Source organism: Taudactylus pleione, unplaced genomic scaffold (assembly GCF_031769625.1).
Source record: "Taudactylus pleione unplaced genomic scaffold, aTauple2 ptg000662l, whole genome shotgun sequence".
Lineage (NCBI taxonomy): Eukaryota > Metazoa > Chordata > Amphibia > Anura > Myobatrachidae > Taudactylus > Taudactylus pleione.
The window spans coordinates 1348801-1420889 of NW_028285064.1; the positions used below are offsets into that span (position 1 = coordinate 1348801).

The 72089-nt window shown below is 47.5% G+C and overlaps 1 protein-coding gene across 1 annotated transcript; it reads right to left on the reverse strand.

The window, feature by feature from the left end:
• Positions 1-22697: 22697 nt before the first annotated feature.
• PRDX1 (peroxiredoxin 1) lies at positions 22698-42641 on the reverse strand. Its single transcript, XM_088455582.1, has 6 exons — positions 42545-42641; positions 38542-38658; positions 35031-35184; positions 31913-32035; positions 26665-26795; positions 22698-23021 (listed from the first exon to the last, which is right to left on the reverse strand). The coding sequence occupies exons 2-6, from the start codon at positions 38645-38647 to the stop codon at positions 22936-22938; spliced, it is 600 nt and encodes a 199-aa protein (XP_088311708.1). The 5' UTR covers positions 38648-38658; positions 42545-42641; the 3' UTR covers positions 22698-22935.
• Positions 42642-72089: the final 29448 nt, after the last annotated feature.

Below are 72089 nucleotides of genomic sequence, written 5' to 3' on the forward strand. Positions count from 1 at the left end.
GCGACTCCAGATGCATCGGAGAGGGGTTCAGTAGTTGTACTCGATTATGTGTACTGAGCAAACTGGAGAGTGGTACTGAGATGGTAATAGAAATCACTTGAGAGCAAGGAACCTGAAACAGAATGACGACAAGCATACACTGAAAGTGATGATGTTGCACAGGCAACTTCCCAGTGTCCAGAGCCCAGTTATGTACTCTAAGGATAGTAGTTCTTTGGAGATCAGCGTCAGCTGAACAAGACTACGCTACCATTGGTTGAAGGAAAAGTCAGGTAAGAGACTAACATGGCGGCGCCCATGACGGCAACCTCGGAAACCAAGACGCAGCCACACATGGAAGTCCAAGAGCACCTAAGGCACAATCCTCAGCGTGTCACCCGCCGCCGCACCTGACGTCTGACCACACGAGAAGTCAGGGGCAGCCGGTGCTGGGGTGGGTAACGGCCGATCCTAGGACGTACCCTGACATGTTCTTTTTTGGAGAGCAGTGGCTTTCTCCTTGCAATCCTGCCATGCACACCATTGTTGTTCAGTGTCCTCCTGATGGTGGACTCATGAACATTAGTTAATGTGAGAAAGGCCTTCAGTTGCTTAGAGCAGTGGTTCTCAAACTGGGGACCTCGGGACCCCACACAGGTCACGTTTCCAGGTCACCCAGCACGTGCACAGGTGTATTCATTACTGACACAGTTTAAAAAATCCACAGTTGGAGTAATTATTTCACTTGATTCTGTGAGGAGACCTGGAAAACATGCGCTGTTTGGTGTCCTGAGGACGGAGTTTGAGAACCTGTGGCTTAGACGTTACCTTGGGTTCCTTTGTGACCTTGCGAACTATTAGACACCTTGCTTTTGGCGTGATCTTTGTTGGTCAACCACTCCTGGGGAGGGTAATAATGGTCTGGAATTTCCTCCATTTGTACACAATTTGTCTGACCGTTTTTTTGGTTGGAGTCTGAACACTTCAGAGATGGTTTTGTAACCTGTTCCAGCCTGATGAGCATCAACAACTCCTCAGAAACCGCCTTTGTTTGTAGCATAAGACACTTCCACAAATATGTGCTGTAAACATCAGACTTTTATAGATCCCTGTTCTTTCAAAAAGACAAGGGGCGGGATGTACAAACATTGTGCGGTACATCAGGCCAGACTTCGCATCACTACTGATCACATATGTACTGACATATGTGATCAGTACCTCCAAAGGACAGCTCTTCCGATAAGAGCTGTCCTTAGCGATAAGCGCTGCACCCTTCTGGGTTTATGACCTGGGAGTCCATGTGCGCACGCGGGGCATGCTGGGAGGGATCTGATCGGATCCCTCATACCAGCGCAATGCGGTAGAAGCACATAGGCAAAAGCTGGCGTTACCATCTGCGTCTGAGCCCCGGGGGCCACCCAATAGTACATATGGAAAATGCAGTAAATCCCCAAAAACAGAGTTTTTATCGCATTTTCCATTTAGTACATCTTGCCCAGGTTGTCCACTCACATCTGATTGTCATCCCATAGATTGAAAACACCTGACTAATTTCAACCTCAAAATATCTGCTAAGCCTAAAGGTTCACATACTTTTGACACTCACAGATATGTGATATTGGATCATTTTTCTCTAAAAAAAAAATAAATTACCAAGTCTAATTATTTTGTCTCATTTGTTGGATTTGGTTCTTTTATCTACTTTTATGACTTATGTGAAAATCTGAGGTGGTTTTAGGCCAAATTTCAGCAGAAATATAGAATATTCTGAAGGGTTCACAAACTTTCAAGCACCACTGTATCTGCTTGTGCATGCAGCTAGTATCACATGTGCACCAGTCCTATCCATGCTGCAGGAGATCCATCTGAAATAGCCCTCAATTCCACCTCCACACTCATGACACGCCCCCGGGACACTTATCCGACCTGCAAACACCCATGAACCCCTATTCAGCTGCAAGTGGAGTTGCCGAATGGTGCGTACACACGGTATGATAAAACTGAGCGATTTGAACGATATCGTTCAAATCGTTAGGGTTTTGGCCCCTACCAACGACCTGCGATGCGCGGGCACGTATGGACGATAGCGATATCGTCCATCGGCCATGCATGCAGGTCAACTTGGTCGATATCAACCAGTTTACTATAGGGACCCGCGATCGTTGATCGCAAGCCGTTGGCTTGTTGGTGGTGTGCTGGATGATCGATATCAATCATCCAGCACACCAGAGAGGGCGCAGGACGATCAGACAACGATATCGTTATCTGATCGCTGCGTGTGTATGCTGCTTAAGACTCCTGAATCGCACCTAGTTACAACTTAGTATGCTTGGCTCAAGCTCTACTTGCAAAATGGACTAGTGTGCCGCTGGGTACCAAAACAGTCATGGATGAAGGTCAGTTTGTTAGAGACCAATCTGACGTACCAGATGGCACAGGAGGAAGGGGGAAGTGAGGAGGGGAGATGGCGATCAGGTTGGCAGGGGGGCTGGTGCACTGAGTTGGTTCAGAAGAACTGGGTCAGTGAGATTAGGAGAGAGGGGGGATGGGAGGGGTCAAGGTGGATGAGAAAGCGGCTTGGTAGGTATCTTCCATTTTATTTGCTAAGGTCAATGTATAATTCCTATTCAGAAATAATAAGTACAATTCCCACTGTCTGCTTTGAGTTTATTTAAATGTTAAAATTATAGTTGTCATGGTAAAACTTTTTTTTTTTTTTTTTTTTTTAAATCGATCTATTAAGGCGATGAAATAACTTGTGCTTTCCAAACCAATTAAAAGGTAAAATTCTTCATGATATAATTTGATTACAGGTCAGCATTTGATATCAGCTGCCAAGACGCAGCGAGGACAGCTGTCTTCAAACTGCAATCCTAAAGCTATGAGTTATGTTATTTCAACAGCTTTCTTATATACCATGGCTCATTACAATGTTCATGAGTAAATAGTGCCAACATTTAATCTGTATTATAGCCTTTTACAGGATTTAAAGTGACATATCTTCATTTTTATTGCCTATATGCAAATGTCCTTAATGTCCATAGGTCAAAAGTCTCTTGAATTCGAGGGATAGTTCCTACGTCTTGAAAGGCATAGTGTCTGTGCCCACTTGGTTTGGCCCCTCTCCACGATATCAGAGACCCAGATCCATGCTGGTGATCTTTTCTTCTGCTGTCAGTGATCAGAACATTCTCTAAACTTACAGCATCACCAAGTTTTAAATAACAACGATTATAGGGTATATTTACTATGGTTCAATTTTGCATTCGATTTTGGTTCGATTTTTTTACGAAGGGATTTACTAAAGGCCAAATCGAATGTCAAATCGAACAGAAAAAGGAATTTGAAATGAAATCGAATTTCTGAGAAACATCAATGTTTTCACATAGAGGACAATAGAGGATCCCTTCATTTACTAACATTCGATATGTAAAACAAATAAAAAACGAACTCGAACTGCAAATCCCCAAATGATAGAACTGCTTCATGCTTTCATTTTCATCATAATCAGTTCGATTTCACACAGATAACAAGAGATATGGTAAGAACTTACCTTTGTTATCTCTGTTTCTACGAAGTCCATAGGGTCCACAGGGTTGACCTTGGGGTATAGGTTGGGAACCAAATCCGGGCACCACGCAGTTAAAGCTTTTAGCTCCCAGGATGCACTGGGTCCACTCTCCCTATAACCCCACCCCCAAGCCAGAGGCACCTCAGTTTGTAAGTAGCCAAAGGCCGGAGGAGGAGAGAAAAAGAGAGAGAAAACTGGAACACTCAATAACCATACTCACCGAAATGGGAGACGGAAAACCGGTGACCAGCCACACAGCCCATATGAAGCCAGGTGCGTCAGGGCGGGCGCCCTGTGGACCCTATGGACTTCGTAGAAACAGAGATAACAAAGGTAAGTTCTTACCATATCTCTTGTTTTCTACTTCAGGGTCCATAGGGGGTCCACAGGGTTGACCTTGGGGATGTCCCAAAGCAGTTCAACCAAGGGTGGGGACGCTCCTGTGCTGAGAGGAGAATCCGTCGCCAAAAAGGAAGCATCCTGAGAGGCAAAGGAAACCAATGCCTAGAACCTTAAAAAGGTGTGGACAGAAGACCACGTGGCCACCTAGTAAGGCAAAACAGCCGAGGCGCCACAGCGAGCCGCACACGAGGGTCACATGGCCCGAGAAAAAACAAGCATCAACAACAGGAAGGCCTACCCATGGGTAGGCCCCTGAGGAAGACCTACGAGGCCATCCAAGCCAACATTTGGTTATAGGCCGGCCATCCTTTCCTGTGAAAACCAGAAATCTCAGACCACCAATAAGGAGTCCGATTTCCGTAAGGAACCTGAACGGATCACATAAATCCAAAGAGGCCAGACCACAGTCAATGAGGCCACACCAGCCGAGAGGACTGGGGACAGAATGGCCGTACCATAAGTTCCAGAATAATATGGAACCTGAAAACCACTAAGAAGAAACACAGGGCGAGAGCAACACCCACCCTGACATGATGCCCTCCAGAAGAGGGAGCCACATGAGAACGCTCCTAATTCAGACACTCTCCTGGTTGATATAAACACCCTGAGAGAAAGAGAGAGCCTAAGCAATAGACCATGTAATGGCTATCACAACCAGCGGTTCCATTGACTGTCCCCGGAGGTAACGAAGAACCACTACTTACTCCCAAGGAGTCCCTAGGGAGGACAAATAGAGGCATAATCAAGAAAACACTCCAAAGGATGAACTGGATACCAGAGTGAAGCAATTCCATATCTTAACCATACTGACAGTGTAGAGATCCGCACTGTCAGGAAGACCAGGCCAAGTGTGAGACCCAAGCCAGCCGGAAGGAATGCCAGAATATCTGGAAATCCTGGACACCGGAGGATTGTATCGACAGGTACAATACCATAAGATTTATGGCTGCCACAGTTTGTGGTACGTCCCAGCAAAAGCTGATCCATGTGCTCTAATCATTCCAACGATGACAAAGCCAGGGAAGCCGTAAGACCACTGTAAGGACACAGTCAAAGACAAACGACCCAGGTCCAAGGCAAAACCAAGGACCCTGAGACAACAGGTCCGGGCAGTGAAGCATCAGGGATGGAGTATCGATGTAGAGACTCCGAAGATCCAAGTACCCCTGACATCTGGGGCAATCAGGAGCCACCAGCAGGAAAGCATCTCCGTCTCGATTGAAAACACTTCCAAAGACCTCGAGGAAGAAGGGAGACCGGAGAACACAGGTACACAAAGTGGAAGGACCACTTCACCGACAAAGAGTCGCTGAAGTTTGCTTCAGAATCCCCAGAGCTGAACTGTAACACCATAGTGTGATAAAGTCAGAAGGCCATGAGGGTCACCTCAGGGGGGCCCCCCTGCTCACCAGGAGATGAAACCTCTCTTGGGGAAGAGACTAGTCCCCGGGATGCACGTCGTGACGGCTGAGGACTCCCGCTTCCCAATGGAGAGCTCCTGAAATGAACGCTGCCGAGATGGTCGGGAGGAGACCCTCGGACTATGTCCGAATATGTGACATACCTGTCATTGCCACCCAACGAACAGTGTTGCTAAAAAGGAAGCCACTGTCCTGACCCTGTCGGACTGAACCTTTTCAGGTTCACCGGGAAACAAGAGTTATGCCAGAGTAAGTTAATTGACAGGGTGGAATCGACAGACGTCCAACTGCACTGAAAAGGATTCGATCCAGACACTGTCCCTAGCAAAGAAAACCCTGGACGAGATGGCCATAGCCACCCGGACAGGGACCGACTTGCCTCCGGAGAGAGCATCATCGTTTGAACAGTTATCCGACAGAAAAAACTCATTCCATCTGGAGATGAGCCAATTATGGAAAGGCCTGGAATGGAACTGAGCCCATTCCACCATGCATCCCAGAGTGTAAAGACATCTGTCGACTGCGCAGACAACCATGTACTCCTAATGGAAGAGAGGAGATTCCGTCTTACGCCAGAAGAATTCTCAGATTCTGAGAATCCAGCAGGGATCCTAGATGAAGAATACCCAGAGAGGGATGCAGGGAGGACTTTTTCCCCGTTGATTAAACGTCTGCACCCTGAAGAAGCCACAGTCATCCTGACCTGGCCGTAAAGTACCCCGGTGATCCCGCTAAGAGCAGGAGGCCGTCCAGGTACAGGAGCATTGGGATATACTGAACAGAAGAACTGTCAGAAAATCCAAAACGCTGGTAAACCCCTGTGGGGCTGAGGACAGTCCCAACAGGCAGAGCCCGAAAAATTGTAAGTGTTGCTGTGATACAGCAAACCTCAGCCCATGCTGAGGAAAGGTCTCTGTAAGTACCCGTAGGCACGCGTCCTGTATATCCAGTGATACCCTAAAGTCCCCAGGTTCCAAACATCGTATGATGGAGCATAGGGATTTCCTCCTGAGCCCAGGTAGCTTTAGGAACTGGTTCAGGGAATTGAGACAGAGAACAGGCCAAAGAGGACCATTCAGCCACCGCACCAGAAAGAAAACAGAACAACCAGTCCCTCACTGAGATAGTGGGGATGGCCCAATTAGCTCCGCTTACCGCAACAACTGCATAGCTTTCTGGATCTGTAAGGCCCTTGTAAAGAGGGCGTACCCTCCTACCCACGTAGCCGCGGCAACTTGACACTAATACCGGGCGAACTGAGAAAATCGGTATCTCCCAGTTGTAGGCCTGTCCCGTCAGACTGAAGAGATATCCGTAGGTTCAGAAGCAGGATCGGCTGGCAGTCCAGGCCTGCTCGGTACTGGATATGTCGGCCCTTGTAGATGCCGACAGTCTACGAAGAAACAGACCTTTAGGCTGACCCAGAGGACAAAAAAGACTTAACAGACTTAGTCTGAGGCCTTGTAGTGGGCATAGCTGAAAGCGGTAAACTTGTCGTTAGTAATACTGCCAATGTTACTACAATCTTGTCAAGGTCAGGACCAAACAATATCAACCCTAAAGATGGTATCTGCACCTCTGCATTCCCAGAGCGCAGCCATAGGGTATTACGGAGGATACAGTCGCAGCCGGAACTCTGAAAGTTAGGAGACTGGTATCCAATATAGGCATTTCCACCTATGACAACAGCATATATTACGTGAGCGACCAAATACATTTGAACCCCCGACGTGTTGGAGGGGAAAAAACGTTACAAATGCATCAACCCAATATGCAATAGTATTAACCAACCATGCTATAGCCATGGTAGGATGGGTAACAACTCCTGAAAGCAAGTATACTGATTTCAGGCAGAGTTACCACCTACGGATCCGAAGAATCCGACCACGCAGGAATGGGAGGCGTAGTAACGTCTGTAATCAGACGAGTAACACGCCCATCCCCCCCAGGAGGGGCTCGTGATGACCCTCAGGGAATTTGGGACAGGAGGCCAAACACTGTTGTAACACCTCCTATCTGGCAACAGCCAGAGTCCCGCTATGCGATCCACCCGCTAGTCAGCAACAGGTAACCCGAAGGCACGCAATACTGAGGGTGTATGATACAGGTGCAGGTCAACATTCACTCTAACCAGAATGGACCTGCTACCAGCCCTAAAGCAGGGATAATAATACCTGAAATAGGCTTCCCCCCGTGTAAGAGGGAAAGAGCCCCGAACAGTACCCAGTTCACGGCAGAGCCAACTGGGAAGTAACCACAGGGCGTCAACCACGCCAATTAGCGTTTCGTAGAAAACGACATCCACCCAGGGTGGCTGTTGTGGTAATCCCTGCAAGGGGAATGACAGACTATTGTGGCACCAGGGGGAATTCATATACTGCGAAAAACCCCTGCAGGGAGCGGTAGTCTGTGTCACAGGGGAAGAGTGCAAGAAGCTGCGAGATACCCTGAGATGAAAAGGGCAGTATGGTGAAGTAACCCCAAGTGAGGTACAACAATGGGGCCCGCCCGGCGATCCGCAATTGAGAGGATCCCGAGAAAACAAACCGCCCAAGGGGGTCGTGAAAGAGGCCGGCACCAGATGACGCCACATACAGAACCCTTTATGAGTCAAATCCTCCGCACTAACACCTGCAGCACATGACTTGCAGGATAGTAAAAATGGGTGCAGTATAACGCTCTATCTCCTGGTCAGACATATCTGACCAATCTTGGCGGAAATATTAAGCAGCACTATACTGGTCCTGACTGATGCCAAAAATTAGCTGCAGGGACCCATTTTCAGCGTATGCAACACACAGTTCCATCTAAAATATGGCAACGTGCAGCACGCAACAGTATGTGACAAACCACACAAATATTAACAAGTATATAAATGTGAGGTCTCAGAACCACCCTAAGTACAGCTGTATTAGGGCAGATAAAGAAAAGGGATAGATATACACTGACAGGTGAGAGAATAAAGTACAGTCAGCACTAGCATAAGTCACATACAATGCAGATATATACATATATACATAAACATGTCATATAATATACTGCACTATTACACTGCATTCAACTGCCCAGATTCAGTGTCTGGGAAGGCTACAGCGCTGTGTACACTGACCTGATGGTGAGGTACGCAGGGGGACTGGACTCACTGCCATCCTGAGAGATTTCTGCTGCACCACAGAGATAAAATGGCCGCTGGAGACCTCAGAGGAAGCGTGGCCCGCGGAGGAAGCAGCTCAGCGACGCCAGACTATGGATACTGAAAGGCGCGCTGAGCTGAGGGGAGGAGCCGCTGTAACAGGGAAGGCTGCCTCCCCTGGCCGGCTATTAACCCCCGGGACGCCGGCTCCCTGCACCGATCGTTAAGTCCCTGGTGGTCTAGTGGACACACGGGGTATGGGGGGCCCGCCGCCACTGCCGGCGCCTCCGGTCTGTCCCCTGAGACCGGAGGCACAGGACTGCATTTGAAATGCGCGGATCACCGCAAGCGGTGATCCGCGACCTTACCTGCTCCCCGTGGATCCGGCAGCAGTCCTGGGCGCCCGCAGAGTCCGGCTAGTACAGACTCTGGGGTCCCGCTGAGATCCCCAGATCTGTACTGGCGTCTCAGCGCCAGCGGGGTGACGGAGCGGCAGCTTAGACGTCCTATGGACAGTCCGACGCTGCCGCTCTGAAGAGTCCAAAGTCCATGAAAAAACTTTGTCCCTAAAAAAATAAAATAAGCTTAGGGGCTGCTAATCAGCTCCCCCTGCGCTAACGGTGACCCGACTCCGGCCGGGCACCAACTTAAACTGAGGTGCCTCTGGCTTGGGGGTGGGGTTATAGGGAGAGTGGACCCAGTGCATCCTGGGAGCTAAAAGCTTTAACTGCGTGGTGCCCGGATTTGGTTCCCAACCTATACCCCAAGGTCAACCCTGTGGACCCCCTATGGACCCTGAAGTAGAAACATGCATACATCATTGAGATGCATGCATGTATCCTACTGTAAAGAGCTTGTAAAGAGTTAATGTTTAAAAAAAAAAAAAAAAAAAATGATGTGGGGTACCCACCTAAGTACACAACCAGCCCCAGACTTTTCATAGCTAGTCCTGGTTGTGTAAGTACAGGGAAAGAATTGCGTAGGGTTCCCCTATACTTAGCACAACCAGGACCAGGCTCAGATCCGGCCCTGGTTCTGGAATTACAGGGGAAAAAAATGCATAGGGTTCCCCTGTAATTTCCACAACCAGCACCGGACCCTTTCTAGTGGGGGGGAGTAATGTCAAAGCCAGGGAAACCCTATCACCGGGTTCCCCAGCTGAAAAATTACCCCTGACCGCTAGTCAGCCCAGGCCGGGGATTCCTGGGAAGTCGGGGACCCCCCAATAAAGGGGTCCCCCTCTCCACCCAGGCCTAGGCTGGCGGGTTGATAGTGTAAAAAAAAGATAAGTGTAAACATTGTCTCTATGAGTAGAACTGCAGGTCCCAGCAAGCCTCCCCTGCATGCTGGTACTTGGAGAACCACAATACCAGCATACGGGGCATTAAGGGTTCGATGATACCTGTAGTTCACCTGTAAAGAAATGTTTAAATAAACACAATACACACACACCGTGACAGTATAGTTTTAATACATACATACATACACACTCGCACATACTCACCTACATTACCTGGACTGGTCCTCTTCTCTCTGTAGGCATCATAGGTCTTCGTAAAATGAGAAAATCCGAGCCACACAACAGGTAACAACCACGATGGTTGTTACCTCCAGAATGAAGAGCTCAGACGTGGCTTTTCCCTTTGTAGAGCCGTGTCTGAGCATTCTCTGGCTGAGAGAGGTCAGCCCCCGTCTCTCTGTCAATGAATGGCTCCCACCATTGAAGTCAATGGTGAGAGATGCAGGGTTACTAAAGGTGATTCTGCGGTTTCCACAGAATCACTGGCTGAGAGAGATGCAGAATCTGTGTTCTGCGCACGCACAGTAGCCGCACGGCGCATATACAGATATGGTCCTGTGCCCCAAATGCGCAGCTAGATGGACATACTGCTGGCATTTGAGAGCGTTCAAGATAACAGGGGAAGTGTCGGACCCATTTTCTGGGCATCTAGGCTTAAATGGCCCTGGCAGTGATTCACAGGTAGGGAGCGATTGTGGCAGGTAAGAGGGGCACGGTTACTCAGATGTCCAATGAGAAGCCTTTGTGACTCCCCACTGGGAGGGATCCAATTGGATCTCTCCCTGCAAACCCCCCCACGGCACGCGCGAAAGGGGCTTCTGGGCCATAAACCCCGGAAGTCCCTCTATTGCAAAGGACAGCTCTTACCGAGAGTACGGTATGCATGCGAAGAGTGGCGGATGCATTGAATGCAAAATATGATGCTTGATGCATCCCGCCTACTAAATGTTCTGTTTGTGATGTAATACAGCAGCAATTATCAGAAGCTCCTGCAAGCTCAGTAGAAGAATCTGGCCTGGGTTAGGAATTTGCAGAATTTTGTTATCCACTCGGATAAATCTGGTTCAGGAGGGCTGATTATACTGTTTTGGTGGAGAATCAGAATGTACAGCTAGGTTCTGAAAGCAGTATCTAGCCAGTGTAAGGCCGGCTACACACTTGTATGACCGGCAATTGCGCCAATGGAGAGGATAATTTCCCTTCGCCCCGCTCCAAAGAAGATTGCCGGTACACACTTAAAAGATTTAACGAACAACGGAATGATCACTGTTCCGTCCTTCATTTTGTATGCGATACCATGTGATTGGCTCGGCCATGTGACCCGCGGGAGCACTCAGTCTAGCATACACTGCACGATATGCCCGATTTGTCGTTCCGATGTGCCCAAGTCGGGCTGATATCGTGCAGGTGGTATTGTCTCCCTGATTAATAAAACGGGATGTAGTCATAAAGCCCGGCTGTCGGGATGCTGACGCCCAGAATACCTGATGGTAAGTAGTGAGGTTATGGGGAGGGCTAGGCACAAGGGTATGCAGTTGGGAAGCCAGCGGACGTAATCCCGACAGCCGGCTTCCCGACTGTCATATCCCGGCGAGGGTTAAATGACCGGCATCTAAATATAGACACCTGTCATTCTACCGACGCTGGGAGACCGGCGCCCGGCATCCCGTTCGAAGGGATGCCGGGCCCCGCTGCGGACAGCCGCGCGGGGGGTGGGAGGGTTAGGTTTAGGCACCCTCCCGGGAGGTTAGGGTTAGGCTAGGGGGCGGGAAGGTTAGGGTTAGGCTAGGGGGAGGGAGGGTTAGGCACCCCCCCCCGGGGGACTTAGGTTTAGGCGGCGGGGAAGGGGGGGTTAAGTTTAGGCACTTAGAGGGGGGATTAGGGTTAGGCACTGGGGGGAAGGCTAGGGTTAGGCACCCTAAAGGAGGGTTAGGGTTAGGGGGTTAGAATTAGGTTAGTCTATACTTACCTTCGACGATCGGGATTTTCTCCTCTGCCGGCCTCCTGCTGTCGGGATTCCAACCGCCGGGCACAGGTCCGGCAGTAAATCATACCGATTCCGGCACAAGGGGGTTAGGTTTAGGTTCAGGCTGTGGAGGAGGGGAGGTTAGGATTACGCACTAGGAGGGGGTTAAGTTTAGGCAGCAAGGAGGGAGGGGAAGGGGGAGGATTAGGATACTTACTGACAGGTGTCGATATCCTCCTAACCCTGTCAGGATGCCGGCATCCGGACTATGGGCCTAATTCAGAGGCGGTCGCAAGAAGCGAGTGCTCGCTGTGAATGAGGGCGGCCGCTTGACTTTTCAAGTGCGGCCTCCTGGTCGCTAGCTAAGCTATGGGTTACCACCCGCAGCTTTAGCGACCGACCAGGTTGATGGTCGTGATGGGCATGACCATCGCGACCATCAGGGCTTGCGACGAGACCCTAAGGTTGGGTCTCTGCAACCGCAAGCCCCAGGGAGCTTCCTGCTCTGATAGAGCAGGAAGCTCCCCACTGACATCACTGCTGATGTCAGTGCGGCCGCCCACAAAATGGCAGGCGTTCCGTAAGGAACGCCTCCGTTTGTGTAGCCACCCCCCCGCCTACAAAACGGAGCGAACTGTCGATCAACATCGACAGCCACCCCTTTTGTAGTGAGCTCCGGAGCGAGAGAATTTCTCTCTCGCTCCAGGGCTTGCGCACGCACAGTGCGGCCGCTGCGTGTGCGCAGGGCATAAACGTCAACCCGGTTGTGAGCGCTCAGCACTTGCGACCGGGTCTGAATGAGGTCCTATGACCACCGGGATTCCGAGCGCCAGTATCCTGTACCCAACCCAATAAGACACAGCTGCCAGTCCTTACAGAGTTTGTCAGACAGTAGAGTGAACAGGGTGTGGCTGGGTCAAGCTGATCAGGTCAGCCCAGGTATTTCTACACAGGGTTCACTCCAGCACCTGTAAAGAGGGTCTAAGAGGAATGCAGTAAAGTTTATCTCTTAAACTGGGTACACGCCTAACAGATATATCTGCTGATGATGGTTTTTCATACACACTGACCAACCATCATCTGGCCGTGGGTCCCGCTGGCCGGGGGGGCATGTCGCGCCCTCCTCCACGCAGCCTCCGTCTGCAAATATATTGGGCAGCACAGCCGACGCAATAGGTCTGTGAACGACGTCGGTCACAGACATATCGCTGGTGCACACTGGCCGACGTGCACCCGATATATTGGCCGCTCAATTGATCGGCCAATATAACTGCCAGTGTGTACCCAGCATTTCTTTTCCTTTCAAATTATGCAAAAAGAGCCCAGGCGCTTATTAGAGTTCTAAAACTTTACAATCTCCAATCGACTGAATGAGGTAGTCAGCCTCATAGGAAAACTACAAAATGAACAAAAGCAGTCGTGGAGATGAAAGGGTTACAATTAAGGATTCAAGTCAACACACCAGATTAAGGACCTAAATTATTTTTTTATTTATAAAAGACAAATCACACATGTGGTGGTCTAACATATACCACAATGAAAACGGGATAGTCACCCGATGTATAACAATACATATAATCACAGTTAAAATAACACTGATGATCTCAAAAAGAGATTATGATTGCATTGTTCCTCCAACAACACTAAATTGTGCATGTGTTGCTGTAATGATACAATCCCCTGATATTTAAATGGCTCCCTTACATGCTGGTCACTCCGAAGGACAGCCGCTGTACAGATATCAGGTGGTTACATTCACGCTCCTGCCTGCACAGTCATTTGAGCCTGCGGGAGCTGAGAGGACGGGGATTGACTCCACACCTGACAGCGCTGGTTCTGGAGAGCAGGAGCAAGAGGTACGCTCTGGGGAGCCCCTGGGAACTGTCTGTTCATTCTGCCGGAGCAGACAGGACAGCACGGAGGTACACCCCATTCATACAGTACTTTTCCACGATCCTCCGTACACCAACTAGCATACACACTAGACGATATGCTCCCTGAGCGATATCGTCTAGTGTGTCCCCGGCAGGCTGTGCTCAATGTCGTTCATGACATTGAGCACAGCCGCTGAACGATATCATTAGCGATATCGTTCAGCGCCGGGCTCTCTCACCCATTCCCTGACATGCAGCAACCTGACGAGGTCGTCAGGTTGGCCTGCATGTCAGCGCGGGAACGCGCGTCGTCGTCATCGTTCATCTTTTTTGTGTTAAAAATGGACGATAAAGTGGACGACTGAACGATAACGATATCGTTCAGTCGTCCACTTTAATCGCCCAGTGTGTACGCACCATTAGTCGCTCCCCACTGGTCGAGCGCAGTATCGGGGAGGTACTGGGGTGCACATATCCCCCTTTAAATTTTTTGCGACGTGCTGGAGCCGCATACCACTGTTTTAGGATATCCTGCCATATCATTTCTTTTCCTTTCAAAGGCTAGAAGCTTGAGAAGTTTCTGACAAAAAGATACATTTTCTTTTCAGATGTTTACATGTTTTACCCATACTTACCGACTGCTGCAGGTCGGTTCGGGGGTCGGACTGTTGACTTAATTAGGCCCCAGCCTTTTCCCAGGAAAGTCCGCGAGGAGGGGGAGGGTCTAAGAGACTTGATTTGCGTAATTTAGCCCCACCCCTAGAGTCGGGAAGGGTGATATTGCATGATGATGTAAGGAAGGGTTTTTCTTACTCCTTCTAGGCTTTTCATAGGCAGCAACTTTTAGGCATACAGAATTGGGATGTGGGTACGGGTGTGTAGATAGTCTACACATACAACCACCATATAGGCAGAGCCATGAGATTTTATTTTTTGTTTTGATAGCTCTTCAGGCTCCTCCTTGTCAGATGGTAGAGGAGCTACATCTTACATGGCTACCGGGGGAATTGTTTTATCTCCTGGCCATTACAGCAGCCAGAAGGGTGTCAGAATTAGGAGCTTTATCCTGTACTCTCCATATATAGTCACCCAATTGTGCTTTGCTCCGTGATGAAGGTGCCGGTGGGCTGTCTACGGGCCTGATTCAGAGCCGGTCGCCATTTGCGGTCGTTCGTTCAAAAAAAAGGGGTGGCTATTCAAATGAACCGTTCGCTCTTTGCGGTCTGTTCACGCCTCTAGGTCTGAACGAGCGAACAAAACTTGCGGTTGTTTTTTGGGAAACTACGCCCCCTGGCTGCTCGCATCCTACGTCATGTCCGCTATTTATTAGATTAATCGAGTACATCGACCAGCGTATGAACTGCTCGCTATTCTTGTGGTTGGTTTTTGCTACCACAATTTTGCGAGCAGTTCTGGTTATAAAATAACCCAGTGACGTGCACAATGACGCTGCTGTTTTAATTATGCACACCCATAAAACGCCCGTTTTGACCTTTAAGCACGCCTGCGATCGGATCTCCACTCCCTGTTTTCAAGCACCTTCCCCCGTTACCACCCATATACGCCTCTTTCTGTCACTCAAATTATCAGGCATTCGCTATTTTGCGAGCACATGAATTTCGGCCGCACTGACTGGTTCGCGCATGCGTATAACGATCCGTACGCATGCGCAGTTGGGCAAACATCGCTTGGAGCGAACGAGCGGCCGCTTACGAGCGGCTCTGAATCAGGCCCTATGTACAATGACTGATTGCTGCAACTGTATATCGGCTACAAGCAGATGAAGTCTGTTAAGTACAAGCTGCTGCTATTTTTGCACGTTGCACTTTGATTTGTGATGGAAGAAATTATACTGGATGCTGTTTTTGAGCATGCACCATTTATAAACAGCTTTATTTGCAATTGTTTCTTGGAGTGCTGGTTTTTTTAGTTTATACTGGACTATACTAGTCACCCATAAGGATATGACAGTGTTCATACCATACTTGCCTACCATCCCAATTCGGCAGGGAGCCTCCCGAAAATCAGGTACCGCTCCTGGCCCCGCTGCATCGCGGGGAGGCCGGTGACGCGATTCATGCTTAATTACGTCATTTTGGCCCCACCCCCTGCTTCACAATGCCTGTAATATCGGAGCCAAAATGACGCGATCGTGTGGCTCCACCCCCTCCAGAAATTACATCAACCTGGCTGGTCCCGCCCCCTTGAGACAGCCACGCCCCCCTATCATGCCGATCTGGTTGCTCCCTCCCGGAAGGGGCAGCCAGAAAGTCGGCAACCATGGTTCATATACATCATTCATAAAGTAGAGTCTAAAGCAGACAAGATAGTTGGCAAGAAAATTGCCCTTGTTAGATGTGATCAAAGTATTGAGTATTTACTAGGACGGGTCTGCAGGGATTGAAGACTAATAGTCTCTTATGGTACTAAGAAGGTGACCAGCATCTAAGCAGGAGATAGCTAGATGTATTACAGACACGATTAAGCTGTCACATACTGGGGCTGATTGATCTGTTCCAGTTACATTTCTACTCATTCCACCCGCTCAGTAGGTTCTTCATGGGCAGGGCGGAATGGGGCATCGGCAGAGAAGTTATATAGAAACAAATGCATGGTTCTCGGGCCATACCTGGGGCGTATCTATAATGGGTGTGGGGCACATGGGCCCTTGGGTCCAGAGGGGGGCCACACTGCACACCCTGCTGACATACTTCCAAATACTTACCTCTCCAAAGTCCCACGTCGGCTGGAGAGGAGCTACACAGAAGACCTGCAAAGTGGCTGCAGCAGCAGGTTACTGGCCAGGGAGAAGGAAGATAAGTCCTACATAGCAGGGTATGATGGAGGGGGTAAGGAAAGCAGAGTGTATTAGGGGCACAATATTGGACATACAGAATAGGGGTACATAAAGCAGGACATACACATCGGGAGCATGTGGGGCATCTGATGGGCCTTATAAGTAGGGATGTGCAGGCTCGGATAGGTTTGAGTTTGCACGTGGAGTTCGGATTTTTCCCTCCAAAAAAACGGAACTCAGAAAGAGGCAAAACGTCATCTTACATGGACGAACATCATCATTCTGGTTTTGCCTCTTTCTAAGTCCCGTTTTTTGGAGGGAAAAATCCGAACTCGGCGTGCAAATTCGAACCTATCCAAGCCTGCACATCCCTAATACAGAGGCCCCTGGGGCACCTTTACCCCACACCCTGCAACCAGAGTTACACTTATCATGTGCCAGCAAGCGCATCTTCTCAGTGACAGCTTCGGGAAGATGGTGCCGGACAGTGGAGGAATGATGATGTTCGTCCATGTAAGATGACGTTTTGCCTCTTTCTGAGTTCCGTTTTTTTGGAGGGAAAAATCCGAACTCCACGTGCAAACTCGAACCTATCCGAGCCTGCACATCCCTACTTATAAGGGCCGCGTGAGAAGTACATGGATCTGGGGAGACTCATTTTCTCTACTCGCTCCCCCTAAGCCACTGATCTGGAAATATTGAAATGCCTGAGCTTTTTCTAAATGTACAAAGTATATTCAAATGATGAAATGGGACAAAATAATATAGACTAAACATAGACTATATAATAGTATAGACAAAATATGCCGCTATTATTAGCATTCGTTGATAAATGGGGCCCTAGGTGTGAAATAGCCTTTTCCTAGAATCCTGCTCCTTATCGCACATAATTGCACCAGTACATTTTACTATTTTATCGCTTTTAACATTAACTTTACTGTATAGCTCTTATCTACTGGGGAAATTTCTTTTCAGAATGTACCAACTTGTTATTATAAGTGAACTTATTTATATAATCTGCACATTTGGGGGAATACAATAAACTCTTTGGGAAATTGTTCATATTTTAGGCCTTTTTAATGTCCTCAATAGATGGAAAATCAGACTAACCTATTTACATAGAGATTTTTCCTCTTCACAACCACATCAACGTTTACAGCTTGTCACTCTGCGTGTTCTTACACTAACACGGTTTTCTCCTCTCTTTCCCCTTAGTCTACACATTAGCTGCTGATCTTTGGTAAGTATTGGAACGTATTGAACCCATCCCTTTATCTATTAGTGCACCTCTTAATGCCCAGAGGGAAGGGCGATCCTGAAGCCATGGTTCCCCAGAGGTTTCCTCCACAGGGGGTTTTTCCTCTCACGTGTGCTGAAGGATGACTCTTCGTGAGTCTAGAGGTTGCCCAAGTGTGTGGCTGTTATGCCATTATGATCACCCATCATTCATCTGTCTCCCCGGCTCACACCCCTGCGTCTCCCCATATCATACCCTTACATGTCCCAGGCAGGGTGCGGCCAATCTGGGTGCTGCGAGACTAGCTAGGACCGGCGCATCCCAGGCAGGGAGCGTACACTCTGGGTGCTGCAAAACTAGCTAGGACTGGCGCATCTTAAGCAGGGTGTGGCCACTCTAGCTTTCACCCCTGCGCCTCCCCAGCTCACACCCTTGCGTGTCCCAGGCAGGATGCAGCCACTCTGGGTGCTGCAAGACTAGCTAGGCCTGGCGCGTCTTAAGCAAGGTGCGGCCACTCTAGCGCACACAGCTGCGTCTCCCCATATCACACCCTTGCGTGTCCAAGGCAGGATGCGGCCAATCTGGGTGCTGCGAGACTAGCTAGGGCTGGTGTGTCCCACGCAGGGTGCGGCCACGCTGAGTGCAGTGAGATTAGTGAAGGCCGGCGCATCCCAGGTAGGGTGCGGCCACTCTGGGTGCTGCGAGACTAGCTAGGGCTGGTGCGTCCCAGGCAGGGAGCGGCCACTCTGGGTGCTGCAAGACTAGCTAGGCCTGGCACGTCTTCGGCAGGGAGCGGCCACTCTGGGTGCTGCGAGACTAGCGTGTCTTAAGCAGGGTGTGCCCACTCTAGCTTTCAACTCTGCGTCTCCCAGGCTCACACCCTTGTGCGTCCCAGGCAGGGTGCAACCACTCTGGGTGCTGCGAGACTAGCTAGGGCTGGTGTGTCCCACGCAGGGTGCGTCCACGCTGAGTGCAGCGAGATTAGTGAAGGCCGGCGCATCCCAGGTAGGGTGCGGCCACTCTGGGTGCTGCGAGACTAGCTAGGGCTGGTGCGTCCCAGGCAGGGAGCGGCCACTCTGGGTGCTGCAAGACTAGCTAGGCCTGGCACGTCTTCGGCAGGGAGCGGCCACTCTAGCTTTCAACTCTGCGTCTTTCCTGCTCACCCCCTGCGTCTCCCCATATCACACCCTTGTGCGTCCCAGGCAGGATGCGGCCAATCTGGGTGCTGCAAGGCTAGCTAGGACTGGCGCATCCCACACAGGGTGCGACCACGCTGAGTGCAGCGAGATTAGTGAAGGCCGGCGCATCCCAGGCAGGAGCGGCCACTCTGGGTGCTGCGAGACTAGCTAGGGCTGGCACGTCTTCGGCAGGGAGCGGCCACTCTAGCTTTCAACTCTGCGTCTTTCCTGCTCACCCCTGCGTCTCCCCATATCACACCCTTGCGTGTCCCAGGCAGGATGAAGCCAATCTGGGTGCTGCAATACTAGCTAGGGCAGGGTGCGTCCACGCTGAGTGCAGCGAGATTAGCAAAGGCCGGTACATCCCAGGCAGGAGCGGCCACTCTGGGTGCTGCGAGACTAGCTAGGACGGCGCGTCCCAGGCAGGGTGCGGCCACTCTGGGTGCTGCAAGACTAGCGTGTCTTAAGCAGGGTGCGGCCACTCTAGCTTTCAACTCTGCGTCTCCCAGGCTCACACCCTTGTGCGTCCCAGGCAGGGTGCAACCACTCTGGGTGCTGCGAGACTAGCTAGGGCTGGTGCATCTCAGGCAGGGTGCGGCCACGTTGAGTGCTGCGAGATTAGCGAAGGTCGGCGCATCCCAGGCAGAGTGCAGCCACTCTAGCTTTCAACTCTGTCTCTCTCCACCTCACACCCCTGCATTTCTTCAGCTCAGTCCCCTATGTCTCTCCAGCTCAGTCCCCTATGTCTCTCCCGCTCACGCCCCTGTGTCTCCCCAGCTCAGCTCCCTGCATCTCTCCAGCTCACACTTCTGCTTCATTCCGCATAATAAATTGCTTTTATAGCTTAACAAATAATAAAAAATGTTTTATGTATTCATTGACAGAGTCTCTATTCTTTACTGAATACAACTTTCACAGAGTCCACAATTTATTACTGACATGATTGTTACTGTACTGTGCTGCTGGTGCTCCTGAGCAGCTATATAACAGCCAGACACATTTATATTCTATATTTAGCAGCCTTGGGGGTTTATTTAATAAGTGTCGGGTTGCACCTACACTTCTGTTCGTGCTTATACCCAATATGTAAAAAGATCAGTGCCTTATTAATTATCGGGTAGGAACAGAATTGTTGGTTTGTAAACTTCGCAAATAAACTCCTTGAAGAGAAAGTGGAGAAGTCGTCCAATACAGCCAATCAGCATCTGTCATTTATCTAGCAGAATATTGGAAATGACAGTTAAAAGCCGATTGGTTGCTTTGGACAACTTAACAATGTTATCTCTCTCCAAGGCTTGGTGCATCTCCCCGACAGTTTTATGTCCCCCTTTCAGCAGCTCACCGGTGGGTCCTGTTACCATACAAGATATGTACAGCAATAATAAGGCAGAGCGCTTACTCAAAGTCACAGAAAATATTTATTTTATAAGCCTCAATAAAAAAAAAATAATAAAAAAAAGTGTTAAAAGTAGCCTATTTACTAATAACACAGTATAAATGACAACCAATAAGAGCTGTTAGTAATGCAAGTGCCAACAAATGTCAGCACATACAGTGATCTCTATAATCTCCAAAACAACTGGAATTTCCTGAGTTTAAAAAAAAAAAAAAATCAATAAAAAATCAATAGTCCGATTCACTATGGATCGCTATTGCAATGGCGAATGCGATTACCAACTCAGGTCTGCTGCGCAAATATGCTAATGAATGCAATCACAAAGCCGTCGCACAGCCAGCATAGAGACGCCCGCTACCGCTGTATCACATCTGTAATACCTTGCTGTCCTGCATATACATCAGGAACATCAGCCCCTCACGCACAATTACAGCAGGTCTGACCTTACTCACAAATTGCTAACCTTAAATCGCACGTAGTGAGTACACAAGCTGCATATGCCATCGCAGTGGCTAATTTATGCACGCCCAAGCAACAGCTTTCAAACGGACAGGCACGCCTGCATTTCTCCAACCGCTGCCCCCGGTACCACTCCAAGGGTTAGTAAGCGGTACCAAATCCAAACGGGGGACCAGCTGCTCTGAAATCTGTCAGTGTGAGTGCTGCATCGGGTCAGCTGCAAGGTCCGTGCTCGCCAAGGACCAGACTAGATTGCAATGGACCGGAGAATCAGTGCTGTGCGGGAGATGGACAGACGTGCCCCGCTCATCTCGTTAGCAGCAGTTCCTCAGTCGTCTTCAAACACCGGCCACGGACAGTGTGTTGGACCGTGGAAACTGCAGCAGTGTGGTAGGTAAAGGTGTGGAGATTTGGATCTGGTAGGCAGGTGCAATCAGCACATTTCTCTGGGTATGAAGAACCCCGGTTTCATCAAAAGGAAAGGTTAGAGTTAGCAAATTGTTCGTTTATAGTCACAATGGTAGTAAGAAAGGCCAATGCAACATGGTAGGTGGAATCATAGGCGTAGCGTGCCCTCCCTGTACTGCATTGTGCCAGTGGATTATGGCCAGTCTGCGGGGGAATATTGAAGTGAAGAGAAAACAGCACAGTGGCAGTATCACGCTGGGCATCGAGGTCCCAATGGGGGGCCCACACCACACCCATAGTTGATAATATATTTACCTCTCCGCAGATTCCGATCTGCTGCTCCACAGTGCCAGAGCAGCAAAGACTCACTGGGAAAATGGCAGCAGCCATTTTCCCAGTGATCTGCGCATACGCAGAAAAGATGTCCCCGGGAAAATAGGCACGGACGCCACGCTCAGGATAATTCTCGCCAGTCTCTTAAATCTCGAGTTTGTATTAGTCTTCTACAATTAGAATAATCTGCTCACTTAATATATTCAGCACAGGACTCCTCATCAAGTGTAAAGACCACAACATAGAAGACCGGAAGCACCGACTTCTATTCTCATTATTCCAGCGACTGCAATAAGGAGAGATGAAATCTCCAGCTGCATAGAGTACAGCTAACCAACATCCACAGTCACAGTGCAGTTACCTGCTTACCCTGTATGTAGCAGAGTTACCGCCAAGTCAGTGGTTCCCAAACTCTGTCATCAAGACACCCTAACAGTCCAGGTTCTAAGGATATCCACACTTAAGCACAGGTGATTTAATTAGTACCTCAGTCTGACTGTTCGGGTGTCTTGAGGACACACAGTTTGGGAAACCTGCGCTAAATGACTGAACCAAGGAAAAGTGACCTACTACAGATCATATATTTTTAGGCAGACACAAAGATGCCCCAGCACTCAGTCCCATTCCATTTGCAGACAGTTGTCCTTACACAGAGGATTAGAAGGGTGCGAGTCGAACAGACTCGAGAGATACTGCCATCTTACTTCTAGATTTATAGGTCTCATTCCTCCCCACCGAGCATCCATTAAAAAGACAAGGACGATGGTGAAGCAGCAAGTTATATGGCCTGTACACATTGGGTGTTGGACACTGGTTGAAGCATAGATAAAACCCTGTACTTCATTCTCGCTTTATCATTTATTAGTGTGTGCATGGCTGGGTCTCAGGATTTCCCCATAGCATGTTTGTGCTTCTTAAGCATCCCCACAGGACACCATTGAATCTTACCAGGTGAATGCTTCCGGGAGCCGCAGGCAGAATAAAATGGTTGTAAAGAGAATATAATGAGAATATATACAAGTGTCCATTTCTTTACAATTTATGGACCATCAGCAACAATTTGCATTTAAGCTTTGAGAAGAGTCATCATCCTCAATACACGTGTAAGGTAATACAAAGTCGAGTTAACCATTAACCATTTCACATCTGCTCATCTCCTGCAGTATACACAGGGCCCCGCTGGGGTAGCTCATTATCAGAAGCCTGTATAACAAGGGTGTTAATGATTCTCAGGAGACAGTCATTCCCACAGAGAACTTTAATTAGTTTTTACAAAAACCCAGTGAGGGCGAGGGGACCAGTACAAACATGACGCCATCCTGTAGGCGGGCACCGCAGGACTCACCCTTCCCCACACACTTCTAGTCTGTGTAACCCTAACAGTAACACCATCCTCTACACAGCCATAATAAAATACTTCTATACACAGAGGACGCAGCCAGGCCTGGGAACACAGCTACGACAGGCAGCATTTCTTGCCTTTACTTTTGCTTGGAGAAATATTCTTTGCTTTTGCCGATGTCAGGCTTGATGGTGTCACTTCCGGGCTTCCATCCTGCTGGGCAGACTGGAATAGAGAAGACAATTATCAGAAGGGCTCCATTGCAAGGAGGCACCTATACAAGCCTGTGGCACAGATACAGCACTCAGAGATCAATGCACACATGAATTAAACTGGATTACATGTATGTACAGAGAAAAGTACAATTATATTGGAATAGCTGAGTACTGGAACAAGAAAAGTTCTAGAAAAGACATCACTCCAAACTGTAGTTTGTGGAGGGTGGAGAAGACTGACCAGGTATTCTACACAAGGCTAGCTAGACTGCATGAGGTAAATATAGAGGAGTCTATGTCTATGCTGGGGGGATTGGCAGCTTTTACCAACTTTCCCAGGTAGCAGCTCAGTGGAAAAGGGTCCCTGAAAAATATCCCGGGTCCAGTGACCTGGAAATCCAACCCAGGTAGCTACCAGGGTTTCTACCAGGGTAATGGTGCAGTGTAAATGGTGCGACCCAGCTTATCCAACCTGGGTCATGCCTAAAATGAGCCGATTGGTGGCTGTGGAGCAGTCACTTCCCACTTTTTGTGTGCTCACAAGAGGTAGCAGGGCAGACCCAGGTTCAGTGTGAACAGGGCTGACCCAGGAATAACCCAGATCAAAGGTGCACTGTAAACAGGGTCTGACCTGGGTTGGAACCATGTCCAAAAACCCAGGTCAGACCCCAGTTTTTTGGGGAAAATGAGTATTCGTGAACAGCTCCAGGCACTTTACCAGGGAGAAGAGACCGCACAACACAGACCATGGCTAATTGCATCTGCCCCTTCCTATAGGACCAGGTTGATATACTATTCCATTTATATAATACTTACCCTAACCTCCACCAATACGGCAGTCCTGATTTTTGCTCAGCTGAACCTGCCATATCCAAGAATTTTTTTATTTTATATTTATAATACGTCATTAAAGTGACTAGAGAACTTTGTAACATCAAAACACCTTTGGCACTATATAATGTATAGCAGTCGTAAGTCAGTCCGCTTACACAGAGTATAATAATTCTGTTGAGATTCATTGGAATAAAGTCTGCCTTGTCTCAGTCCTCCAGAGCCCAGCACTGGGATTCCCAGAGCAATAACTAATTCACTTTAATTGGAAATGGCACTCATTGGTGAAAATTATATGCTCAGAGTTACGTTATCAGGAAGTTTTAGGTTGGTGAAGGGGAAACGCGATTATTCCACGCATGTATTAGAAACCCCTCACTAGGAAGTGAGCCCCCATCCGGTTTTGCGGTACACAACCAGGTCATGGAGGACTGGGAGGATCAGACAGGGGTTGCAGGATTGGTTCATAAATAGGCCTCTCGATAGACAAGGGTTACCACATTAGAGTGACTTTCCAGCGTCTCAGTCACCAATGCACCACACGCAGCTGTATCTGGAAGATTAGAGAGAAATTCTGGCTAATTGGCATTTGCAGCACCTATATGGCATGGTGCGTGTGACCTGCAGGACGTCTGGTCTACAGTGTTCTGAGCCACACCCAGGGCCTGAGGAGCTGATTCAGAGACTTTTCCACCAAGCTGACCACAAGCAGGACATGTCCTAGTCTCCTACTGCACCAATATCGCCCACAAGTTACACCTACAGTCATGTGCATAAATATTGGGACATTGACAGAATTTTCATATTTTGGCCTCTATTCACCACCACAATGGCTTTGAAATGAAACAAACAAGATGTGCTTTAACTGCAGACTCACAGATTTAATTTGAGGGTAATTACATCCAAATCAGGTGAACGGTGTAGGAATTACAACGGTTTCTATATGTGCCTCCCACTTTTTAAGGGGCCAAAAGTAATGGGACTATCAACTCAAAAGCTATTTCATGGACAGGTGTGAGCTATTCCCTCGTTATTTCATTATCAATTAAGCAGGTAAAAGGTCTGGAGTTGATTCTAGGTGTGACATTTGCATTTGGAATCAGTTGCTGTCGACTCTCAATATGAGATCCAAAGAGCTGTCACTATCAGTGAAGCAAGCCATCATTAGGCTGAAAAATCAAAACAAACCCATCAGAGAGATAGCAAAAACATTAGGTGTGGCCAAATCAACTGTTTGGAACATTCTTAAAAAGAAAGAATGCACCGGAGAGCTCAGCAACACCAAAAGACCCGGAAGACCACGGAAAACAACTGTGGTGGACGACAGAAGAATTATTTCCCTGGTGAAGAAAAACCCCTTCACAACAGTTGGCCAAATCAAGAACACTCTCCAGGAGGTAGGTGTATATGTGTTAAAGTCAACAATCAAGAGAAGAAGACTTCACAAGAGTGAATATAGAGGGTTCACCACAAGATGTAAACCATTGGTGAGCCACAAAAACAGGAAGACCAGATTAGAGTTTGCCAAACAACATCTAAAAAAGCCATTACAGTTCTGGAACAACATCCTATGGACAGATGAGACAAAGATCAACTTGTACCAGAGTGATGGGATGAGAAGAGTATGGAGAAGGAAAGGAACTGCTCATGATCCAAAACATACCACCTCATCAGTGAAGCATGGTGGTGGTAGTGTCATGGCGTGGGCATGTATGGCTGCCAATGGAACTGGTTCCCTTGTATTTATTGATGATTTAACTGCTGACAAAAGCAGCAGAATGAATTCTGAAGTGTTTCGGCAATATTATATACTCATATTCAGTCAAATGCTTCAGAACTCATTGGACGGTGCTTCACAGTGCAGATGGACAATGACCCGAAGCATACTGCAAAAGCAACCAAAGAGTTTTTTAAGGCTAAAAAGTGGAATGTTATGCAATGGCCAAGTCAATCCCCTGACCTGAATCCGATTGAGCATGCATTTCACTTGATGAAGACAAAACTGAAGGGAAAATGCCCCAAGAACAAGCAGGAACTGAAGACATTTGCAGTAGAGACCTGGCAGAGCATCACCAGGGATGAAACCCAGCGTCTGGTGAGGTCTATGCGTTCCAGACTTCAGGCTGTAATTGCCTGCAAAGGATCTGCAACAAAGTATTAAAAAGTGAAAGTTAGATTTAGGATTGTTTAGTTTGTCCCATTGGTTGGAATGAAAATCTGGTAAGGTATGAAAGCAAATGACAATCAGCAATTTGCTCCCAAATGCCGGAAAATGGACAAAAACTGTTGTTTAGATCAAACATTTAACAAACTTGTCTGACGTAATTTTCATCTGTTTTCTGGCATTTAGCAGCAAATTGCTGATCATCAGTTACTCCCATACGTTACCAGATTATCATTCCAACCAATCACCTAGTTGGCTGGTTGGACAGATAATCTTTAGATGTGTGGCCAGCTTTAGTGTCCAATTTCTGCCCTAAGTTTATGGTTTCATTTATATTACACAGAAAAGCTCATTTTTGGATGTGGAATAATACAGAGGTGCAAACGCAGATTATTCTGTTACTGCACATCCCTGAGTACTGGTATCCATCTTTACCAGTACGTCAGCAAGATGGTGACAACAGCAGGTAACAAGTGGTGATTGAGCTGAGGGCAGGGTGCTTGCACTGTTCTCTAAGGTGTTGAAGCAGATACTGGTTAAGCCCACATCTGTGTAGACATGTTCCCCTTACCCAGTAATAACTGATCATCAGCAAGTCTATCTCTCACACCTTCAGCTGTGTAGGAACCTGCACTCCGCCCAGCCAGGGCCAACTCACCTTCTCCATACTTGTCTGTGTGCTGGAAAGCCTGGACCAGTCGCAGAGTCTCATCTACAGAGCGACCAACGGGCAGGTCGTTAATGGTGATCTGACGCAAGAGTCCCTTTTCATCCACGATGAACAGCCCCCTGCACCAAGATTAGGAGACAAATGGTAAAAAGACTATTTGAGAAGATTTTATTTTGCTAAGGAGCTACTCAAATTGCAGGTTTAATATATGGATATTGATAGAACCAGATGAACAATTGGCTGGAGTATTATTATTTTTTTTTAAACCCACATTTTAACCTTTGCTTCCGATATTGTCCTGACTGTAACTCTAACAGACATAAAGGGATCTGCAGAGGTTACAGTTTCCAATAATCTAACCTGAAATGATTACAGTCAGTGGAACTATTGAAGTCTGGGCCTGATTCAGAGCCGCTCGTAAGCGGCCGCTCGTTTGTTCCGAGCGATGTTCGCACATCTGCGCATGCGTATGGGTTTTAGTACGCATGCGCGAACCAGTCAGTGCGGTCAGAAATCGTGTGCTCACAAAATAGCGAATGCCTGCTATTTTGAGTGACAGAATGAGGCGTATGTGGGTGGTAACAGGGGAAGGTGCTTGAAAACGGGGAGTGGAGATCCGAACGCAGGCGTGCCAAATGGTCAAAACGGGCGTTTTAAGGGTGTGCATAATTAACAAAGCAGCGTCATTGACCACGTCACTTGGTTGTCTTTTAGCCTGAACTGCTCGCATGATTACGGTAGGAAAATGCTACCACAAGAATAGCGAGCAGTTCAGACGCCTTTTCGATGTACTCGATTAATCTAATAAATAGCGGAGATGACGTATGGTGCGGGCGGCCAGGGGGCGTTTTTTTCAAAATAGCAACAGCATGTTTTGTTCGCTCGTTCAGACATAGAGGTGTCAACAGACCGCAAAGAGCGAGCGCTTAATTTACATATCCGGCCCCTTTTTCAGAACGACCGTCCGCAAATAGCGTCCGGCTCTGAATCAGGCCTTCTGCACCTATGATGGAGGGGCAGGGATGGGGATGTGATGGGTTCATGTCTGTACGACTAAATAAAAGCAGAGTAGCTTATGCTTTGGTAGAATACTCGCTAGGACCCTGCACACCATCATTTTCATCCATTCTTTCTGATACTACATAAGCCAGTTGGAGACCATCTTCTGTAAAAGACCGAATTCTGGGCACTGACTTCATTCGTATTTAGGCCATCCCATGGGGACTTGCTGCATGCTTCAGGTCATTTTCCTTCTGGAATATAAATGTTCTCTAAAGTCGTAGGTCTCCTGCAGATAGGTTTTCTACAAGATTTGTCTGACACACACATGCCCCCTCTCCTGGGCAGTCACACCCCTTTTGGGAGCGCGCACAAACACTCCCTGCTGGCACCCTCAGCGCCCTGCCCGCAGTCTAGTGGGAACAATAATTCCATTATAATAGACTTGATAATGCTCTGGGGAGGAGGGGGTAGGGGGATATTAAGTCTGAGAAAGAAATTCAAATGCATCAAGGAGAAGGAGAAAAAGGAGAGGGGACCCGATTCAGACCTGCTCACTATGGGTCTCATTCAGACCCAGTCGCAAGCGCCGATGCGCTCTCAACCGGGCCGATGGTCCCCACAGAGCATGTGCACGACGGAGCCGGCTCCGTCGTGCGCATGCGCGAGACCCGGCTAGCGAAGGGCGCTCCGTCGCTAGGGGTCTCGTAGCAGACGGGGTGAGCTGTCGATGTTGAGCGACAGCTCGCCCTGTTTGCTGGGCGGGCCAGGGGCGTGCCCGGCCAAACGGAGGTGTTCCAGTCGGAACACTTGCCATTTGGGGGCGGCCCCACTGACATCATTGATGATGTCAGTGGGAAACTTCCTGCTCAAACAGAGCAGGAAGTTCCCTGGGGCTTACGAGAGCCCAGACCCAACCTTAGGGTCTGGTCGTAAGCTCCGATGGTGATTACCATCGCGACCATCACTCTGGTCGCAAGCTAAGCTGTGGGTGGTAACCCACAGCTTAGCTTGCGACCTGGAGGCAGCACTTCAAAACAAGAAGTGCCTGCCCTCATTCAGAGTAAGCGATCGCTTCTTGTGAGACTCTGAATGAGGGCCTAGATGCGTACGCTCGCACCCAGTATATGCAAATTCAGCTAAGTGACAGCAAGGCAGGTGATCGCACGGCAAGGCATAAGCACGCCCACTATGTCTTAGTGTGCGATTGCTTTGTGTATGTAGACGCCCACCAGCCTGTCTTAAGACGCCCACTTGCGCACGTCATCTCCAGGAAGTGTATGCAACCATCAGTACATCGGGTACCATTGGAAGCGAATGCAGCGCTTGAGGTTGACTATACCCTGCCGCAAGCACTGATCACTTGTGTGAAATACAACCAGGTGACGTGTACTATGACGCTGCCTGTTAATTACGCACGCCTCTGAAACGGCGTTGAGACGCTCAGCCACGCCTGCGTTCGCACCTCCACTCCCCCGGTTCTAGCAGCCAGCCCGTCACCACACACAAACAGCCTCTCCTGTCACTCACTCTGCCGGGCAGTCTATGCGCAACAAGCGAACTCTTCCCTATCTCTCGCACTGGTACGTGTACTGCGATGTATGTGCAGAATGCAAAAAATCTGCCAGCTATGAGCCAACGCATCCTAGCGAGCGGGTCTGAATCAGGTCCAGTGTTTCATTTTGCCTCAATGGGTTTGACCTTCATGATGCTTTTCTTTGGACAAGCACCAACAGTGGGATCTTTCAGACAAGTATATTAAGCCATAGATTAGTTAAACTTTCCTTGTGCACAGATGGACTGATCAATTAAATGTGACCTCTGGAGACCACCATTTGGGCCAGGGTTATTTGGGTATATCTGAGTGAAGGCTGTGAATACTTCTGCAATCAAGTCTCTCAAATTTGTAATTAACTAGTTTCTTTTCTTGTATTCGCATATGAACAAAGTGAAAAACTCCAGACATGATGAATCCTTTACAGCCACTACATCTACATGAATGGTTGGGATAATGAGGTATTGTTCTGAGCATAGATGACTTGCAGAGCCTTGTTATATTGCTGCATGGGCAGACCTATCAGGTGCAATGTTGGAGATTATGGGCGGGATGCAAGAAAGTCTGCCGGAGGTGCGGGATGCAGACTTATCGATATATTTTTATTTTTTTTTTAAGTTGCAGTCATTTATAAGGCAAAGCCAGTTCAGTTTTTCCTTGTAAATTACTGCAACTTTAAAAAAAAAAAAATATCGATCAGTCTGCATCCCGCACCTCCCGCAGACTATTACATCCTGCCCTATATATTTTTTTGGAGTTCAACAAAGCCTTGTTTATCCCAGTTCATAAAAAGTTTGCGACACTGCTTTAATTTATATTTGAAACAAAAAATATGGCGGTTACTCACATCAGCTTAATGACATAGCACAGGTGCTGGTAAAGGGCGGGGTTTACACTGAACCACAGCAAAAAAGCAAATTCCCTCCAGCACACTGCAGCAATATCAGCAAAAATACTCAAATCCTACATAATAGAAATTCAGAGGTATTAGTTACATACATTTGCAAATATATGAATAAGCGCCGGGCAAAGTCAAGGCTTCTCTATTTGCAAATGTATGTAACTAATACCTCTGAATTTATATTATGTAGGATTCAAGTATTTTTGCTGATATTGCTGCAGTGTGCTGGAGGGAAAATCCCTTTTTTTTCCTGTAGCTCAGTGTAATCCCCACCCTTTACAAGCACCTATGCTATGTCATTAAGCTGATGTGAGCGACCACCATACTTTTTGTTTGCAGTCTTGAGAGGCATGAAGGAAGCCAGCATTGGGAGGATGTGCTGTTCCGTATAGTGCCATTTGGAGGTTTCTGGGGTACCTCCTAGGTGAGTCAGGTCTTTGCTTATACATGTGCTGTTATTATGCAGTACCATAATTGTAATTATATGACCCAGAGTGGGTGCTACTATTAGGTAGCAACAATTATTTTGGGGTGAGCGTTTGGGCGTGGGGCCCCCGGAGTTGCTCTGGCTGGGCCTTTTTCAGGGCATCACCACTTAATTCACAGATATTTTTTCATCACTTTTATATTTGTCTATTATTTGTAATTTTAACTCATTATATTAACACATCTATACTTTACACTTCGCTATCACTTTTTTTTCCCTTTTTTGTGCAATGCCCTGGGGATGGTCCTTGGCTAGATTCTTTTGGGGTTCCCTGCGCCTCAGACATGAACCCCATAATGTTAGGGACGCCGGTATAGAGGAGCCTGAACGCTGGTCCGGCGCTTATTTATATATTTGCAAATCTATGTAACCAACACCTCTGAATTTCTAGTATGTAGGATTCAAGTGTTTTTGCTGATATTGCTGCAGTGTGCTGGAGGGAAAATCCTTTTTTTTCTGTAGTTAATTTATATTGGATCAGGCCAGTGGTTCCCAAACTCTGTCCTCAAGGCACCCAAACAGTCTATGTTTTAAGGATATGCTTAAACAGAGGTGACTTAATCAGCACGTTTGATTATACGATCTGTGCACAATCATGGATATCCTTAAAACCTGGACTGCTAGGGTGCCTTGAAGACCGATTGGGAAACCCACAATTGGCACCATAATAAAACCCACACACCTAACATTTTACAGTCTATTAAAATAAAGTAGGTTTTACTGGTTTCAGCATTCAAGTAAATGAGGTGTTCAAAGAAAGAGGAAAATGTGTGAAACATCTGACGTAGAAGGGTCTGTTCTACAACTCTGTCCCTGTAGACAGGGGGTCTGATTCTAAATCCCACACCAGCTGTGAACGGAATTCTGATGAGCTTCCATCTAAGTGGCACGGAACTGGGCAACTCCCCCCGCCCCCAGCCCTAGTCTGCTTGAGCCGCTGTCATCACTATTACAGACACCTTCCCCATGCTGGGTGCAAGCAACACAACTGAAATAAGCATCCACTCAGCATACAATCAGCGTCCACTTGCACACATCCAGGACACTATACTAAGGTGCGCAAGCCCTGTTGCCATCCAGTAATGTCCATGTGATGGGCTGAGAGAAACTGCAGATGCATCCAATGGAGAATTGCTGGCAGATGCATAAAGATACGTCTGGTCATTGTGCTACATGAAGTCTGCAAACAAACAAAACCCTGTAGATGGGACTTGGGTGAGACTGCAGATCAGGCCCAGTATGTGCAGGAATCCGCGTGGAAACGACAGGTCAGCAAATACATTGCAACAGTCACCTGAATGCGATTCCCTCATCCTCCTTGAGCACTCCATAGTCCTTGGAAATGGTGCGCAGTGTGTCCGCCACTAGGGGGATTTTCATCGGGCCCAAACCGCCGTCTTTCCGGGGAGTGTTGGTCCTGTTGGAGACATATGAACATTTACAGAAGTGCAGACTTTGGTTTCGGGTCATAGATTTTACAAGTCACATTCCATGTAACAGCGCATGGGCCAAAGCAGCGTTTCAGGAGCTATTAATGCCCAAATCCAGTAAAATCACCTGAGAAACTAGGACAGGGGTAGGCACCCTCCAGCACTCCAGCTGAGGTGGAACTACACATCCCAGCATGCCTTGCCAAAGTGTTAGAAAAACTATGCAGAGATGTGTAGTTCCTCAGCAGCTGGAGTGTTGCGTGTTGCCTACCCCTGAGCTAGAATTTTCCACTTTCTGCTTTTAAGATCAGGATAATAGCAAAAAGGACAGAACCAGAGTTCTGTCCATTTGTTTCGGAGCTAGCTAGATTATGCAACAGATGACGGACCATGGAAACTTCACATTTTTTTGAGAGAGGGTTGTGTGTAGATTCCGGTGTTAAACACAATATACACAAGTGCCTTGCTCCTGGTACAGTGCGATGGACAACCCTAAAACAATAGTTATTTGTGAGGGTAATGAGCAGGTGGGGATAAGCCAGAACAATCATGTTTTGTGCAATGTATTTTTATTGTAGCTTACCAAATTACAGCAGTCATTCGGCAGATAAAATTATAATAGCATCTGGAACAAAGGGCCTGATTCAGAGCCGTTCGCTATTTGTGGTCGTTCGTTCAAAAACAAGGGGTGGCTATTCAAATGATCCGTTCGCAAATTGCAGTCTGTTCACACCTCTAAGTCTGAACGAGCGAGCAAAACATACGCTCGTTTATTTGATAAAAACGCCCCCTGGCCGCACGCACCATACGTCATGTCCGCTATTTATTAGATTAATCGAGTACATCGTACAGCGTATGAACAGCTCGCTATTCTTGTGGTTGGTGTTTTCAACCGCTATTTTGCGAGCAGTTCTGAGTTAAAAAAAACCAACTGACGTGGTCAATGACGCTGCTGTATTAATTATGCACTCCCTTAAAATGCCCGTTTTGACCTTTAAGCACGCCTGTGTTCGGATCTCCACTCCCCGTTTTCAAGCACCTTCCCCTGTTACCACCCACATACGCCTCATTCTGTCACTCAAAATAGCAGGCCCTCGCTATATTGCGTACCAACGCTTTTCGGCCGCACTGACTGGTTCGCGCATGCGTACTAAAAACCGTACGCATGCGCAGATGTGCGAACATCGCTCGGAACGAGCGTACTGCCGCTAGCGAGTGGCTCTGAATGAGGGCCAAAGACAGCAATCTTCAAAAGCTGATCAAATCACAGGTGTAAAGTATTGTACTAGCAGGGTGAGAGTACAAGTCACGTGCCATGAAGGACATAGACAAACACTATCGTTAGAATACAACAGTCTGGAGAGGGAGGAAACCAGAGGAGCACAAGGAAAGTGACTCTGGGTGGGGAAGGAAATATCTAGAGGGAATCGTGAAAGGGAGAAACACATGTAGCAATATCTGGTGTAAAGTTAATGGGTTTGTAGAGACACAAATAACTACATAATTTTCAGTAATTCAACAACTTTGGGGTTGGGGGGAGCCTGTGGCAGAGAGCAGGAAACTACAGTCACTCAGAAGTGATTACTATATGGTACAACTGGACAAGACTTAAGCTGGGTACACACCTAAAGATTTTCTGTCCAACAGTCCAACTAGTTTGGTTGGAATGAAAATCTGGTAACATGGGTGTAAATGACGATCAGCAATTTGCTTCTAAATGCCAGAAAACAGATGAAAATGGTCGTTCAGACAAGTTTGAACAAATTGTTTAGATCAAACATTTAACAGTTTTTGACCATTTTCCTGCGTTTGGGAGCAAATGGCTGAGTCAGTTACTCCCATACCGTACCAGATTTTCATTCCAATCAACTAGTTGAATGGTTGGACAGAAAATCTGAAGGTGTGTACCCAGCCTTAATGGAATCGGAGTTTCTACCTAGAGCCAAGGAAGGAAAAACCTCCATCATCATATCAAGGTCAATCCTCCTGAACCTCTGACAGGCTGTGGGATGAAAGGCAAGGAATGGCTGCTCTGGCTGCTGTTATGAGGACATTTAAACAATGACTTAAACTGAGAAATAGGTAAATATATTAAGCGCGAGAGCCAGAACTCAGGTCCTGTTATTAAACTTCCACCAGTGGCCTGACAATAAGGAACAATGCCACCAGAGCCTCTATCACCAGCCTGACAATAAGGAACATTACCACCAGTCAGCTCCTGTACCAACTGGTAAGTACTTGGAATTAAGTCTCCTGATCCAGTAGAGAACTGGCATGGATGTATTGAAAATGCCAATTACTAATATTCTATTCCACCAAGAAAATTGTGTTTTTCTGGCTTAGGAGACTTGTGGCCTGCCACCTGTGGAACTACAAACACGAGTATTTTTTTCAAGCCACACGGATGTAGACCACAGTGTGGATCAAAAATATTTCAAATAACTCCATCTCCTAAAAGACATCCAGGGGCATCTGTCAGTAAATCTCCCCTCCCCCAAGAGACAAACATCACCCTACAAACATACACAGAAGTGCTAGTAATTACGTTCTCCCACTAGAGGTAACACTCAATTCTAAAGGTCTGTCACAGGCGTCAGTATAGCAGAATATTAGACTCCTGTGTGAACATGGAAGGGGCGAAACATTTACTGTTCCAGAATTGCTGCAAGTTATATTGTTACTGTCCATCTTCTGAGCCTTCCATCACTTCCACCAAGTCACCGCTTATTGTCTCACAGCTTCAATATGAGGCAGCATGAATGGCTTCACTGGGGAACTATCAGTGTAATGGGAACCAGTAACCTCACTGAGAAATATATTGGCTGAACTCAGAATGGCTGCTGTCTGTTGCATTTAAAGCAGCACCGCTACCTTCAGCGGGGAAAACTTGTGTTCACCAATTCAAAGTGGTTATTTAACAATCTATAGTGGAGGGCATGGATTCAGATAAAGCTGCGTTGGCGAGATATCACACGGACGTACCAGGCCAGATGACAGAAATGAGAGTCCACAGACGCCCCTATTACTTCACAATTAAGTGCCTTGAATTCCTCCACCCGGTCACTGAAACTGATGATCTCCGTGGGACATACAAACGTGAAATCCAGGGGATAGAAAAAGAAGACGACGTACTTTCCTGCAGGGATAGAAGGACAGCAAATATGGTGAAGACTGTATAACCTCTAATCCAGTAATAGATGCAAGACTGAGCTGGCATGCCCAAACTCATACTCAAGGAATCCTAACAGTCCAGGTTTTAAGGATATCCATGATTGCACAGAGATGGTATAATCAAAATGAACGAGGTACTTAAGTCACTTGCACAGAAGAATGAATCTCTTTAAAACCTGGACCGTTATGGTGGTTTGAGGGCAGAGTTTAGGAACCACTGCTTTAACGAGAGGAAATATAGGTGGAGAACAGAACACTACTTATGAAGAAACTATAAAAAAAAGTGTTAGTATGATGAATAACTCAATTCAATGTGGACATTATTTTCCGTTCTGGAACATAAAATCCTGCACGGGCGTCGAAACAGGGATGGGGGGGCATCAGCTTCACCCCCAAAACATTTGAAAGGAGCAGCGTCATCGGATGGTCAGGTGCTGCGCTTTATAGCAATAGGCTGCACGGCCGTGTACTAATACGTGTTCTTTAAGTTAAGACATTACACCTCCTCCGTGCAGTGCAGGGGGTCGTGCAGCCTATTGCTGTAATAGAGCCCCTGACCTTCTGTGGTCGCCGCTGCAGTCCTTGTGTGCCCAACAGTTGAGAGGGAGGCGCAGGGCCGTCAGAACGATTTTATATTGCCCTCCCCCCCCCAACATAAAATCATTCCATCGACCTCAGAAATCATGTAAATCCAGATTGCATGTTCTTGCTTGCACTTCCATAGAGGTGCAAAGGGAAACTGGCGAAGTTAGAGGTTGCCGTAAATGGCTGATGTGCGCAGCCAAGCAAGGCGGCGATGCTCGACAGCACATTGCCAGCGATTGACGTCCCCCCCCTAAACTAGCTTTCCCTTTGTGACGTCTGTTTTGTTGGATCAATAAGTATCAGCACGGTTCCCATCCAATTTACTACAGATTATAGCCCCTATTTAACAACGATGCATAACCCTTTTACCACCCTTTCTGGATTTAACAAACAGCGGTAATCTAAGATTAACGCTGTTTGTCAAGAATCGCTCTCGCCATCTTTTAGATGGTGAGAGTAATGTGCGCCCCATTGCCGGCAATGTAAATCCGGCAGTGCCTTTCCAGCTTCAGCAAAGCCTTCCAGTCACTACCAGGACCCCGCGTCATGCACAGACGGACAGTCACGCATGCACATTACACCAAGCCCCGTCGCTGGCAGCGTTAGGCTGCCAGCGGAGGACCTCGCCGAGGACGAAGACTTTGCGGGACCTCGCCGGAGGTGTAAGCGTTGGTAAACACCAGTGAACTTTTCAATCATATTGGTGATGCTACATGGAAAAGTCCGCCGGTATTTGCCTGCATTGTTAAATGAGGGTCTTGGTTTCCTTATTTCAAATCAATAGTTCTCAGCTTTGTTTTCCTCAAAATGTATCATTTTGATACTGTCCTGTCTGAGCTTCCAACTGCTCTGTGTGAATAATCTGTAGATGTATTATCTATACATGAGCACAAATATAAAATTAATTTTATTTATATATGCAATCTCTGTAAGGGAACTCAAATCAGGGGCCTATTCAACGAGTTCCGGTTGTGGATACTTAACTACCAGAGCAAATCAGTATTGCACCGGGGCAAGAACAGCTGCTCCCTAACATCAGCTGTCTCACAGTGCATGTCACACAGTGCATGCTACACAGTGCAGTGGCAGAAGGATCAGCTTGGATCCCTCTTCGCAAACATTGAATCTCCTTCCCATAGGAAGAATCAGGGCTCCAGGTTCCCACAAACAAACCCCCAAAACCTTTCAGATTTTGCTGAAAACTAGGCGACCACATAATGGCCCGGTTACTAAAAAAATGCCGATAAATGCTGTATAACTGATAATGAATAGGTATATTTCTATTCATTTTATTATTATTAACTTCATTCATGTTTATCAAATATTATATGTTTTTATAGTCGGGTAGATGCATTTGATTACATTTCAGTCTGACTGTTTACAGTCTACAAGCACAGGCATAGCTAATTACCTCCAGGGTCTATACACAGCAGATGACTGATTAATAAGCTCTGACTTTACAAGATGAATTTAGGGGGGGGAATTCAATTACGTGTGAGTTTGGTCCAGCGATGCGAATTCATTGCACGTTCACACATAGCCAATTACATTTGCAATTCAATTCCAAACTTGCATTTCTTTTTCAGAGTAAATTCTCCTGTTTTTGTTTGTACTCCCCGAGCAGGTGAAAAGATCGGATAAATCTATTTCAAGGTAACAATGTCGGTACCTACTTCAGAACCCCTCTGACAACCCCATAATGACTATTTAGGCACTTGGAAGTTTTCAATTCGCTTAATTGGGCCAATAATTACAGGTCATTTTTGGGGTAAAAAAAATAAAAAGAATGGCCTCAAGTTACCCCAAAATAAGCTTTTAAGCCAAATACACCCCAAATGTAATTAAATTAAAAATTTCTTCTTTTTTGCAATTTTTTTTTTTATGTCGCCTCAAATTACACCAAAAGCATTTTTTTTTTCTACCTTCCATTTTCCATTTAATTCCTTTGTAATTAATAAAATTTTTACATTGTATATAAAAAGGAACAAATCAGCCATCTGACACTTTAAAAGCATACGGTACTTTCCTTATGCCCACTAACAGTCTCCTATGTGATTCTGCTAATGAAGTTGTCACTTTCGGAACCAAGGGTTTATTAGGTTAGGGCTCCCGGGGAGGACTTGGGTTAGGTATTTCCCCGGGAGGTTAGGGTTAGGCACCCTCCGGGGGACTTAGGTTTCGGCGGCGGGAAAGGGGGGTGGGGGGGTGTTAGGTTTCGGCACTTAGGATTAGGGTTAAGCACAGGGGGGGTAGGTTAGGCACCCTAAAGGAGGGTTAGGGGGTAGATTAGGTTAGTGAATACTTACCTAGGGTAGATCGGGATTTTCTCCTCTGTCGGCCAAGCGTTATCGGGATTTGAACCGCCAGCCAGGGGTCCAGCGGTAATTCATACAGATTCTCCGGAGAGAGCTGCTGGCAGGGAGGAGAGATGGCATGCAAGTACACCTCAGGACATTATGATCATAGATACATTTATATAGCCGCAAGGGGCAAATGTAGTAGAATACAATGTCCCTTTTGCCACCAGCTTCAGTCACTTATCAACTTCCCTACCAGTGAGCTGCAAATTGGCAAAGGAGTTGATTTAATTGGCAAAAACTATACAAGCTACAGTACAAAATTCCTTGTTAGAAGCAGGTGGAGCACATTGTGCAATACATATACAGTATTGGCTGGATGCCATACATCTCATTTACCAAGGAAAAGCTTCTAATAAAAAAAAAAAAAAAAGCCAAACCTCTGTATTCTGAAAGTTTAACTTCTTTAAATTGTCCATCTGGCATCAAAGCATTGGCGGAGAAGTCAGGAGCCAGCTTCCCAATCTTAGCGATTCCAGCAGACATCTTTACTACGTCTAAGGGAAATGACAAGGACTAAAAGTTATTTAAAGATAAATAAATACAAACACCTTACAAATACGGTCTAACAGCACATAACACTATATAGAGGATCTCATTTTAACACATGGGGGGGGCACACAGATTTCTATAATATTTGCAGAGGAGTGGTTCTTAAGTACCACCAACAGGTCATGTATTGGGGATTTCTTTAATCATGCACAGGTGAGTTATTCTACATCACTGGGTCAGGAATTATCACAGCTGCTTTCACGGACAGAAATCCTAAAAACATGACCTGTTGGGAAACTTGAGGTTCCCGGCAAGTCCTGGGTTTCGCTGAAGAGACAAGTATTATTGCTCCCATCATTTACAATCATTTAAATCCATTCTTTATAGTGTTTGTGGCGATCTGAACTTGTGCCAGACACCAAATAGTGACGCTTCAGGTTAGCGTCCTAGACCCCAAGTCAACATAATATAAACCAACACAGATCAAGAAATCGTCCAATAGGACGTCCACCTTTTGCTAGACACATCAGAAACTATTTAAACCAAGGGCTATCTCACAGGACCCAATAGGAACAGCAGGTTTCAGATTGTACTGTTGGAAGCTACAGGCTAATTGTAAAGCAGATGACTGATATCCAAACAAGGTTTATCTAGTAAATATCCAATATAAGCAGGAGCTGACATGCCTGCAAGGCCAGTGCCTACAACTGGTGACTATAGAGGCAATGCTACCCTGAGACCTGATAGACCCTACATGAAAGAACCCCAACGTTAGAGTGCCAGTACTGCAGGCTGCCCCTGGTCTCCTCTTACCACTTGTATATTTTCTGTGACTGCCAGCAGAATAAAACCAATAGGCACCTAGTTTCTCACGCAATGCATTTATTTATACAAGAATTGATGAAGACTGGCCAAAGATCTCTACAAGTAGACGATGGTGGAGGACTTTGGCAAATACAGCAAACGCTAAGAAGTCAATCCAATTGGGTGCGAGTAGCGAGTGTTTCATGAAACGCGACAGCTTTGCACAAACCTGAGAATTCTTCAATCCAATTAAAATTGCCTATTTGCAGTACTCGCAGCGGAGGTTTGCGAAATGAGATGAGAGATGTGGATAAAAAAGTGGGGAGACCATCCTGGACCCCCAAAATGTATTATTTCGGTAGCAGGACTGTAAAGGTGGCAGTTTGTGGACATTTGGAAAGTACTGAAGGCTTTTTAGTGGTGCCAAATGGCTAATTTGGGTTTTTTACAGGTTTTTTTTTTTTTTTTTTAAATCTTTTCATTTAATCTCAAGCTTAAGGGGGGCATCCACTACACGATTTTAGCAGGCGATTGAACGATAACGACGTAGTTATCGTTCAATAGTATAAAAATAGTTTATAAATCGCGTTTGGTCATTAACGATCAACGATGCGCGCTCCCGCTGGTCATTTGATAGTCTCGTCAGTCGACTGAACATGCAGGTCAATTTCACTTGATCTATTAAAGATAGTTTGCAAATAGTTCAGACTGAAAGATAAAATTTCAAGGGAAAAAATCAAGGGAAAATAGTTTAGATTGGACAGGGAGTAGATAGTCTAGTGGATGTGCCCCTTAATTAAACAAAAACAAACAAACAAAGAAAAAAAAAATGGGATTTTGGGGGTACTTTGAAAAACAAAGTTTTTTTTAAATTCTTCTTCTTCAACTAAAAAATACTAATTAAATTTGTGTTGCCTAAACGAAATAGTTGATTTTGGGGTGATTTGAGGCCTTTTTTACCCCTAAAAAAGGACATTAAATTATTGGACCAATTAAGCTACTTGGAAACTTCCAATTGCCTAATTAGTTATTAGGGGAGTGTCCAAGGGGTTCAGCACGGTGTCCTGACATTTTAACCTTAAAATAAAGATTTTCCTTTCCATCTCACCCTCTGGGAGGAGCGAATAGAAATATGCAAATTCACCGACTAGTTCTGTGCGAGTTGCTAATTGGATTGTAAAATGAATTCGCTACGCAAATTCGAAGAGAAAACAGCAACTTTCACCTCGCAATTCGCACCTAAATTGTATTGACCCCTAAGTCTCAGGTACACAATGCACAAAGTGCTGAGTAGTAGTGTAAACTTTTTGCTGTTCTGACATAACTGCACTACGCATCCAAGGATCCTGCTCTCCCGTTTCAGCAGCAACGCAAATACCTAAACACTTCAAGTCACTCAATGACTTGAATTTATGGTTACAACTCTCCCTAGAGCACCTATATACACCCCAGCATCAATTCATTCCTGGATTCCAAAGGGCCGCACACCGGAGAGCATACAAAGCTGGTGTACCATATGGGAACACACAGGCCCCTGACCTTGGAAACAGAACAGTCACTGGGTGTAAGAAAATTTAGAACAGGTCTGCAAACAGGACTTTTCTTATATCAAATATAGGAGGTAGCTCTCTGAAACCCGTGTATGGGCACCTTTAGTCTTCTGCCAGTTACTAACCCAGGGCAGTGTCAATAAGAGGATATCAATATATGCCATATTTGTGGTTCATCACCAATTGAGACGTGAATTGTTCTAGCGCAGGACTGCCAAGTCAGGACACCCGTATGAGAGAAAAGGTCCTCGAAATATGGCAGCTTCCTCGCCATGAACAGGATGTACCCTGAAGAGCGCTTTTTTTTTTTTTATTACCAAGTAATCCCATGTGTGTAAATGTATTCACTTATTGTACATTTTATTCTTTACTGCTAAATTAATTTTACATTATGGTCTATTTTCCAGACTGAAAGTGAGGTGCCCTTTGACGAGACCTGGCCAGATCTATACCCTGCAGCCAGATACTGATGTATATGAAGTATTGATTAGTGCACCAGACTGACTCACACAGGTCACCCCACAGGCTGCTCCCTTCCCTGGCACAGAACGCTTTCCTCATACCATCAGCTAAATGTTTAGTGTTTATAACACCTTACAGCAAATATCCTGCTTCACCCACTACCCGGTTACAGTAGATTCCAGGTATTTCACAATAATCAGCAGAAGCAGGTTTGTTTCCTCTAATGTGAGAGTTACAGCATCAATCACAAGAGGCAGGGAAGAGGGTCACACAAGTCCCAGGAGAGGATCAGTGTGACATATTCTATACAACCCACCCCCTACAGTACAGATCAAGCATGTTATACAAGAGGAAGTGTAGGAAGCACAAATCACACACCCTGACTCTCTATGCATCCTATACTGGCACATGCATCCTATACTGGCAAATAGTAGCAGATGACCCCCCCATGTCCCTGTAAAGAAGGTGCTCCTTTGGTCAGGGGATGCCTCAGAACTCCCTATATACAGCATTACACATACACCACCTATAAAGTGACTGAAACAGCACAGACAGAACACTGAGGCTTTGTACTAAGGAGCATCAGCGCCCCGCGGCTAATGGCAGCGACCAGCAAGAACCAGCCAGGTGCAGACAGGCACGGAGAGGGCACTGGCAGTGGCTGAGGGCACATGGATAAGGTACAGCGAGGCAAAGGGAGGGCACAGGCAGTGGATGAGGGCACATGGAAAGGGCAATGGCAAAGGGCACAGGCAGGAGGAGAGGGCACATGGTACAGGGAGGCAAGGGGGTGAGGGCAGAGGCAGGGGATGAGAAAAAGTCAGAGGGCACATGAAAAGGGCAACAGCAAGGGGCAAAGGCAGGAGGTGGCAAGAGTGGCAAGAGATGTGAGTGGTACATGGTGGCAAGAGATGAGGGAAAAGTCAGAGGGCACATGGAAAGTGCACAGGCAGGATGATGATGAACTTGATCATTCTAAGCGATCACCCCAGGGACCCCATAATGTCAGCCCAGGTGAGGCCCCCACATGCAGGCAGGGATTCGGGGTCGGAGGATGCGGGCGGCTGTAACTTACATAGCGCTGCGGGAGCTCAGCCGGTGCTGCAGGAAGGAGTCAGAAGAAGGGAATCTCGGCGCTAGAAGCGCTTTATAATATCCGGCAAACACCGGGGTTCCGCCTCCCGATCCCCCCTCCTCTCTCTGCAGAGCATCTCTCTCTATGCGTGCAGAGCATCTCGCCCCTCCCTCTCTGCAGAGTATCTCATCTCTCCAGTGCATACAATAGGAAGAGAATGTGAATAGTAATAAGTGGCACCGTGTAGCTGAGATTACACCCAGCATCAGGGTCAGAGAAATGATACCAGAATTGCACCCATCACCATCAGTCACATATACCAGGCACAGAATAAGGGCCACATCCTGCACACACTAAGCTCTGAAAAAGTGATAAATTGGAGAGTGATAAACGACCAGCCAGTCAGCTGCTAACTGACATTTTTCAAACACAGCCTGTAACTTGACAGTTAGGAGCTGAGTGGCTGGTCGTTTATCACTCTCCACTTTATCACTTTTCAGAGCTTAGTTCATCTCCCTGTATCAGTGAAGGTGCAAAAAAATACCCTGGAGATTATGGGGAGGGGATTAAATTAGGTGCAAGTTTGCAAAAAAACATTAAACTCGCACACTTCGCCATAAATTTGCACACTTGGGGTATATTTACTAAAGTGTGGGTTTTTAGTAGTGGAGAAGTTGCCCATAGCAACCAATCAGATTCTAGCTATTATCTCTTAGAAGGTATTAGATAAATGTTAAATAGAAATCTGATTGGTTGCTATGGGCAACATCTCCACTTCTAAAAACTCTCACTTTAGTAAATATACTTTTGCCTTCATGCACGCACCTGAGATACGCACAATTCAATTAGAAATGCCAATTCGCACTTCTCGCAGTGAGAGTGTGTGAATTTTGTCCAGAAAGCTAACAGGGAAAATAGCATGAAAAAGTGGGGAGACCTTCATGGACCCTATAAAAGTGACAACTTCGTTAGCAGAATCATATATACCCCTTTTACACTGACTTAAACATACCGGGTTTATGCACGTGAACGCACATCAACCCGGGATTTTTGTCAGTATAAATGGATCCACCCGGTTCCAGGGACCCAACTCGGGTAACTTTCAGGGTTGGCCACGGGTCGTTCCCGTGCCACCCTGCAGTGTAAATGCCGCGAACCAGGTCACGATGACCCGGATAGTGCCGCATGCTGCCCAATTGGGTGGCTTCAGTGGCACTTGGAGATTACATAATTTCCAAGCGTCCACTGCAATTCCAAAAGACCTGGCTCCGTTGTAAACGGTGCCGACCTGGCCATACCTGGGGTTGGCGCCACAGTAGATAAGTGTCTGTCCCAGGTCTGATTCGGGTTGGAAACAAATCCCAGTTCAGACCAGGGACTTCGGTGTAAAAGCAGTATTAGGGTGCATACACACCAGGACGATATCGTCACGATTTGGCCAAATCGGAACGACAAATCGGGCATATCATGCAGTGTGTATGCCCGATTTGCACTCTCCCGTGGTCGCATGCGATATTGTATGTATTGGAGATACCTGCTGCGGTCCCTCCTTAATACATCCGGGGGAAACTTAATATTTGAGGTAAACCCCCGAAAACGGGTGTTTACGGGGATTATACCTCAAATAGTCAATGTCAAATAGACCCCTATGCATATAACACATAGACTATATAACAGAGAGAGTGGGGGGTGGCACTTCTTAGGGGAACTGGCGAAGGTTATTGCCTAGGGATCCCACAGAGCTTACGGAATTGGTATGAAATACCCGGCAGCGGCAGCCCGACATCAGCAGAGATCCCGGCAGCGGAAGCCCAACAGCGCTGGAAATCCCGATCGTGGATAGGTAAGTATTGTCTAACCTAACCCCCCTAACCCTAACCCTCCTTAGGGGTGCCTAACCTTCACCCCAAGTGCCTAACCCTAATCCCCCCTCTAAGTGCCTAACCCTAACCACCCCCTTCCCCGCTGCCTAAACCTAAGTCCCCCGGGGTGGTGCCTTACCCTAAGTCCCCCACCCGGGGTAAACCTAACCCTCCCCCCCCCGCAGCTGTTCGCTCGCGGCGCCCGGCATCACTACAATCGGGATGCTGGGCGCCAGTCTACTGGCGTCGGGGAAATGCCGGGCGTCTACATCTAGACGCCCGGCATTTAACCCTTGACGGGATATGACAGTCGGGAAGCCGGCTGCCGGTATTTAGCCAGTCGGCTTCCCGATTGTATACCGAGCTTACAGTGTAATGTCCCTAATGGCAGACAAGCACAGTATTCGCTACCTAGCTGTTTCCACTGGCAAAGTGAAGAATAAAATATTGTATTGCAGTATTAAAGCTCTGTGGGGTCTATTTATGTACAACATGAAGTGGCTACTAAAAGATATCACTATATATCGCATCACATCGATGCGATATATAGTGATGTTTAGTTGCCATTCATGTACACTTACCTCTCCGGCGTCTTCGAGCACTGTCCAGCTCATCCATGATCCCTGTACGCAGTGAGAATACACACATATCGGGAGCCCAATATATCTGTATTCTATGCGCATGTGCCGGTGTCCGAGAGCAGCAGGTCAGGTCAGACCTGCTGCAATCCTTTTCTTCCTACCTCATTTACATTGTCATCATGTTGTAGCTGATACCCCTTTTACACCTGGGCTAAAACCCGGGTTATTGCAGGGTTAGCCTGGGTTGCTTCTAGGTGTAGGGGCCAGGGTTGAGTTCCCGGGTCAAGTGACCCTGAAATCCAACCCAGATAACATGCAGGGTTTAACTCTGGAACGACCCGTGAAACCCTGCAATGTAAATGGGTAACCCGGGTCATCTGACCTGGGTCCCGTTTACAGCATGGGGATTTCCTGGTTTCTCAGTGCTTGGATATGATGTCATCTCCAAGCGCCGTGAGAAGTGTTCAACTGTGCAGTGTGAACGTTGCCGATCCTGGTTATTTCACCGTAGTGGAAAAGGGGTATGTCCAGGGCCTGAACTGTTTTGGAACTGTGGGCCTGATTCAGAGCCGGACGCTCTGAACGAGCGCCCGCTCTGAATCAGGGCGTGTTTTTTTTAATTGCGAAGCGGCCTTTTGGACGCTCGCATAGCTGTGGGTTACCACCCACAGCTATGCGAGCGTCCATGATGATGGTCGCGATGGTCAAGACCATCGCGACCATCGGGCTTGCGACGAGACCCTTGCGGTAGGGTCTCGTTGCCGCAAGCCCTGGAGTGCTTTTGGCTCTATCAGAGCCAAAAGTACTCCCACTGACATCACTAGTGATGTCAGTGGGGCCGAACCCAGACGGTAGGCGTTCCCATGGGAACGCTTCCGTCTGGGCAGCCACGCCCCCGGCACGCCCACCAAAGGGGGCGTGCTGTCACTCACCATCGACAGCATGCCCCCTTTGGTGCGAGACCCTTAACGACGTCTACCCCGTCGTTATTCAGGCACCTCCGTTGTGCGCATGCGCATTTGGGAAACATCGACCCGCTTGCGAGCATACAGCGCTCGCGAGCGGGTCTGAATGAGACCTTGTGTTCCAAATTTCGGTCAGACCCTGGACTTAGGTGGATAAGCAGTATAGTCAGCTATTGGAAGAGGCAGCGCTGGTTACCCCTGCGTGTCTTCCTGCAATCACAGTATATCAAAAGTTCCCATGACCATAGCGCCAGATTATAGGAAGAATGACCCCCATGATGTAGCAGTTGGCCTAGGGCAGTGTTTCCCAACCTCAGTCCTCAAGGCACACTAAGGGCCGTATTAGGCTGTGAAAACCCGTTATCGGCGATACTTTATCGCTGATGACGTCATTTTCGCAGGTTTGAAAAGTCTATGCATTGGGACCTGTGAAAAAGTATCACCATTGAATAGGTGGCGAGAACAAGTGCAGAATTAGGGTTTTGGAGTGCAGACTTCCAAAAACCACCCTGCACCCCTTGGACAGTCCCCCAAAGTTATTCTGTGTAAAAAAAAATAAAAAAAGAACCCAGGGACACCCCAAAAAAAGGTACTTTCATTTTGGGGGCAAAAAAATGGTGGACAAACTTCTAAACTAGCGAAATAGACTCAGGGAGGTGTTTTTTTTATTGCAGGTGGTTGCAGCAGGTGGATTTTTCATGATTTTTAAAACTTCACATTAGACACTTTAAAATGTGCTTGTACCCATTTTCATGTACCCCAAATTTGATGGGACACCTTATTTTCCCCCCAAAAAAGTTGCTAAATGCTATTCTTCACCACTTTCCATTAGACGCTATACAGTACCTATTGAGACCGTTTAAAGACCCCGCATACCTTAGCAGGGCTATTTGGAGGTACCCATAGTGATTCCCCATGTCAGAGCATCTTTTGGGGGGTGTCAGACTGATTTCCCCTAAAATTACAGGACTTTTCGGCACTTTCCTTTTCGCCGGATCCCGTTTTCGCCAAAATTAATTGAATATGGGGAATCACGGGGATGAGAGCGGTAAGTTTTCACTTCCAAAACCTCCGATGATGGCGAAAAGTCCGGCAACGGAATTTTCGCCTCAAATTGAATATGCCCCTTAGTGTGTTAATGTGCCTTAAGGACCGTGGTTGGGAACCCTTGGCCTAGGGAAAAATCCTACAGATCTGCAGAAAACTTAGTAAAGTGAATGTTTAGCACATGGAGTTGGTATAATGAGCAGATGCTGGACCCGTCAGGGCTGTCTACTTTCACATTCATAGCATCTTGACGTCCGCCTTCCCAAAGCCATTGCGCAATTCTCAGAGTCATTGTGTGTCAGCTCTTCTCACAACTCTCTCCTAGCCGAGTAACACTGATGTGGTGTCTGCAGAAATCCCCTCTTCCCCTTATTTGCTGTCTGACTTCCTCAGGGATGTGCCCCCCCTCCTCCCTCACGCACAATGGCTGCACAGCCAGCATGACTGGACACTTTCCAGCCTACGTGCCCAGCAATAGGGTCATTCATTTCTAATATTATTCTGCACATTTTAGTTGTAGCCAGGATCCTGTTGCTGCCTGTTCAGCAATGGATTCTCACCCGGCAAACAGGAAGAACTTGTTCTGTAGATGCAGACAGATCACTTGTTTACGTTTCACATGCTGTAGATTATTAGCATAATTATTCTCTGTCTAATATTGTATCCCAAATCCAGAATATGAAGACGTTACCATTTATTATATCGTTGTGCAGATCTAGTTCAAGTTTATAGTTTAAATGCATTTATTATGGCGGTGTTATATACCAGAGGTAACCTCTGCTTTGTAATCAGCAGAGCTCGCAGCAATGATCCGTGTAGCTTTCTGTGGGGATGGCGTTACTGGGGCTATTTAACAAGTGAGAAGTCCCAACCGGAATGGGATTGTTATGCCGCCGGTTCAAATCCCGACAAGGCTAGCCCGGCAGGACGGAATCCCGACAGTGGAGGTAAGTAACGCTAACCTTTCCCTGTCCCCCCCCTAACCCTAAGCCTTCCCCCGTTAGTGCCTAAATCTAACCCTCCCCCCTCCCCGCTTCCTAACCCTCCCGGGGGTAGTGCCTAACCCTAACCTCCCCCACCTAGTGCCTAACCCTAACCCCACTTCCCCTAGCCTAACCCTAACCTTCCCCGGGGGGGGGCTACCCCTAAGTTCCCCCGGGGTGCCCTAAACCTAACCCCCCCCATCCCCGGACTACGTGAATACTTACCCCATCAGCTACAATCAGGATGGCGGGGTTCGGAGTTCCGGCATTGGGATTATGACAGGCATCGGTATCTCGACGCCTGTCATTAATCCCTAGCCGGCATTCTGCCATCGGGATTGTGACCAGCGGCCGTCACATAACTACATCCCATCCCGGCCATCCCGATTTTGGCGGGACAGCCATGCTTTTCAGGCACTGCCCCTCACCCCACTCATGAGCCTCAGTGGGGGGAGGGAGGCTCACCCGTTGCAGTGAATATATGCTGTGTGCATGCGTGCGGCATCTATTCAGTAGAGAGAGGGACTGGGTGCAGCCCAGTAGCTCCCGGAGTTCTGGGCATGCCCCCAGCATGCCAAAAACGGCAAGTGGCGTGGCTCACGGGCACAGGATTTCCCACAATGCCATGCCCTTACCGCTAGGTCATGACCCCTATTCGGCCGCGTAGAGGTCCCTGTCCATACTTCCTAGACTTTGGGAGGAGTGCATCCCGCCCCCTCGGCCCTGCGCCCTGGGCTGCGGCACCAGCTGCTCTGCCCTCGGGACAGATCTGATGGTAAGGGTGAAGGGCATGTGCCTAGGGGCGCCACTTGCTGGGTGTGGCATAACAGAGTGGCATAACAGAGAACATAACAGAGAACAACAGAGAACAGATAGACTTCTATTCTGATGGGGCCGCCCTGAGGCAAATCAACACTTTCAGCTGTAGTGTGCTCTCAGATTCATCGATTGGGTGCCAGCGCGGGGGGCAGGGACTGGGGAGAATAGGACCGGCTGGTTATGTGGAGCAGGTAAGGTGAAGAAATTCAGATCTGTATGGAGTATTTGGCACCAAAATATTTGTTTCCTTCAGGGAAGTCTAAACAGAAACACACAGATGAATCGCTAACAACACGCATGTTCTGTGTACACGGGGATAGAAGCCGAGCAAAGATATAACACATATGTAGATGTTGGTCTTCTGTTATCATTAGACATATCCTATATATTTCCTAAATATTTCATCTTAAAACACAAAATATAAAAAATGTATGTACAATTTACTGTTGAAATTGTCAGGAGAGAAGGAGGAAGGGGTTAACGTCATTGGGTGCTAATTGTAGAAGTTAGAAACAGATAAAACGTAGGGATAATCCTACCTCCATTCGCTTTAATACTTTAAGGAATAAAATGAATGGGGTCATTGTGTGCACAAATATTTCAGGAGCTGAGACCTGATTAACCAAAAAGGGGAAATAAGAAATGTCTGTAGTAAGTAACGTGGGGCCCGGTGGTGATAACACAGTTGTATAATGATCGGTTTCAATCACACGACCAGGAATTTACTGAATGTATGAACAGGATGTAAGTACAACCTACTACTTGTCATACTCATAAAAGATCATTAACAAGCTGCAATCTGTACTTTCTAAAGAAACTCCCTTTCCAGAGAAATGAGGAGTCACTGACAAATGGATGCCAGCCCTGTCACATCAAGTTCTTGCTGTGCTCTTTATCTGATAAACTATATACCTACTTCCCAACTGTCCCAGTTCTGGCAGGACAGTCCTGATTTTCAGAGACTGTCCCACACAGCCAGCCCCGAATGCCACACAAGCCTGGCACTGATTGGTGTGGAGTTATTAGTATAGGCCAGGAACACTGGTGGGTGGCATAGCCCTTCAAAAGTTCAAGACACACCCCCAGGGGACTTGCACCCCCTAACCTGGCATGGCCATGCCCCCTTTTGGCAACTTGCACTTTGCTCTGACATATTTTGTAGGATTATCCCATACAGCTCCCTCTGCTCTAATGACTGCTGTGATGCGCAGGCAGGGGATCACTTTTTGTTTGAATCATGCTCAGTAGTAAACGTCAATCAAAGGGAAAAAAATGAACTTTTATGAAAACACACAATGGACTATCGGGAATCTGCACGTGTGCAGCACCCATTCTGCCAGAGTGCAGAATGGGTGCCTCTCCCTGATTTACAGCCCAGGGTCTGCGCTAATCAACGCAGTGTCCTGGGCACACAAGCCGGCTAGTCAGAGTAATCTGAGGCTTACTCAGCTGGCCGGAGGCCCAGCGCCGTTCACCATTACGACCACCGACGGTCGTGATGGTGATCCCAGCCTGTCGTACGCCTCCAGCTGCATTCGCATAAAAGCAAGGATCGCAATTGCAAAGCTGCCTTCGGCCCATTGTACATCACTAGGAAACTTCTGCAACAGACTGGTAGAGCTGGTTACAAAACATAAAGGGCAAAATTTACTAAACGCGGGTTCTAAACCCCGGCGGTTTGGTATCGGTTTGGCGGCAGTTTTGCTATCCACATACTGTATTTACTAAGGCCAAAACCGCTGCAAAACCGCAGTCAAAACAAATTTTAGAGTATAATAGAACACAGCTGTCATTTAGAAACCGCCACCAAACCCCCGGGGGTTTAGAACCCGCCGTCAAACCGCCACCAAATCCCCGGGGTTTAGAACCCACCGTCAAACCGCCGTGGTTTAGAACCCGCCGTCAAACCGCCGGAGTTTAGAACCTGCCGCTTAGTATACTATATGTTGCCCAGACAATCAATGTATTTAATTGAAATGATTTAATACTTTAATGTATATGTATTTTTAGGGCCTGATACTGAGATAGACATAATGCCGATGTTTACATAGCGTAGAGATATAATCGGTGGTCTGCGCATGTGTGTGAGTGGCACTGTGCATGCGCCAAGTTTCTTTACCGTCTGTTTGGGGGCGGTAACGGGAGGAGTGGCAGTAAAACGCAGGTGTGTCACAACCGTTTTGGGGGGGTGGGGTTGCAGACTGCGATCCCATATGCAGATAACATGGCTCCGTCATATCAGTACCTGCGCTCATTTTGCGCGTCCGTAGGTTTACTCAGGACTCCGATAATCAACTGATTTGCAACCGATGCTGCGTCTTTGTACGCGTTGTTTAGATTTGCATATATATGATACGTCATTAAAATACCATGGGCCTGATTCAGAGGTGCACGCAAATCCCATCGCGACTCCGATTCCGTACACAGCTGACTTGCGAAAATATGCTAATGACTTAGCTGATGTATTATACAGGGGCACTGAGAGGGGGGGGAGCAGGTTCTAATTACCCGGGCTTGCTGGAGGGGCCCGGCACAGCCCCCTCCCCTCTCTCTTAAATCACAGCAGCTCAGCACACGCTTCTGTGTGCTGGGCTGCAGTGGGAGACTGCTCGCGGCTGCTGAGCAGTCTCCTATGCCTGTGGGGGGAGCGATCACACTGATCACGCTCCCTCTGGCTTTGTGCTGGGCTGAGGGGCTCACATTGCCCCCTCCCCAGCATGTAGCGGTTCTGCAAAAATGCTTGATTAGGCCACGCCCCCTTCACCCGGGGCCCAGCCGGCCTCCCTACGCCCCTGGTCTTATGCACTGAGACGCCTCCAGCGTCAGACATCCACCGCTCACGTACAAAAGCGGAAGAAATATTCACAGGGCAACAAGATCTCCAACTAACCCCATCTGCAGGTGACCTGTTATCTAATGGGCTAAATGTTACATGTAATAGCTTGGTTTATATTTATGTAAAAATTCTATGTGATATAAATGCAATGTGATCGCTGATAAATAAATGTAACGACTGGAAAATATGGCAACTTTCCCTAAGCTACCATATCCATTACAGGTCCTACCAATAGTATTTGTTGCTAAAGATTTTAACATTTGCAGAATAATCTGCTGCTGTGTTCAGAGTAGGGAATATGGATTATTATAACAAGTGGCAGCTCCAGAGCTACACCAACTGCCAGCGATGTTTGGCAGCATTTAGGGTGGCAGTTGGTGGGACTCCTGTATTTGAATTGTGGACCGTGCTGTAGCTCCGCCTCTGGAGCCGCCACTGAATTTATAGCATCCACATCAGCAACCGCTAGGAAGTGTATATTACACATGTGGATACAGGATGTGGTCAGGATACTGGTGGCGGCTATCCTGGCTGCCGATATCCCGTCACTAAAAGCCTGTCGAGGGACTAAAGATAGGTGTCGAAATCCTGACGCCTATCATTAACCCCACGACAAAATCCTGACTCCCGGTATACTGAAAAAAGGTAAGCCGGGTGTTTTAGGTTCCAGCCGCTGGGGGTTAGCTTTAGGAACACCCGGGGGGGACTTAGGGTTAGGCACCCCCCTGGGAGGGCTAGGGTCAGACTAGGGAAAGGGGTTAGGGTTAGGCATCACTAGGGAGAGGCTAGGACTAGGCACCCCCCGGGAGGGTTAGGTTTAGGGTGTGGGAAGGGGGGTTAGGTTTAGGCACCAACAGGGGGAGGTTAGGGTTAGGCACGGGGGGGGGGGGGTTAGAGATAGGCACCAATAAGGGGGGGTTAGGGTAGGGAGAGGGGAGGGTTAGGGTACTTACCAGCCCCAGTCGGGATTTGGATCCGTCGATCTTCCGTTGTCGGTATGTGATATTCAGTCGCCGGCATTATATACCGATTCCATGGATACATAATACCCCACCTATAATTAATATTTTTAAGAAAAAGCAATTTAACGTATTCCAAATGGATTTTCAGGAGGCCTCCATGATTACAGAGAACCAAACAGGAAACTTTTTTTTGCCAAATCCTATAAAAGGCCAGGTAAGTATTTCCAAGGCAATGGGCATGAATCCTTTGCTTCTCGGGATTTGATGAGTAATTCTGTCATTTGTGTCCACTCTGCGCTCCTCAGGATTAAACATGTCAGCCACTGTTAGGCTCATACAACATTAATAAGGCTGCAACATCAAGGTGAGATCCACTAATGAGTTTCCAGTATCTGATTACCCATCTCTGCGGGGAACAGGTGCAGTCATCCGGGATCTACAGAGACAACTCGCACTGTCACTGTGACTAGTCAGGGATGTGCTCACAGAGGCCGAGGAAATGAGACTTATCGTCTAATAACAAAAGAGGATTTAATTTCCTGTAAGGGAATACAGAGTACAGGAAATATTTCTACCATTTTTCTTATCATATTTTTATAATACATTTCTTTCTCCAGTTATTGTTTTGTGAGAGATATTTTTCCAAAATAGTATCAAGGACAGTGCACCACAGACAATGCAATACATTCTAATATGGACTAAAGCTGGGCATCCACTATTCAATCATCTGTCAGATATCTGTCCAATCTGGCTGGTTGGAATGAAAACCTGGTAATGTATGGGAGCAACTGACAGTCGATCATATGGTTTTAAACACTGAAAAAAGGACAAAAAATTGTTCAAATTGGTTACATTTGTGTGTTTTAACCAATTTGTCTGAACAACCATTTTTGGCTATTTTCCAGTGTTTGTGAGCAAATGGACGATTGTCATTTGCTCCCATACATTACCAGGTTTTCATTCCAACCAGACAGATTGGACAGATATCTGACAGAAAATTGTATAGTGGATGCCCAGCTTTACTGAGATGGGTGTGGGGTTGACGGTATACGTTCAGGAAGCCGGCGGACGGAATGCCAACCGCCGGCTTCTAGACATTGTTATACCGACTAGGGACGAATGACAGGCGTCTAAATCTAGAAGCCTGTCATTAGACCGACGTTGGGAGACCCAGTGGCAAACGCAGGATTTCTAGAGGGGGGTTTCCAAATGCTTGATTTTAGAGTGAGTGTGACGAGTCCATGAAGAGGGCATAGTTAGCACTTATCCAGCTTTGCGTCATACATAGTGTATTGTGTGTCATAATTCCAGCATATAGAGGACCAGCAATCACAGTAACCCATTAAATGCGGCAGTAGGGCCATCCTGCCTGAGCTGAATGTTTTTATTTTAGATGTGGGCTCCATTCCAGAGTATTAGAGCAAGTCCGGGAGTCTGGAGGAGTAGCAGAAGAACCTAGCACTGCCCTGGACATATATGTACATATTGGGCTCTATAGCAGCACATCCCTAACAGTGAATGTTTTCCATATCTCCTAGTTGGTGCACAGGTTATTTATTACTGACTGATGCATGTTAAAAGATCCACAGGTGGTGCTAATTATTTAATTTGTGATACTGTGAAGAAAATGTAGCATTAGTAAAATTGTATTACATTACTATTTCTATTTTGGTCATGGTGTGGGCTGGGGAGGGGGGTTTCCAGGTAGACGGAAACCCCCCCTGCGTTTGCCTATGAGACCGGTGCCCGGCATCCTGATCAGGGGCGCCGAGAGGGGGGGGGGGGAGTGGGTACAGATTACCCGGGCCCGGGCTTCCGGAGGGGCCCGGCGGGGGCCCGGGTCCGACACCGCCCCCCCCTCCCTCACAGCAGCCCAGCACACAGCGTGTGCTGAGCTGCAGTTGGAGACTGCTCGTGGCTGCTGGAGCAGCAGCCACAGCAGTCTCCTATGCCTGTGCGGGGGAGCAATCACACTGATCGCGCCCCCCCTGGCTTTGTGCCGGGTTGAGGGGGCTCAGAGTGCCCCCCTCCCCGGTGCGCAGCGGCGCTGCAAATCTTTTTTGTTTCTTCTTTTTTCAGCAAGGGGGCGTGGCCACGTCTCCCTAGATTAGGCCACGCCCCCTATTACCGGGGCCTGCCTTGGCTCTTGGCAGCCCTGATCCCGATCGAGCGGATGCCGGGCGCTGCAGCGGACAGCAGCAGGGGGGAGGGTTAGGTTTAGGGCTCCCGGTGGGGGACTTAGGGTTAGGCACCCCCCCCCCCTGGGAGGTTAGGGTTAGGCTAGGGGGAGGGAGGGTTATGGTTAGGTACACCCGGAGGGACGTTAGGGATAGGCACCCTCGGGGGGAGGTTAGGGTTAGGCTAGGGGGAGGGAGGGTTAGGCACACCCGGGGGAGGTTAGGGTGAGGCACCCCCCCGGGGGACTTAGGTTTAGGCGGCGGGGAAGGGGGGGTTAGGTTTAGGCACTTTGAGACGGGGGATTAGGGTTATGCACAGGGGGGAAGGTTAGGGTTAGGAACTCTAAAGGAGGGTTAGAGGCAGATTAGGTTAGTGAATACTTACCTAGGGACGATCTGGATTTCTTCCTCTGTCGGCCAGGTGCTGTCGGGATTTGAACCGCCGGCCAAGGGTCCAGCGGTAATTCATACTGATTCCTGGTTCACCCCTGCACACAATGCTGGACATGGGCACAGAAATCCTATATGGGATAACGTATTCCTACTGTAAATTCTAAGTCTATTACAAGTCACCAAGAACAATATATTACCGTGGTGATTTGTAATATCCATAATTTTCAGTAAGGGGTGCATTTTTTTTGTTTTTTAGTAACATTTTATTAGAGTGCCCCGGAGTAACAAAATAAATAATATGTCACCCAAACAAGGGAGAGCACATCGTCATAAAATTACAAATCATACAATATAATATAATATGAGCACGGTAACATCATATTAATATAACTGTTGAACATAGGCATCCGTAGCACAATTTTTACATATGAAAGAAAGAAAAAGAATCGTTGAAAGGAGGGTGAAGGGGGAGAAGGGGGGAGGTTAAGGGCTTTATACAGCTTTACACCACTGTGTGAAGCTTTATGTAGTTGTATGAGCCAGCCAGTCCATGACTAAATATTAATATTATTATTAGTATTAAAAATAAGTCTTTTGTAGTTGCTGAAGCATGTACTAAGTAGTTGATTAAAAAACTTAGCATAATGTTTTGTATTATTTGGTTTTTCTATGTAATACTTGCTATATTTCTATTTTCTTTTTTTATATTATATAATTTGTCTATTTTATATTTTTTTCTGTATTATATTTTTTTTCTTTTTTCTTTTATTTTATTTGTATAAAATTTCAAAAATATAATGTTTATATTATGATTAGGGGTGAGCGGGTTCGGATTTCTGAAATCCGAGCCCCCCCGATCCGAGTCCGATCCGAGTCAGGCTCGACTTTTCCCGCCTGACTCGGATCTGAAATCGAGGCAAAACGTCATCATCCCGCCTTCCGAGTCTCGCGGGTTTTGGATCCTATATAAGGTACCCGCGTCGGCGCCATTTTCTCACTCGGCTGTGGACAGTGAAGAGGGAGGGTGGGAGTTAGGGCTGTGTAGTGTAGTGTAGTGCTGCTGTTGTCCACTACTTCAAAGTCCATAGGGGCTGGCTGTGTTGTGCTGTGCTGCTGTTGTTAATAGGGGCTGTGTCCACTACTTCAAAGTCCATAGGGGCTGGCTGGACTGTGTTGTGCAGGGAGTTCTCCATAGGGGCTGTGTCCACTCCAAAGTCCTGTGCAGTGTCCCAGTCCTAAAGGGGTGCTGTAGTGTTGTCCAGGGGGTGCTCTGTCCATCAGGGGTGCTCCCCCCAAGTGCTAAAAAAATAATATATTTTCTGTGTTTGTGAATTGTGTGCGCAGTAGCCGCACGTGCATCAACAAAGTAGTGCCAAGCGTGCGCCTGTGTCATAAGTAAAGGGCCGGCTGGCTTGACCGTTAAAGGGTGCTGTAACCCCCAAAGTACACTCCAGTCCAAACCAAAAAAAAAATATTTTCTGTGTTTGTGAATTGTGTGCGCAGTAGCCGCACGTGCATCAACAAAGTAGTGCCAAGCGTGCGCCTGTGTCATAAGTAAAGGGCCGGCTGGCTTGACCGTTAAAGGGTGCTGTAACCCCCGAAAGTACACTCCAGTCCAAACCAAAAAAAAAATTATTATCTGTGTTTGTGAATTGTGTGCGCAGTAGCCGCACGTGCATCAACAAAGTAGTGCCAAGCGTGCGCCTGTGTCATAAGTAAAGGGCCGGCTGGCTTGACCGTTAAAGGGTGCTATAACCCCCAAAGTACACTCCAGTTCAAACCAAAAAAATAATATTTTTTGTGTGTTTGTGAATTGTGTGCGCAGTAGCCGCACGTGCATCAAAAAGTAGTGCCAAGCGTGCGCCTGTGTCATAAGTAAAGGGCCGGCTGGCTTGACCGTTAAAGGGTGCTGTAACCCCCAAAGTACACTCCAGTTCAAACCAAAAAAATAATATTTTTTGTGTGTTTGTGAATTGTGTGCGCAGTAGCCGCACGTGCATCAACAAAGTAGTGCCAAGTGTGCGCCTGTGTCATAAGTAAAGGGCCGGCTGGCTTGACCGTTAAAGGGTGCTGTAACCCCCAAAGTACACTCCAGTCCAAACCAAAAAAATATATATTTTCTGTGTTTGTGAATTGTGTGCGCAGTAGCCGCACGTGCATCAACAAAGTAGTGCCAAGCGTGCGCCTGTGTCATAAGTAAAGGGCCGGCTGGCTTGACCGTTAAAGGGTGCTGTAACCCCCAAAGTACACTCCAGTTCAAACCAAAAAAATAATATTTTTCTGTGTTTGTGAATTGTGTGCGCAGTAGCCGCACGTGCATCAACAAAGGAGCAGCGCCAAGCGTGCGCCTGTGTCAAACTTTCTCCGATAAAAATAAAATAGAGAAAGATCAAGAACCACTTCCTCCTAGTGCTGAAGCTGCTGCCACTAGTCATGACATAGACGATAACATGCCATCAACGTCGTCTTCCAAGGCCGATGCCCAATGTCATAATAGAGGGCACATACAATCCCAAATGACAAAGTTCAGGAAAATGACCTTGAAAAAAACATTTAAATCAGCTGAAGAGAAACGTAAACTTGCCAATATGCCATTTACGACACGGAGTGGCAAGGAATGGCTAAGGTCGATCCCTAGTATGTTCATGACTAGTGGTTCAGCTTCACATGACGATGGAAGCCCTCCTCCCACTAAAAAAATCAAAAGAGTTAAGCTGGCAAAAGCACAGCGAAGAACTGTGCTTTCTAAGAAAATATCACAAATCCCCAAGGAGAGTCCAAGTGTGGTGGTGGTTGCGATGCCTGACCTTCCCAGCACTGGACGGGAAGAGGTGGCTCTTTCCACCATTTGCACGCCCCCTGCAAGTGCTGAAAGGAGCACCCACAGTCCACTTGCTGATATGCAAATTGAAGATGTCACTGTTGAAGTACAACAGGATGAGGATACTGGTGTAGCTGGCGCTGAGGAGGAAGTTGGCGAGGAGGATTCTGATGGTGATGTGGTTTGTTTAAATCAGGCTCCGGGGGAGACAATTGTTGTCCGTGGGATGAAAAAGCCCATCATGGTCATGCCTGGGCAGAAGACCAAACATTCCACCTCTTTGGTCTGGCAATATTTCTATCCAAATCCGGACAACAACTGTCTTGCCATATGTACCTTATGTAAAGGTGGAATAAGTAGGGGTAGGGACGTTAACCACCTAGGAACATCCTCCCTTATACGGCACCTGCAGCGCGTTCATAATAAGTTACTGTCAAGTTCAGAAACTTTGGCTAAGACCGTAAGCAGTCCAGGGACACCTAAATCCCGTTGTCCTGTTGTATCCAAGCGCCTGCAAACCACACCGTCAACTCCCTCCTCGTCAATTTCCTCCTTAGTCAGGATCGGAAGTAGTCCTGCAGGCTATGTCACTGGCATGACTGAATCTCCTATCCCGGATTCCTCCGGAGGATCCTGCATTGCTACGCCTCCTGCTGCCGCTGCTGCTGTTGCTGCTGCTGGGAGTCGTTCATCATCCCAGAGAGGAAGTAGGAACACCACTACTTTTACTAAACAATTGACCCTCCAACAGTCCTTAGCGAGGAGGATGAAGTACGACAGCAGTCATCCTGAAGCAAAACGTATAACTGAGGCCTTGACTGCTATGTTGGTGTTAGACGTGCGTCCGGTATCCGCCATTAGTGCAGTGGGATTTAGACAATTGCTGGAGGTAGTGTGTCCCCGGTTCCAAATCTCGTCTAGATTCCACTTCACTAGGCAGGCAATACCGAGACTGTACAGAAACGTCAGAAAAAGTGTCCTCAGTGTCCTGAAAAATGCCGTTGTACCCAATGTCCACTTAACCACGGACATGTGGACAAGTGGAACAGGGCAGACTAAGGACTATATGACTGTGACAGCCCACTGGGTAGATGTATCACCTTACGCAGCAACAGCAGCAGCGTCACCAGTCGCAGCATCTCAGAAACGCCAGCTCGTTCCAAGGCAGGCTACGCTGTGTATCACCGGTTTCAGTAAGAGGCACACCGCCGACAACCTCTTAGAGAAACTGAGGGAAATCATCGCCCAGTGGCTTACCCCACTTAGACTCTCCTGGGGATTTGTGATATCTGACAACGCCACTAATATTGTGCGGGCATTACATCTGGGCAAATTCCAGCACGTCCCATGTTTTGCTCACACAATAAACTTGGTGGTGCAGAATTTTCTGAAAAGCGACAGGGGCGTGCAGGAGATGCTTTGGGTGGCCCGAAAAATTTCTGGCCACTTTCGCCATTCAGCGACTGCGTGCCGAAGACTGGAGCGCCAGCAAACACTCTTGAACCTGCCCCGCCATCACCTGAAGCAAGAGGTTGTGACGCAGTGGAACTCAACCCTCTATATGCTTCAGAGGATGGAGGAGCAGCAAAAGGCCATACAAGCCTATACATCCACCTATGACATAGGCAAAGGAGGGGGTATGCACCTGACTCAAGCGCAGTGGAGAATGATTTCCGTGTTGTGCAAGGTTCTCCAGCCCTTCGAACTTGCCACACGTGAAGTCAGTTCAGACACTGCCAGCTTGAGTCAGGTCATTCCCCTCATCAGGCTTTTGCAGAAGCAGCTGGAGAAAGTGAAGGAGGAGCTAAGACGGAGCGATTCCGCTCGGCATGTGGGACTTGTGGATGAAGCCCTTCATTCGCTTTGCCAGGATTCCAGGGTGGTCAATCTGTTGAAATCAGACCACTACATTTTGGCCACCGTGCTCGATCCTAGGTTTAAAGCCTATGTGGTGTCTCTCTTTCCGGCCGACACAAGCCTGCAGAGGTGCAAAGACCTGCTGGTGAACACACTGTCAGCTGAAGCGGAACGTGACACGTCAACAGCTCCTTCTTCATTTTCTCCCGCAACTGGGGCTGCCAGGAAAAAACGTAGGTATCCTAAGCAACCCGCTGGCGGTGATGCAGGGCAGGCAGGACCAAGTTTGGACATCTGGTCCGGACTGAAGGACCTGGCAACAATTTCAGACATGTCTACTGTCACTGCATATGATACTGTCACCATTGACAGAATGGTGGAGGATTACATCGGTGACAGCATCCAAGTAGGCATGTCAGACAGTCCATACCTGTACTGGCAGGAAAAAGAGGCAATTTGGAGGCCCCTGTACAAACTGGCTCTATTTTACCTGAGTTGCCCCCCCTCCAGTGTGTACTCCGAAAGAGTGTTTAGTGCAGCCGGGAACCTTGTCAGCGAAAGGCGTAGGAGGTTGCTTCCACAGAATGTGGAGAAGATGATGTTCATCAAAATGAATTATCAGCTCTTCCAGGGAGACCAGCCTCCAGAACGTACAGAGGGACCTGTGGTGGTGGATTCAAGTGGGGACGAGTTAATACTTTGTGAGGATGAGGATGTACACACTGAAGAGGGTGAGGAATCGGTGGATGAGGAGGATGAGGATGACATCTTGCCTCCGTAGAGCCAGTTTGTGCAGGGACAGATTAATTGCCAGCTTGTTTTGTGGGGGCCCAAACGAACCAATCATTTCAGCCACAGTTGTGTGGCAGACCCTGGCGCTGAAATGATTGGTTTGTTAAAGTGTGCATGTCCTGTTTATACAACATAAGGGTGGGTGGGAGGGTCCAAGGACAATTCCATCTTGCACCTCTTTTTTTTCTTTGCATTATGTACAGTTTGGGGCCTAGTTTTTCAAACTGCCATCCTGTCTGCCACTGCAGTATCACGCCTAGATGGGTCACGTGTTTGTGCCGCCCACTCGTGTCGCTTAGCATAGTCATCCAGCTACCTCGGTGCAACCTTTTGGACATAAAAACACTATTGTGAGGTGTGAGGTGTTCAGAATAGACTGGAAATGAGTGGAAATTAAGGTTATTGAGGTTAATAATAGCATAGGAGCAGAAAAACCTACAAATTCTGTGATTTTAGCTGTTTTTATGCTTTTTTTCAAAAAAATACAGATCCAAAACACAAAACCCAGAACCCAAAACACGGAAGGGTGGTTTTGGCAAAACCAATCCAGATCCAAAACACGAAGAAAGATCCAGATCCAAAACCAAAACACAAAACACGAAAAGTGGCCGGTGCACACCCCTAATTATGATGATTGTAAATTACTGTTTACTATTGTCTTATCTGATGTATATTGGATTTTTTTGTTCTACTAATAAAAATTATTTGAGTAAAAAAAAAAACTTAGCATATATTACACAGAGATTCTGTCGGTATAGTTGGAAAGTAAGGTTCCCATTTTTTATAGAAATGCTTAACACCATGCTCAACATCATACAAAGCGTTCTGTCTATCTATATATAAATGGTCCATTAGAGCAGACTGCGATTCCCTTAAAGAAGGGGAAGACTTTTTGATCCATTTATTCAAAATAACCTTTATAGCTAAGGTCACTATAAGAGTTATTAATGGTATTATACGGTCAATAGAGGCTTGAGCCCTCTATAGCTCAAAATGAGCGAACAAAACAGGAATAGGCGAAAAATGGAGTCGTATTTGAAAAGTTTGATTAATAAAATGTAATACTTTGCACCAAAATTTCTTGATCCTTGGAGAAGACCAAAAAACGTGCAAATGAAGCATATTCCATGGAACATTTAGGAAAACAACCAGTGTCTCCTAAAACTATATGTGTTCTGCGATTTGGCGCAATATATGCTCTATGGAGAGTTTTATAATACATTTCTTGAAGTTGTGCAGAGGCGAGTAATTCATCACTTTACCTTTTCTAGTACCTTTGTGTTTCTCTGGGCTCTATTTATTAACATTATTTTTACTAAAATAAAGTGAAAAAGGGTGTTTTCACACCCTTTTCACATTATTTTAGTTTCACCTGTAGTTATTACAGGGCAATTGGAGTAGAATTTGTAAAATTCTACTCCAACCCCCAGTATCACTTATTTTTAGTAAAGCAGATCGCATTTCCCATAATTGTAATGGGAAATGTGATCCGACCATAGTTACTAAAAATAAATTGTAAAAAAATACCGGGGGAAGCCCTGTGATAATAACACCACCTGGAGGTGGCGTTATCCAGGGTCTCCCCCAGTTACCGGGCTCCCACTCTGCTCTAACGGGAAGAGCAGAGCCGGGAGCCGGTACCAGTAATCAGCTGTGTGGTCTAAGCAGACCGCAAGCTGATTACTGTAAAAAAAAGAAAAAAAAAAGAAAACATTTTTTTTTTACTTAACTGAATCCAGGGACCGGTGTTCGGGCCTCCGGTGATGGCTCCTCTCTGGTCAGCTGGTCTCCCATAGTACACTGGGGCCCGGTCATCAGGTGATCGGGCCCCAGTGCTGTATGGGAGATCACCTGATCGGGAAGCCCGGAGAAGATCACCGGAGGCCAGGAGGTGCAGGTAAGTGTAATGAAGGGAGGGGGGGTCGCGGGGGTCCGAGATCGCGGTGGGCGGGGCTTAGTGCCAGGGGCGGGGCTTAGTGTCGGTGGGGGGTAGTAGCGGTGGTTGGTCGGCGCAAGTGCGGGCTCTTGGTCGCGGTATTTTTTCCGAGTGCGGATGGGATCCACAGGGACAGAGCTTTATCGCAAGCTCTGTCCCTACAAGGGATTTATAGTAAATCCCTGTGATATTGCCTGAATTCGCAATGCGAATTCACTCGGTAATATCACACTACAATCCGCATTCAATATGCGGATTGTAGTAAATAGAGCCCCATGTGTGATACCATGCATTTGGAAGAGAGGGCGGAAAGTCTTGGTTGCCCCATATGGGTATATGACGAGACAAAGTATAGTCTAGCGAAAGTCGTTTGGTGATTGCTCTCCATGTATTGTATGTATCCCTGAAAAGAAGATGATTGTGTAAGTGTGGAGGTATATCTGATCTATGTAAATGTAATAGTGCCCCAGGAGCATAAGGATGGAACACAGGGTCTCATTCAGACCCGCTCGCGAGCGCAGGATGCTCGCAAGCGGGTCGATGGTGCCCTAATGCGCATGGGCACGACGGAGGCAGCTCCGTCGTGCGCATGCGCGAGACCCGCATAGCGACAGCCAAGCTGTCGCTATGGGTCTCACACCAAAGGGGGCGTGCTGTCGATGGTGACTGACAGCACGCCCCCTTTGATGGGCGTGCCGGGGGCGTTGCTGCCCAGACGGAGGCGTTCCCATGGGAGACTAGGAAACTATTGGCCTGAATAAGAGGTGAAAGCAATCCGCAGGCAATGCAGATGTTCACATATATGAGAAATTATTAGCAACTGTGCATGCGCTCAAAGTTTTGGAGACCCCTACGGCTCGTGTGTTACACAATGTTATGTGCGCACACAGGTGCTGTTGCTATTGGGTCAGAAATGGGGCGGCAAAGTGAGGGGCGATCCTGGGAGGTGGCCTGAAGTGAACGATAAAACAGTCCGCCTCACGGTCGTATTTTTAGGAGTGTCACCGACGTGCCAGTGAAAGTAGCTACGTTCCCAGATACACAGCAGCACCCACATTCACCTGCGTAAATGCGTTAATGCTCCTAATTGGATTTGACCTTGAAGGTCTATTAATGAGAGTGCAAAACACAGGGCTTTTGGGCATCTGGGCCTATTTGTCCATTTAGTACATTTCTAGCAGCGCCGTTTGAGGCATGTCCGACCAGTTCGGTCGAACAGGGGCGCCATCCCATAGAAGGCGCACCCCTCCCAACCATCCTGATTTCAGCGGGACAGTCATGTTTTTCGGGCACTGCCCTGCAGTTCCACTCGCAGACCGAAATGACCCGCCAGTGGCCGGGAGGTTGGGCACCCCCACCGTCGCAGCTGTGCGGCGGTGCCGGCTGCAGAAAAGAGGAATGGATGCAGCCTGAGCTCAGGGAGGACAGAAGCCTCCCGTGGAATCCATTCAGTGCAGGGAAAGGGCTGGGGGCAGCACAGCGCCCACAGCCACACGCTAAACGGGAGGCACGCCATACGGGCACGCCCCCAAATAGCATCAATTAGGGCATGGCGTATGGTAATTAGGGCACGACCATTTCCGGGCGCACGCAGGGACGTCAGATTTCATGGCTGCACAGGGCGTGGCTCCTCCTGGAGCCGTACCCTGATATCTAGGTACACAACTACCAGTCCTCCAGCTTCTGTTGAGGGGCAGGGGGAAGGGGGGGTGTACTCTGAACATGTTACATAACAGTCCACCCTCCTAGCGCTATTCAACATACACGTTTTTCTCCTAAAATACTGTGCAATTCGCCTTCATTTATATCTTAAACTTATGATGAGAGTGAGTGGACATCAGCACTGTCCCTAATTCAGTTTTGTCTGTTTTGGAGTCTTTATTACAATGAACAAAATATGTTTTCCTATATAAAGTGCAACTGGAAGGAACATAAGTGGGCGACTCTTATTACATGAAGCCTCAGTGGCGTATCTATAATGGGTGCAGTGTGTGTGGGGTACACAGGCCCCCGGATCCAGCACACCCTGCACCCATATTATTTTAAACCCACCTGTCCGTGGTCCCGCAACGGGTGTCAGCGCTGCTCAGAACACCGGAAAATGGCTGCCGCGGCCATGTTTCTGAAGCTCTGCGCATGCACAGTAGACTCCGGGCACACTCTAGTGCCCGGAGTCTACTAATGCTCCGGTGGCTGGCCAGCCGCGTCAGTCAGCTGCCGGCCACTGGGGAGTGAGGAGGGGGCCCCGCACGGGTAGTGCACAAGGGCCCCCTCCTCTCTTAAGACGCCCCTGTGAAGCCTCGAGATACCCCAAAATCCCAGTGTCCCCCAGGGCTCATGCATGTGCTGCCAGACGTCCGCGGATGCACAATAAGACTCCCAGGTCTTAAACCTGGAAGTCCTTACAATGCAAAGCCTATTATCAGAAGAGTTGTCCTTTGGATTCTTAATTGCAATTGTACAAGCATACGGTGTTAATAAACGCTGCTATGCATGCGATAAGTAGTGGGATGTATCGTATGCAATAAGTGATGCATGATACATCCCTGGGTGTTATGAGGAATAGAGCACTCGGGGCTCCACTTATAAACGAGTCAGTAGCATAGTGATAAATGTCTTTTTCCTTCTCCATGGTTTTTTTTAATTTTTCATTCATTATTTAACAATCTTCCTGTTTGGAGTGAGCGCTAATGAAAAGGTCATGTCAGGGCTATCTTTCCTATGTATATAGCGCTGACGATATTTTTTCAAAAAATCTTGAGTCTGGCACGTGCGCACTGTAGTGAATATAATGCACATTGCGCAGTGTCAGTATTACATTTCATGCAGCAATGGAAATAAATAAATATAATTCCTGTCAGAAGGTCCCCGTTTGTCACAGCCAGCCTATACACATCGGGCTGATCACATGGTACACAGCGGCCGCTAGGAATTCTGGGGAAATCTCCGGATGCCGGTGAGCGCTGTTTAACAGAAGCTAGTGCCTGGGGAAATCATTTTACATAAATGAATGGTAAAATATCATTACCATTTGTTATTAAATACAGTGTGCCATCTGTTTTCCTTATTAAAACACTAACAAATAGCGCTATTATACACAAACCATAAACGTGCATTACTAAATAGGACGAAGTGTTATTATTCATAAGCAATGAGTTTTAACAGCTGAAATTTGTTTGTGAATGGAACCCCTCATTGCTGTGAATTATGTATATTAGAGATCACCTCCGATTTCTGACACCCAGCCTGCAGGCTCATACTAACTTTCATAAGGTAATTATGGGCCGCATAATCCATACAGATGTGTCCTTATGGGATCGGTATGAAATACATGTGTCCGGCGGTTCTAATCCCGACGCTGGAAGACCAGCAGTTCTAATCCGTGACAGGTAAGTATTTTAGTATTTACTAACCTACCCCCCCTAACCCTAACCCTCTCTTAGGGGTGCCTAACCCTAACCTCCCCCCAAGTGCCTAATCCTAACCCTACCTGTAAGTGCCTAAACCTAACCCCCCTTCCCCGCCGCCTAAACCTAAGTCTCTCGGGGGGTGCCTAACCCTAACCTCCCCCCGGGGGTGCTTAACCCTAACCCTCCCTTCCCCTAGCTTAATCCTAACCCTCCCTGGGGTGTGCCTAATCCTAACCCTCCCCCCCTGTGGCTGTCTGCGTCCGGCGCCCGGCTCGCCTTCGATTGGGATGCCAGGCGTCGAGCTCCCGGCGTAGGTAAAATGACAGGCGTCGGGATTTCAAAGCCTGTCATTAGACCCTTGCCGGGATTAGACAGTCGGGATGCCGACGGTCGGCATTTAGACCGTCGGCATCCTGACTGCATACCGTCCTTACACATCTTTACTGCAGTCGTGCTAAAAAGCCCCTCTCTGCGCGCCGGGTCCCGTGAAACTCTGCTAGCACCAGGCATCTTTTTTCCCTGTGCTGATTAATTTGATAGGCAAAACTTTTATATCTGTGTGCGACTTATGCTGGGCATACACTGCCAGATAAAATGTCTGTCAGACCGACAGACATTTTATCTGGCCGGCTGCCAGCCGCAGATGTCCGCGGCATACACTGTGAGAGAAATCTCACAGTGTATAGCCCGACATCCGCGCTCCGCCCCTGGGGGAGGAGACATTTCCCTGTTCCTTCCATAGGAAGGAACACAGGAAATGTCTGTCTGTCGGCTGCGCTGGGCATACACTGCCCGATGCGGCCAACAGTTTACCGGGTAATATCGCATCGGACGGGCATGCTGGACAATCCAGCATGCCCGACCGAGCAATATTTAACCCTCGGTCACCCCCCCCACGCTACAATTATCGCGGCGATCCGCCGATATCGGGCGGATCGTCCCGATAATTGTAGCGTGTATGGCCAGCATAAGCCTCTGAATCTGTATACGAAGTGCTACAATGTAGAGCTCTCAACTTTTTTTCATTCCAAGTTCCGTTGTGGCTCATATACAGACTCAGGTGCACACAGATATACAAGTGTCACATATCAAATTAATCAGCACAGTCTGCTGGTGCATCCTTGGCAATAAGAGACGCCAAACGCTAGCAGAGTAGCACGGAACCTGGCGGCTCACTCACGCCAGCCAAGTCGCGCTGTGTGCTGTATTGAGGCTAGATATATGAAGACTGAGCTTTTGCATAGAGGGCCTGATTCAGGTTGGTTCGCATTTGCAAAGACGCACGCAATCGGTCGATTAATTCGCACTGCGCATGCATACGCAAACTAGCAATTTGCCATGGGAACTGCGTTTGTAGAGGCTACGCTGACCCAGAGCAGAGTGACTGACAGGAAGTGCCGTTTGTGGGTGGTGATGGGGGAGGTGGTCGGGCGAATGCAGGCTCGACAGTGCGTTTCTGCGCCGTTGCATGGGCGTGCGTAAATTATCCACTCCGATAGCAGACGCCTCATGAGTACTCATAGCGTGCGCAGAAGTTAGCAATTCTTGAGTGAGATCTAGGCTTCCTTAACTGTGCTATAGAACCAACAGAGGAGTCCGCACTAGTGTGAGAGAAAAGGTAGTGAATAATGCCTAATACAATTAGATTAGGTCAAAAATGAAAAAAAACAACGTAATGATCTATCACACATTTTAACAAAAAAATCTGGATGACTCTAATGTTGGTGGTGCACCCACAGGATTTGTGCAATACACATATAATAAATAGTTCTAGCAAAAACTAGAAAAAAGACAAATAAGCCTTTGTTGGGGCACTCTTAGAAAGGAAATGTCATGAAAATTAATGAACAGAGGGCCTGATTCAGAGCCGGACGCTCTGACCAGAGCGCTCGCTCTGAATCAGTGCCCTCCTCCCTAAAAATGGAGCGGCCTCTTGGACGCTCGCATAGCTGTGGGTTACCACACACAGCTTATGCGAGCGTCCATGATGATGGTCGCGATGGTCAAGACCATCGCGACCATCGGGCTTGCGACCAGACCCTGCGGTAGGGTCTCGGTGACCGCAAGCCCTGGAGTGATTTTGGCTCTATCAGAGCCAAAATCACTCCCACTGACATCACTAGTGACATCACTAGTGATGTCAGTGGGGCCGGATCCAGACGGTAGGCGTTCCCATGGGAACGCCTCCGCCTGGAAGCCACGTCCCCGGCATGCCCACCAAAGGGGGCGTGCTGTCACTCACCATCGACAGCACGCCCCCTTTGGTGCGAGACCCAGAGCGACGTATTCCTCGTCGCTCGCCGGGTCTCGCACATGCGCACGACGGAGCTCCCTCCGTCATGCGCATGTGCATTCGCCCAACATCGACCCGCTTGCGAGCGTCCTTCGCTCACGAGCGGGTCTGAATGACCCCCAGAATTATATGAAATTAAAACTTAACTTTTAATTGTGAACTTCGTAAGATAAATTCTCTTCAGTTAGGTAACTCACATGGAAAACAAATACATATAGTGAACAAATGTAAACAACATAAATGTTGCAATCAGCATACAATAAGAAAACAATTGTTGGTATATATAATATGATATATGAGAGTGATTTACCTTGTATCACAAGTCATTGATTGAATGGCAGCAGGGAACAAGAGTATTTCCCTGCTGTCATTCAATCAATGACTTGTGATTCAAGGTAAATCACTCTCATATATTATATTATATATATACCAACAATTGTTTTCTTATTGTATGCTGATTGCATTGTTTATGTTTGTTCACTACATGTATTTGTTTTACATGTGAGTTACCTAATTGAATTTATCCTAGTATATATAAACTGAGTGCTTTCCTTAGTTTTTATTTGTAACGTCTGTGCTCTTTATCCATGTTTTTACATCATTCTTACTGGCAGCGGATTTACACTGATTGATGTACTTGGTACATATAGGGTCTAAATAATCTTGTTCCCTGCTGCCATTCAATCAGTAACTCCATCTAAAGATAATTTTAGGCCCTAAAGCCTATAGGCTACACTTCACAAAATTTAACGGGAAAAGGTACATTCGGAGCCCTCCCTGGCATTGTCTGCCGCACATTTGTGTTCAGCACATGCACAGGAGTCCCGATAGAGAAGTGAAGAAACCACTGACGTGGTCACTTTGCTGCGAGGAAGTCACAGGGAGCCCCTGCATGTGCTATTTGGTACATTCAAGCCTTATTATCATATACTACAACACGATTTTGGGCAATAATATCACGTCCAGATCACATTGAGTATGTGATTATTGGTAAATGGGCCCCTAAATTTGATGTGCCAATTACTTAAGTGTTTATTGTAAGTGCAATACAAGACAGTGGGTCGCAAGATTGGAGATAACAGTGAAGGTGGATTACAGATCATCTCCTCACTCTAAAGTTCCTTATCTCTCAGAAGATAATACACTATTGCAAGTTTCCCATTGAGGTGGATCCTTGCTAGGAAGACTTTACATCAAGATCAGACACGTCTGAATGGAGTCCGTATTTGTACTCAGGAACGTAATAATTTAAGCGCCTGTATGATTGTTCATATTTTTGTACCTAATAAAGGAAAATACTTTATTCTGATCGAGTGTCTATGACGTGGGACACATATTGCTAGACATGTATGGAGAGAGAAAAGCATTACTCTGTTCTTCCCATAGAGGAAGTCACAGTGCTGGGGATGGGATATTTATACATACCATAAAATGAGGGATAAATAAGTAATAAATCTTTATGTGTACGTGACCATTTTCATCCACCCTTATGGTGCATACACACGGTCAGATTTTTCCTTCAGATATGAACGATAACGATTTAAAAATCGTTCAGTCGTTCATATCTGAAGGAAAATCTGACATATCTGACATGCCTGAACGATGGACGATTTACAATGCGCGTTCCCGTTTGTCAGATAACGATATCTGACATCTGATGTGTTTGCAGTCAGACTTGGACGATTCCATTCATTTTAATGCAGTCAAAAATCGTTCAATCGTTCAAATCGTTCAAATCATTCAAAACTTTGGTAAAATCGTTCAAATCGTTCAAATCATTCAAAACTTTGGTAAAATCGTTCAAATCGTTCAAATCATTCAAAACTTTGGTAAAATCGTTCAATCGTTCAAATCGTTCAAATCATTCAAAACTTTGGTAAAATCGTTCAAATCGTTAAATCGTTCAATCGTTCATCTGACAAATCTGACAAGTCTGACAAATCTGACCGTGTGTATGCTCCATTACATGTGGCAGGTTACAATATGAAATGTATTTCAGCGTGTCGCCACAAGGTGTCTCTGCTGAGCAATGAAGATGGTTTTGAGATCTCTACAAAGGAAACATTTCGGCTCAATTCGTTTTATTATTCCATGGGGCCTATCCAGGGGCATATCTATAATGGTGCAGGGTGTGCGGTGCGGGCCCCCCCTGGACCCAGGTGCCCCCGGGACACCCTGCACCATTATAGATATGCCCCTGCCCCATATTATCTAATACTTACCTCTCCGAGGTCCCGCGACGGGTGTCTCAGCCCTGCACAAAACGCCGGAAAATGGCCGCCGCTGTAATTTTTCTGCCATTTTGCGAATACAGAGTGAGGAAATCGCCAGGAAAATGGCGACCTGGGCATGCGCAGTAGACTCTGGGCACAGACTAGTGCCCAGAGTCTACTGATGCTGCGGTCGGCGGTCAGACGTGTCAGTCTGCAGCCGGCCTCCGGGGAGAGAGGAGGGGGCCCCGGACAGGGAGTGCACACGGGCACCCTCCTCTCTTAATATGCCCCTGGGCCTATGTATCATTAAATATTTGCTGCATATGTCCCCTTGAACACCCATTTCAGGGATATGGGCAAGTATTAAGTATCAGCATAATGTATGAAGGAGGGAACGCAGCGGTCCTTCCATTTCCCTCAGCAGCCTCAGCTTACGCTATATGAAGTTGTTGTCAGAGAGTGACCCAACCTATACCCCATGGTACGAGGCCATGTAGAGCGCCAGCCTGAGGAGGGCACCGCATCAGTCACGGACATTGAGTTACTCACATGTCCCGATTGGCGCCCTGAGAGCAAGTATGTGCTGTATGGAGCTGCGCTGTCACAGTGCTAGGCGGCGGGCTGTGGCTGGGACTGAGGACCTTATTCAGAGGTGGCCGTACGGTCTACGACCACACGGCCGCCTCGATGTTTGGCCAGTGCACATACGTGAGACCCGCTACGACCGACAGCGCCGGTCGTAGCAGGTCTTTTTCCAAAGGGGGCGAGCTGTCGATGTTGATTGACAGCTCGCCCCGTTTGGAAGGCGGGCCGGGGGGGTGGCAGCCCAAACGGAGGCGTTCCCATGGGAATGCCTGCCGTTTGGGGGAGGCCCCACTGACATCACTAGTGATGTCAGTGGAGAGCTTCCGGCTCTGACAGAGCCAGAAGCTCTCCGGGGCTTACGACAAGTGAGACCCTAACCTAGGGTCTCGTCGTAAGCCCCGAAGGTCGCGATGGTCTCTGACCATCGCGACCATCACCTGAGCGGTCGTTAGAGCTGTGGGTGTAAACCCACAGCCTAACGACCGAAACAGAGGCAGGCGGTCAGGATGCAAGCGGCCGCCCAGTTTCTGGGTGACCGCTTGCATCCTCCAACCGCCTCTGAATGAGGACCTGAATCTCCTCCTTCCTGGTCCTCCCACAGTGTGCAGATATGTGCCCGCCGGACACTACCCAGCCAGCAGCGCAGAGTGATTAAGTTTTGATGCTGCTGTGGCTCTGCGGTACCTTGAAGGGCGACGGGAGAGACAGAGCAGCACGGAGAGCACTGAAGGCTGTGTGGTAAATAAGCTGAAGTGAGGGAGAGTGGAATAGACAGTAGGAAGGAAAGACCATACAAGGTATGAAGGGGACAGAGGGCAATATGAGACATGGGGAAGGACAATATAAGACAGAGGGGGGTGGTTGGCAAGAAAAATACATGGCACGGGGGACACAATACAAGGCATGGTAGAGGACAATATAAAACAGAGGGGGAGAGAACAAAAAAGACATGGGGGTACAATACAAGATATGGTGGGGAGAAGTCAATTTGAGGCATGAGGGAGGTCAATACA

What these genes read in the sequence shown, in the direction of transcription:
- PRDX1 (XM_088455582.1), bottom strand. Translation starts at nt 38,647, where the DNA reads ATGTCTGCTGGAATCGCTAAGATTGGGAAGCTGGCTCCTGACTTCTCC. An exon ending in TAAACTTTCAGAATACAGAG is followed by an intron (nt 35,185 to 38,541) that starts GTTTGGCTTTTT and finishes CTATCCCTGCAG; the next exon opens with GAAAGTACGTCGTCTTCTTT. An exon ending in CATTTCTGTCATCTGGCCTG is followed by an intron (nt 32,036 to 35,030) that starts GTACGTCCGTGT and finishes TGTCTCCAACAG; the next exon opens with GACCAACACTCCCCGGAAAG.